The sequence below is a fragment of the Schistocerca piceifrons genome, chromosome X, assembly GCF_021461385.2.
Source record: "Schistocerca piceifrons isolate TAMUIC-IGC-003096 chromosome X, iqSchPice1.1, whole genome shotgun sequence".
In the NCBI taxonomy this organism is placed as follows: domain Eukaryota; kingdom Metazoa; phylum Arthropoda; class Insecta; order Orthoptera; family Acrididae; genus Schistocerca; species Schistocerca piceifrons.
Genome location: NC_060149.1, coordinates 377,667,200 through 377,739,288, shown reverse-complemented (window position 1 = coordinate 377,739,288; position 72,089 = coordinate 377,667,200).

Genomic DNA, 72,089 nt, shown 5'->3' with positions numbered 1-72,089 from the left:
ACGAAGCATCTCCGTAATAGTCTTCTGTTGATCGAATCTGCCAGTAACAAATCCATCAGTACGCCACTAAATTACATCCATGTCTTCCTTGAATACGACACCACACACTCGAGTAGTACTATATGCGGTCTCGTTTATATATTACCTACATTTTCCTAAAATTTCCTCAGTAAACAGCATTTGATCATTCGTCTTCCCTACTACCGATCTTACTATTTCGTACCATTTCATTTAGCTTTGTAACGTTACGCCTAGGTATCTAATCGACATCGCTGTGTCAAGAAGCACAATGTTAATATAGTATTCGAACATTACATGGTTGTTTTTCCTACTCATTCGCATTGACCTACTTGTTTATACAATCAGCGCGACCTGCCGTTCATCACACCAAGTGGATGTCCTGTCTAAGTCATCCTGTATCCCCCTGCAATCACTCAAAGACAGCACATTCCTGTACACTACAGTGTCATCGATAAACATGTGGACATTGCTGTTCACCCTATCCGTCAGATCGTTTATGTATACAGAGAAAAAGAGCGGTCCATCGCGCTTCCCCGAAGCACTCCTGACGATGCCCTTGTTTCTGATGAACAGACCGAGCGAGGTGGCGCAGTGGTTAGCACACTGGACTCGCATTCGGGAGGACGGCGGTTTAATCCCGTCTCCGGCCATCCTGACTTAGGTTTGTCGTGATTTCCCTAAATCCTTTCAAGCAAATGCCGGGATGGTTCCTTTGAAAGGGCACGGCCGATTTCCTTCCCCGTCCTTCCCTAACCCGAGCTTGCGCTCCGTCTCTAATGACCTCGTTGTCGACGGGACGTTAAACACTAATCTCCTCCTCCTCCTCTGATGAACACTCGCCGTAGAGGGCAACGTACTGTCTTCTATTAATTAAAAAGGCCTTCAGGCAACCCACCTATCCGGGAACCTATTTCGTATGGTCGGACCTTCGCTAACAATCTGTAGTGGTGCACTGTGTCAAACGCTTTCCGGAAGTCTAGGGATATGGAATATGCCTGTTTCCCTCCACCAATGATTCGCAGGATGCTGTTAGAAAAAAGGGAAATATGAGTTTCTCAAGAGCGCGTGTTTGAAAATCCGTGCTGATTTGCGGAATGAAGCTTTTCTGCCTCAAGGAAATTTATTATATTCGAACCTAGAATGTGCTCAAAGATTCTGCAGCACACCGATGTAAAGGATACTGGGCTGCAGTTCTCCGGATCTGCTCTTTTATCCTTCTTAAATAGAGTACATGAGTGATCTGCGCATTTCTACAGTCGCTTGGGACTTTGCTTTGGGGGAGAGATTCGTGATAAACGCAAGCTATGTGAGGGGCCAACGCCGAGGAGTACTCTCTGTAAAGCCGTATTGAGATTCCGTTCGGGCCTGGAATACTTATTTGTTTTCAGTTCGTTCAGCTGCTTCTGAACGCCAGGAATGCCTATTTCTACGTCCTCCATACGGATCTCTGTGCGACAGTCAAATGAGCCTCCTGAGCGAATGATTGTTTAAACGCGAAATTTAAAACATCAGTTTTGTTTTTGCTGCATTCCATTGCCAAATTAGCCGACCACTGTGGTCGAGCGGTTCTAGGCACTTCAGTCCGGAACTACGCGGCTGCTACGGTCGCAGGTTCGAATCCTGCCTCGGGCAAGGATGTGTGTCATGTCCTTAGGTTAGTTAGGTTTAAATAGTTTTAAGTCTAGGGGTCTGTGACCTCAGATGTTAAGTCCCATAGTGCTTAGATCCATTTGAACCATTACCAAATTAGACTAGTCGACAAGTGAATGAATAGAAGCCTTCGACTCACTTACTAATTTTACGTAGGACTAGAACTTTCTCGGGTTCCCGGCAACGTCTTTTCTAAAGTTTGACAGTAGAAGTTGCTGTATGCTTCTCGCTTCGATATTTTTATAGACGCACAAATTTCTACTAACTTTTACCTGTCGACATTTCTGCGTTCTTTAATGAACTGAGTGTGCGACAGTCTCTGCTTCCTAGCATTTTCCCCAATTTCGTTATTAAACCTCGTTGGGTTTTTGTCCGTCCTTAATACACTTACTCAGCACATACTTCTCGTTAAGAAGATGAGAAAATGCCGTCTCAGATGCTATGGACATGTACTTGGAGCACTTCAAGAAAAAATAGCGAATCCCGTGTTTTCGTTGATATTCGATGGTAAACGACCTCTTGGAAGATCTACGCAGCTTTGCCTGGATTCCTTCCAGCTAGACCTCAAGATATGAGGTCTCTACCCTGACGGAGCTCAATACTGAGCCAAGTGCAGACAGAGATCCAAAGTGCGGGACAAACGCTGAGTGAGAAGATAATCGTCTAAGTTAAGTGCAAACCCTTACTCAGGCTACATGTTCTCAGGCGCGGATTCCAGTGGGCGTTCATGGGGGTAACGATCCCCCTCCAAAAATCAAAAGGAACTAACCCCTGATGTAAGCAAGTTATTATGATTACGTTGAAACGTGTTATATATATATATATATATATATATATATATATATATAATAAAAGACGCTCCCTCCCCGTCCCCCTACTCCCCCCACCCCCAAAACCGACACCTGGTTCCGCACTTGTATGTTCTTTCAGCCTGGAGAATTAGTGGCACTAAAAGAAAGAAAGAAATGACTGAGCCCTGGAACAGCAGATGCATGTGGATTTTTCCACTTCTGCTCTATATGGCCCTTATTCATTAACATGTATGCAGTACCTTGATGTTCGATTAAATGAATTTTTAAAAAAAATTGTGCTCACTAAACATTTGTGGCTCTTATGAGCAACAGAAAGTAACAACACGGAAAAAGTAAATCAACTTTGTGCGCAGTACTTGCAACTCCAGTCCCCTCTGCAGCTCTGCAAACAGAACAATCTGAACTCAGTCGATGTGCATTTCTGATTACCCATTCAGACGCGGCCGGACGACCGAAGTAAAAGAATATACTAGTGCGACCCACTCCTCAAAGAATTTAATAACCCAGAGCTACCAAAGATATGTTTACCACATAGCATAGCGACGAGGAAAAACACCATCAAAGATGATGAATGGAGTAAAAATTCAGGTTATTTCGACATTGCAATATAACAGTTTCCTCATTTGATATAATTAAATTGGAAGCCAATGATGGGATATTTTTTTGTGAAAAGTAAAGCTAACCATTTTCATTGTTTCACTGAGTGATAATTCGTCCAATAAAATATTTAAATACTCTGACGTAGCCAGTCAAGCGAAACAAACGGTTTTCGTTCTATTCAGTTGTTTCTAAATTATTTTTGCTTCATTTTGTGATAACTGCATCAACTACACAGAATCTACGTTCTCGTGATCCCTAGCACAAATTCGTAATATGGCCATTGACACAGAGTTAACTGGTTCCATCTTGGTGGTGAAAGACATTGTCCTGACCAGACTTTGCCGGAAAGTGGAGGAGAAGTAGTGGCATGCAGTGGCACAATGTTATGGGTTTGGGAGACCAACCTCTCTGCATAGCTACATGTAATGAGGCAGTGTCTTTTGAAGATAATCTGCCTATCGGATGGGGACGTTAAGCTCGACAGGTCCATTCGTGCAAAGGAGTGGGCCTGATATGGACACTATCTCTTACGCCTCCACTAAGTTTCTCAAATTACAGGCAAGTTAGATATTTAGTGCTGTGACTGAGTACAGAATACCATTCTAAGCAATGTTCTGAGAAAATTAATTGAAATTAGAATTGTGTCAGGCTCAAGTGTAAGACCTTTGTCTGCATATTTTCTGTGGTTTCCATAATTAAAGTCAAGGGAGAAAAAAGGAAAGCTTGTTCTCTTACTTGTCTAAGACAATCTGTGTCTCTTATGTTTCCTCTATTTCCAACTAACTCTAAATCTGTAGTTGTTTCTTCACCTGTTACATTAAATGTTGTATGGCACTATTGACTGTGACATTCCACCTGGCGGGTTCAGCCGCCTAGCGGGACGGCTGTTATTTCTCCGCGCACTTTGGCTCCTTTCCTTGAGGGTATAATTATGAGCGTTGTGTCATATATGTATTTGTGGAGTGCAGACGAGTGTAATCACTGTGTGTATATTTTAGTGTTATGTTTATCTTGTATGACGATGATGATGATGAGGAGGAGGAGGGAGAGGGTTAAATCAGATGCCGGGGTAAAGCTTACTCCTCTCGAGTAGTACCGAGGGGCCACTGACATAAAGGTCCATATCCGACGGACGGATCACGATCAACAGCGTCATATGCCCTCGCTTCCTGATACACTGCGGATAAGTTTGAAGTTGAATCCAGGACGCAAACACAAAGACTGATGATCAAGGACTTTGTGTTCCCATCTCTCTTCCCCGTGCAGGCCAAATACTGGCAATGAAAATTTCATCCACCACCACGATACGAACCGGTTCACCTTCGAGTCGAGTGCCGATGCACTTGCGTGCGTTAGCCACCTCGGCTACGAAGGCGGGTTTCGGGTATTATCGCCTCCTTGTAGGAAAAAATTCAGGATCTCAAACTCACACTTCTTGCCTCGTTAATAACTGTCTCGTTGTCGACAAAATAATTAATGTTAACAAAGAAAAAGAGAATTATTTTAAAAATTCATTAAAAGCATGTTTTGTCTCAAACGAATGTCTATAATGTGCAATCCAATCTGGAAAAAATATATTTATGAATGTACCAATGAGCCAAAAATTGTGATCAAAAATTGCGATCCTCTCCAATTCAGCCGGCCTCTGTGGCCGAGCGGTTCTAGGCGCTTGAGTCCGGAGCCGCGCTGCTGCTACGGTCGCAGGTTCGAATCCTGCCTCGGGCATGGATGTGTCTGATGTCCTTAGGTTAGTTAGGTTTAAGTAGTTCTAAGTTTAGGGGACTGATAACCTCAGATGTTAAGTCCCATAGTGCTTAGATCCATTTGAACCATTTTTTTCTCCTATTCAGGTCTAAATTCCTTAGACCCAAATCTTTCACCCCAAAATTTAAAAATACTTGCCAAACATTCAAACACAACAGACCATTCTGGGGAAATACTCAGTCCTGATAAAGTCTCTGAATCCTAACTTCCATACTGACTGCTTCTGCAAAATCCTTCCCTTTATCTTTGGTTCCAAAGCCTCCTTATCACCTCTCACCACGAGTACCGTCCGCCCCATAGCTAAATGGTCAGCGTGACGGACTGCCGTCCTAAGGGGCCCGGGTTCGATTCCCGGCTGCATCAGGGATTTCCTCCGCTCAGGGACTGGATGTTGTGTTGACTTCATCATTTCATCCCCATCACGCGCGCAGGTCGCCCAATATGGCATCGAAAATGCACTAAGGCGGCCGGATCTGCCCCGAAGGGGCCTCCCGTCCAATGACGCCAACCACTCATTTCCATTTTTACCACCAGCATCCGGGACAAACAACCCTGACCTCCCCGCCATTCTCGCACCATCGAGAGTGTGATCACGAAGATCAATCTTGGGATCACAGACGAGGAAGTGGACTGAGTTGAACTGCAACCCCAGCATAGAAATCCAAAAAGCCACCCGCATCGGCAATGAACTTGCCCCACCTACCATGTCCGTAATTTTACAGAATCTCCCTCCACAACAGATCATACGTTTGAGGAAGCAGCCCTGATATACCACCGGTGCCACAAAGTTTACCCTTCCAAATCCCTTACATCCACAGTCGTATTACAGAAAAGAGTGTCTCCGCTACAGTACTCACCTCACAACCAATCGTAAAAACCCACCCATCTGTCCACTCTCTTAAGTCCTCATTTCCCCTCCTGCCTCCATTACATGTTACGACTCCCACCCCACCTATTCTGCGAAATACAGAGCCAAGACCTAACCTACTAAATCTAAACTAACTGTCCCTGTCTGTCCCATCGTCAATCCTGTTCATCCCAACAATTTCCTGAGCCCCTCTCACTGCTGATGATGTTAATAAAATTAATGACGTTTGAACTCCAAAACACCCATCCGTTTCAGCGACAACACACCCTCCAACAAATCTCCCTCGCTGCTGTCTCTGTATCTCATCGCAGAAGAAGAGATGTGATTCACAGAAGAACAAGTACTCATAGCTCTTAAGGTACGCATTTTAAAGTTCATGTTTACTACACATTTTTTCTTATTTTGGTCCATACTACCGTCTTTCAAAATATGGAAAGCAAAGATCTTGCAGTAGAAAAGATGTGTTTCACAGTAATGAAGATGATCGGGTTCTCATAGTTCTTAAGGTATGCCTTTTAAAGCCCACTTTACTGGACGTTTTTGTGTTGTTTTGGTCCATACTACCACCTCTCAAAATATGGAATACTTTTTTAACACCCTGTATTTAAATGAATTTGTACACTCCAACGAATGAGTCGGTGCCTAAGTGAGGAAGTGTCGGCTTACAAACCCGAAGGACCCGAGTTCAGTTCTCAGTCGATCCAAAGACTTTTTTTAAAAAATTTATCACTTTTTTCGCCTCTGGGAATCATTTTTCATGTGATAAATGCTAATTTCTCGCATGGTTCAGAGTCCACGTTAAGTTTTTGGCCTCTCTTAACGGTCTGGGGAATACAGTTCAACGGTCGAAGGAAGGCAAGGGCATACCAGCTCCAACAGGACAATGACTAGTAAAGTACTATGTGGTTCAAACAAACTTACGGTTACAGACAGTTTAACATTACACAGACTCCATTACGTCTATAGATGGAGTAACAATAGGAGATTGTCAGCTTTTGATAATTTTGTTATATAGAACAGGTTTTCCTGTCAGGAATACCCTTTATTACGTTGTACAGTTTACAGTGCAATCGATTTCGGGGTCCCAGTGTACTTATACCAGATAGATTGGTATCATGTATTCATGAATCACTACCTGTGGCTATCTTCGACATGGTCCTTCCCACACTATATATTTATCTCAACAGTCTGCATAAACGGCACCTTCGAATCTTTAGACATGATTGAGTTCTGTTTTTTATGTACTTGTAATGGTGGTACATGGTACATGAGGATCGGGCCGTATGACTCTAAAATCGATTGCACTGCAAAGTGAGCAATGTAATAAAAAAATACAGCTAAAAGGAAAATGTATTAAATATAGTAAAATATTTAATTCCTTTCACAGTGATTAAGTATTTCTCTTGTCTTTACGAGACTGATTGCAGCTAGATTTTGGCCCGTTGGTGTCTCTTCCTTTCTTGTTGGTTAGTGCTGTTCATTACAAGTCTTGGCGAATGGATCATTTTTGCCCACAACTGCGCGCTGGCGCGAACTACATTTACATCTATACAGACTCTTAGCAAAACCACTGTTAAGTTCGCAGAAGAGGGTACTTGGCATTGTTCCACATATTAGGATTTCTCCCCCGTCCAAAGGCGTATGGAGTACGGGAAAAATGGTTACTCAAATGCCTCTCTGTGCCCTTTAATCAGTCTAATCTTGACATCGTGCTCCCTACGTGAGTGCCCAGGTGTCTCAAAACTATTCCCAGATTCTTCACTAAATACTGGTTCTTGAAATCTGTAGGTCGACCTCCATCTGCAAGTGTCTGTCAATTAAAGTTTGTCAATATTTCTGTGACACTCTCTGTGAAAATTTTTGCTGACCTTCTTTGAATATGTTCAACATCCCCAGCTATTCCTATTTGATATGTGTCCCACACACTTGACAAATATTTGAAGGTAGGACGCACAAGTATTTCATAAGCACTGTCCTTAGTAGACGTACTTCTTTTTTTCAGTATCCTGCCAATGAACCAAAGTCTGCCAACAGGGCGACTTGCTGCTAGTAAGCAAAAACTAGTATCAAGAATATCGAACTCGAGCATAATATGTAACCGTTAGACGCTTGACTTCGAGCCTAAATATCGAATTGATTCCTCAACGTTAACGTTAAGTTTATTCCCTTTCCGAAACACAAAGGAATATTTAAGATATTTTTTGACACTTGAATAGACATTCTGCACGGTAAGGAAGTTCTCTTAGCTCAGCCATAGATAATAGCACGAGGAGAAGTCAGCAGGTATTAACGTAGCTGCAGAGAGCGAGCGACCTGTGGCATATCCCGTTAGCGAGACAAAGAGGCGCCCGCCGTCTGGAGGCCAAGAAGCAGCCTTTGTCTCGCCTCATACCACTACTTACCAATAAACCCCTCACAGGCCACCATCTTCACCAGATATCTTATCCAGATTCATGCTCGTCATCACCTTTATTCTGGACCTGTAATATATCATGTATTTTGGTAGCAGTGTAAATATGTAGATCTTTTATTGTCATGCATTGCTCATCCCTATCTACACTCTGCGAATCATTGTAAATGCGTGGCAGAGGATACATCCCATTGTAATACATATTAAAGGTTTATTCCTCTTCAGTTCATGGAGTGAGCGTGAGATTAATGCCTGTACGTCTGTTTGCGTGCTGTTGTTTAGCTAATTTTATCTGCACGATCTTTACAGTGGAGACTGACGAATGTTTTTCATATTCTGTCCTGAATGATCATTCTTGAAGTTTTCTAAGCAGTTTATTGTGATGTGTGCGGCGTATTCTTCCGAGTGTTTGAGAGTTTAGATTTCGCAAACTTCGTTACACTCTGTCGCCAATCAGACAAGTCTATGACCACAATATAGTTGACATTTAGTCATTTTCATCAGTTGCTTCATCATATACATAAGGAAAAAATTCCGTTTTTTGCAACTAAATGTGTTTACAGTGCTACTTGCGTCTTCTTTTGTAGCTGGTCCCCCCTCCCCCCCCCGCCCCCCCCCACTTTTTTCTGTATTTTATTCTGTACTGACTTTATTATCAGTGCCTCTTTGTTTCTACAGGTTTACTTGTTTGTAATGAAGCCATTTCTTGTCTTGCTATCAATTCCCTGACTAATCCTACAATTTTGTCATCGTTTCGATATTCAACTTTTTGTGCTACAACATGTTCTGTTTCTCCAATGATATTCCTACTCGTCTGCATTTGTTAATTCATTCTTGTTAATGTCATATTTAAGATTTTTCGCATGGAAATTTCTATCTGTTTCGCTTAGTTGAATGCCAGTGAAATTCATTATTCTTGGGTAGAATATGTGTGTAGGAATGTCCTGACTAGGCTGATGTGTTTGTGAGTTTTCCTGTAGTTGTTTTATCATGAGTTCTTTTAATTTGCTCTTTTGTGTAATCTGCAGATACGTTGATGCTTTCTCAGCTATCTTTACTGCTTTATCTATCACGTGCCACAGCACTGCAGGATTCTTCAGGTAAATTGCTATCTGTAGGTGCAAACTGTTCAGCTTTTTGTTTAGATCACGGTCTTTTTTTATTACTGTTGCCTAAGTTCATTATTTAATAAAGATGTAGGTAATTAAATTGGGCCGGCCGGAGTAGCTCAGCGGTTCTAGGCGTTTCAGTCTGGAACCGCGCGTCCGCTACGGTTGCAGGTTCGAATTATGCCTCGGGCATGGATGTGTGTGATGTCTTTAGGTTAGCTAAGTTTGAGTAGTTCTAAGTGCTAGGGGACTGATGACCTCATATGTTAAGTCCCATAGTGCTCAGAGCCAATTAACTTGGTTTTATGTGCTGGTGGAGAATCATTAATTATTACGACAATGTAATTCGGAATCAAATGGTGTTGTTTACACTTTTTTTACTCTCATATTGTTTCTTGTTTTCTGGAATTGGATCTATGTGTTTAATGCCTGCGATGGGAATACTTGACAGGCAGTAACAATATTGTTAATATGTGCAGCAATTTTTCCTCAGCTGCTACTTAAATTGTGCTTCATCCTAGAGATAAGAAAAAAATTGCGCCTTTTGTAACTGAATGCAACATGCGATAACAAAAGATGTGATTTTTTCTTATCTGTATGATAACGCACGGAAGTCTATGATCATTCGCCTCTCTCTTTTTTTGTATGCTCCCGATGTTACCTGTTACTCCCACATGATTTGGACCCGATACATTCCAACAGTATTCAAGTATAGGACATAAATGTATTTTCTATGTAGTCTCTTTCGTGCACAAAAGCAGCAATTCCCTAATGAACACTTGCCTACCTTTAGTTTTATCTCAAGTGGGCTTATGTGGTCGTTCCGCTTCATAGCTCTGTACATCGTTACTCGCAAATATTTGTATGTTATGGCCAGCTCAAGTTCGATTCATTAATTGAGTAGTCACGCTTTCGTGTTTCATAAAGTGCACAAATTGACATTTCTCTGCATTAAGAGGTAGTTGGCAGTTTTGGCACCAGGATGACGTTTTGTCGATATATAACTGAATATTACTGTCTTTTTAAGTACTAAATTTACTCAGAAATAACTGGATCATCTGCGAAAATCCCGAGCCCTTTCAGTAGTTTCCGTTAAGTCAGTAATGTATAATATGAATAGCAACGGTCCTATTTCACTCCACTGAGGCACACCAAATGTTCAGTGTCTCCAGACGACTCACCAGATAGGGTAAAGAGCTGTCTCTTTCCCGTTAGGAAATTTTCACTTCAGTCGAAAACATGGATAGATATGCCACACGAACGTATTTTATTTAGACAGTATCGATGTAGCACTTTATCGGAAGCTTTATTAAAGTCTGTAATCTCAAAATAAATCTAGTTTTCTCTGCCAATAGCACTGGGGATATTACGAGTGGAATGCGTCAGTTGAATTTCGTTCGATCGGATTTTTTGTAACACATGCTGATTTCTATGATGGTCATTTTGCTACAAATAGTTCATAATGGTTAAACTCACAATATATTCCAGCATTCTCCCGCACGTAGACACGAATGATACAGAACTGTAGATCTGTAGAGATTCGAGCGCGCACGGAGGCTTTCCGGCAGTCGTTCTTCCCGCGAACCATACGCGACTGGAACAGGAAAGGGAGGTAATGACAGTGGCACGTAAAGTGCTCTCCGCCACACATCGTTGGGTGGCTTGCGGAGTATAAATGTAGATGTAGGTCTGTGGATCGGTTATACTTGCTTTTAATAGATAGGTGTGAGCTGTGCTCTTTTCCAGTACTAGGAATCAATTCTTTGCTTATAAATATCAGTGGAAAATTATGGTTACGAATGGAACAAACGAACTTGCAAATTGCACAGAACTCGAAAGGGTCTCCATCGATTGCGGCGACCTAAGGCGCTGTTCATAATATCATGTCACTTATCTTAGTAACGGTATGTTTGTTCAAAATGGCAACAGTCTCTGATTTTCCTTTGTGAAGGAATGCTTGACGCATTCTGTTAATAAAGTAACTGAGTTCAAGTTGCAAAAACGTGCCAAAGAGACTCATGCAATGTTGAAATTGGTGTATAGCGATAACGCTGACTCTGAATATTGTTTCCGAGTGGAATGAGTTATTTAAAAGCGGAAATGAGTCATTAGAAGTCGAGCAACGTTTGTGACGTTCATTAGCCTCAGAAGCAGACGAGAACGTGGAAAAAGTGCCAAAAATTGTTGATTCAAACAGGTGACTAGCTATTCGAGAGTTTACCGAGGAACGTAGCATATCACACGGGTCCGTGCAAAACATTAACCGATAATTTCCAGATGAGACGAGTGAATGCAAAATTTGTTCCGTAATTTTTGATTGATGAACAGAACGAGAATCGAGCGTCAGTTCGCACGGAATTGAAGAATAATCTTCGTTCAGATCCGAGCTTCATGTCCAAAATTGTAAATGGAGATGAAACTGGGATCTATGGGTATGACACTGAGACGAAAATTCAGAGTTCCCAATCGGTAACCAGTGAGTCTTCTCGCTCTAAAAAGACGCATCAGTCAAAATCGAATATCAAAGTCATGTTCGTTGTTCTTTTTTTTTTCATATTGAGGGTGTAGCGCGATCAGAGGTTGTTCCAAGGGGAACAACAGTAAACGCCGAATTTTACAGGGGCGTACTGCAATGTTTTCGAATCGATAGACGAAGTAACAGACGAGAAAAACGAGCCAGTGGCTTCCTGCTTCATCATGACAACGCGTCGTGACACAGCTCGTGTTCGATTCGCGAATTTTTTGCCGGAAAAAGTGTTCTCATGTGTCAACATTCGCCTTATCAGATTGAGCACCATGAGAATTCTAACTCTTCCCAAAAATTAAAACCATACTTAAAGAAAAACTTTCTGACACCATTCCTGACATTGAGAGGGCCACGACAGAGCAGTTTAATGTTCTTCCCAAAGACGCCTTCCAGAAATGCTTTCTGTCATGTATTCAACGTTGGGATAAGTACTTTGCCAGCCAAGGATAGTACTTTGAAGGGGATTAGATCAGCTTCTATGTAAGCTTATTACTTTGTTTCTAATAAAATTATTCACCGTATTTCTTATGACAAAGCGTATTACTTCTCAACTGGGCCCCACAACCCATGGAAACTGATCAAAATTAGAACAAAAGTGCCAATATTTCCCTTGATGGCGTCCCATATGTGCCTAGAGAGTTGAGTTTCGATGAGCTGAAGGCAATAAAAGCGCCCTCATCTACGTGCAATGTTCCACAAATCCTTCTGACTCATTTCGCGAGAAAAAGGATGGAGCACATGGCCTGATAGTAGATTCCTGTATAGTTCGTCAACAGTGCTTTGTTGGTTAGTTGGGTGCATCGCCATTATGAGGTTTTCGTATCCTGCTATCAGCGTGAACTAACGTGTTCCATGACTTACTACTGCAGGTTACATTTTCCAATACTTCGATAGTCCAGTGGTTGTGTTTCCGCACCCATGTTAATCTCTGTGCTCTATGATACATGTTGATCGGAGACGTATTTACGGGACAATGACTTCTGTACCTAACAGCGAAGAAGGTTATTCCGGACGGTATGACTGCACATAGATTTCTGTTGTCCGGCAATTAACTGGCGAGTGATTGCTGCACTGGGACTCTTCCATCGGCTTTCAATCAACGGTGCCTCATGTAATCAACACGCTGCCACCCGCTGTAGTTGTCTCTGCCAACGGCTGTGATTTTCCCCTAAGTAGGCGCTCAAGATATTCCATTTGCACAGTGACACGTGAAATGGCCAGCGGTTACGCGATGTCGGAAAATGATTGTCCTTTACATATGGCAACCACGATCTGGCCGGGAACAAATACGCTGATATCTCGCGTCTTCTCCATCATTCGCTCGACTATCACACCTAAGCCATTACAGGTTACGACATACCACAGCGTGAGACACCGAACTATTCAATTCGCTGTAATGAGAGGAGCGCCCTCTCTTTCCAACACAGCAGCTATCTCTCACTGGATGATCATCTGTGTACATGAGAACTGAAAATACCGAGTGACCAAATTTAGCTTAGTACTCACTATATACTATATAGCATATACTGTGAGTGCATTACAATGTACAGGGCAGGTAATATAGCACCTTCTGTATCCACATCTTCGTTAGTGTTATCAGCGTGTTCGGAGCTAGTACAGCTTAAATAACTACCAAATGTTTATAATTTTCAGCCAACTGTTTACGCACGCTAGTAGAAAATGCTAATATAATTAATTTTCTGATGTGCTGTGCTAGAAATTATAACTTCACAAGACACGGGGAAGTACCGCAGTGACTTTTGTGGCTTCGAAAACAGCATCAGTATAACGATATTCCAGGCAGCTTCAGTTTAATCCCATTCCAATAAACAGCTATTACATATTTGCTATACAGTGAGTGACAAATTCACGACATCCTCCCCAACCAAGAAGAACAAAAAATTAAGATGAGGGAACGAGACACAACATTCGTAATATCATTGGTAAATCCATTCAGTTTTCAATAAGATGAAACATTGTATTGGGAAATAAACCGACGATTTCCGTCGATGTTGAACGTCGTATGAAAGACGTGATAGGCAGAATTTGTTTGGGCTGACTCTAGCTAAATGTTGCAAAAATGAAACTGCAAATATCTACCTAAACACCAGAGAAGATACGCCTTATAATCCATAGGAGAGACACTCGGTGTATGAAATACAATATAACTGCATACAAGGAGCAACTCTTTATTACGAAGAGTTGAAACCTTGCTTTACTTACATAACACATTGCGTGACAATATTAGAAAGGCCCACGTTTTTATAGTTCTGTCTCACTTCAGTAGAAATATTCTGGTTGGACTCAAAAGCATTTTTTCAATTTTTATGCTTCGGTAAAGCAAGTGATAGATGAAGATATCGAAGACTGACATTCTGCTTTGAGTCATTAGTAGTTTGCAAATCAGAGCTTTGGATAACCGAGGTGAGAATCTAAATTCGATTTCTGTTCCAGTAACAGTTGTCACCACACTTTCAAACGAGATTAACTGCTCTAGCTCTCTCTCTCTCTCTATCCGCTGCTCCTCCTAATCACTCTTCTCTCTCTCTCTCTCTCTCTCTCTCTCTCTATCTATCTCTCTCCAACACACACACACACACACACACACACACACACACACACACACACGCACGCACCGAGAGAGAGAGAGAGAGGGAGAGAGAGAGAGAGAGATTGGGGGGGGGGGGGGGAGGGAAGGACTGCGGAAGATATGAGAGTTAATTTTTACGCGCACATAGATAGTGCTTGGATCGACAGACCGAAAAGAAAGCTGCAGGTGTCACCCTTCCGAGCGTTGCTTTGGTCGCCTTTGAACGCCATTAAACTTGTCGCTGAAGACAGCCTATGTCTAATGCAATGCATTTCAGTGCAGGATATATTCTGCGCTGAACTATGCCCGAGGTTACAATTCTGTGCTTGGCGTCTGTTGTGCGAAGCCCTATTAACGCCTTTCACAGTCGCTTCTTTATTCCAAACGTTACGTCTTGTAAAAGATATAAATAAGGGAGAATTTACATAAGACGTGGATGTAACATCGATTGATCCTGTGAAGCGGGAAAATCGTAGTGTGTACATCTTATTGCAGTAACAGGAACCGAGTCAACGCAGTGGTAAAACTTGGCCTCGTTTTCGAGAAGAATATGATTGTAACGCATTTCCTCGTTCATATTACCTGTGGATTGCCTAATTACACAAACTGAATGGGACGGTAGTTTCATCAAAACCTTGACGGGTACCTTTACCTCACCCGCGTCCAAACTGTGCTGTTGCTGCCTCAGTTGCTGGCGCATAATGTATCAGAAATTGGAGCTCAGTTCCTAATAACGATAACAACAATATAGAATTATACACCAAGCACAGCATGGGAGCTTGCTGTCAAGTCGTGATTAGAAGACCGAGACGGTGATAAGCTATTATTAATTACCACTGTTTCTTTTCGTTACTTAGCCGGCCGCGGTGGTCTCGCGGTTCTAGGCGCTCAGTCCGAACCCGCGCGACTGCTACGGTCGCAGGTTCGAATCCTGCCTCGGGCATGGATGTGTGTGATGTCCTTAGGTTAGTTAGGTTTAAGTAGTTCTAAGTTCTAGGGGACTGATGACCACAGATGTTAAGTCCCATAGTGCTCAGAGCCATTTTTTTTGGTTACTTATTTATTTTATTTAGACGTCTAGATCCGTAGGACCAAATAGAGGAGCAAATCTTCAAGGTCATGGAACGTGTCAGTACATGAAATTACAACATAAAGGTAAAACAGATAAAATAAAATGTTTATGAACCCAAAAAGTCAAACAATAAGTTTAAGTAAACGCAATCAACGATATGACATTGGAGTCAGCTTTATTTTTCAAGGAACTTATCGTCAGAATAGAATGAGTGACCCATGAGGAAATTCCTCAGTTTAGATTTGAAAGCGCATGGATTACGCCTGAGATTTTCCATTACGTTTAGCTGGAGTCAGCCCAAAAAAATACTGCTCATCACTTCTTTCATACGACATCCAGCGCCGACGCAAAGCGTCAGTTTATTTCCCATTACAAACACAATTATTTTTAAAGCTCCCATTCAATAGAGCGGCCCCGAATTAGCCTAGTGCGTTATTCGTTTTATCTATATGTATTAAGAAGAACAGTAAAACGAGAAGAATAATCAGTACCCCAGCAGCGACGGAGCAGGATTTCTGTATGGCGGTACCTGTCAGCGCTGGCCAGCTCGGTGCTGTCGCTGCTGGAACACTGGTTATTCTTCGTGTTTTACTGTCCCTGCTAATACACATCGATAAAAGAAGTATTGCACTAGACTAATTTGGGGCCGCTCTGTCGAATAGGCAAGTAAAATTCCAATTTAGAAATAATTTTGTTTATAACTGGAAACAAACCGACGCTTTCAATCGACGCTCGGCGTCGCATGAAAGGCGTGATAGGCAATATTTGTTTGGGCTGACTCCAGCTACACGTTGCAAAAATAAAATTGCAAATATCTGTCGAAACTCCAGATAAAATGCGCCTGATGACTGTTAGGGAATACACCCTGTATAGTTATGAAGTATGTATGTCTATGATAAGATATTATTAACAGTAGTGTTACCGTCAGTGCGTATGACTTCAGTCATGAAACAAACGAAGATGTTGCAGATCAGGTGCCCGCATTTATATCACTTTTATCAAAAAACAAGAAGGGAACCGCCGAGATTTACTTTCCAAAATAAAAGGCAAATCAGTGAAAATAACCTCTAACGCATTCAATTTTAAGCTTCTGCGAAGAGTTTCTTAGGACACTTTTTATTTAAGTTATTAATTAATATTCTTATACCACACCCTATGCCTTCACTTATGCAACAGACTGATACTTGACTTGGTGCTTATTTTATTTTCAGAGGGCCTTGTTACGTCCTGAGCTACACTTACGAACTGAATACCTCCTTCACGCAAATGAGAAAACTTTCCTATTGCGTAATTATTTTTCCCCACATTTGTGCTCGTCAGTGATTCGTATTTTATTGTGATCAGAAAATACAACGTAAGTTACAAAATAATTCTTGAGAAAAAATCGGGATCAAAACCATTTTTCTCTGTGGTAATCTCTGGCATTGTTGGCCGAGAGATCCCAAGCTGTAGTTCTCTCACTTAATCGGCGCACATGTAAGCAACAGAATGGCTCAGCGTCCATACGAACGACAAAAAAGTGAAGTGAGGTAACATTCCTACTACTTCCATTACTATCCTTGTAAATGTCGCAATGCCTAATACTAAGAAAAACTTCCACTGTTCACAAAAAAGCAGTCTGCTTTACTGCTGTCACTACACATATAACAAAATGACACAGACGGCAAAAACACTATAGTAGTCACTGTTCATAGAATTTGACAGTTCCTTCCTGTTGCGGATAATATTCAGTCTTCCTGCTTGCCTTAGCACATTCCATCACATGGTGATTGACATCCTCGTCGCCTTCTTCCACCTCGTTCTCCACTGTACAATATTTACTTCTTCATAATCACGCTGATGGTCGCGCGTCCCTTCGGCTCTCTCTGTTGTGTTTCGCACAGGCCCGTAAGCGTATTGTTGACTTTTGCCGCATCTTCTCGTTTCACTCTGCATCGTTCCGTCATGTGTTCTGTTGTACTGATGGCTGTAAATCATATTTAAAATCTCCCCTTGTTCGCTATAGGCCCGTATTTTGATAGGAACATCATCTCATACTCTGTGTTCAACAAATTATCCTTTTATTCTTTCAAAGGTAACGTATCTTCATGTATTTTCTCTCAGTCTAACAAACCCTGACTCCCTTTTTCTAAATTCTGTTTTAATTTTTTAACAGTCAGCTTCAGTTTCACTGTAAGAATAACCTTCACGTGTTTTGCTTGCGCTTTATGTTTCAGAGTATGTCATATGTCCACTAATAATACATTTGAATCTGTACCAAGATTGTTAGCTTCTGATTCAGTTCCATCACTATACGTGCAGATTCTATCTGTATTGTCATCTGAGATCACAGTAGCAGGCATTCTGCATGATATGCTAAGGTTGTAACTAGGTATCTCAATTAAAAAGCCGGAGTATGATGTTGGTTTCAAATTAGGCTCTATTAGTATTGAAGGTTCAGGGAAAAGAATAGGTGTGTTTTGCGTTTAGTTACATAGGGCCGTGTGATTCTTTTCTTGACTCTCCTTTACTTGCTTCACGATTTTCTCTTGGCGTTTCTCAATCAAGTTGAAGAGCATGGCTGTATCCAGGTGGTTGATTAACTAGACACGACTTGGGCTCGGTTTTATACTAAGAGGGACTCCATCTAGCTCTTCTGTGGAGTTGAGGTTTTACTCGAACTAAAGTTCATCGTTAGTTCCAGGTCTGCCGATTCTCCCTTTGTCACGTATTCAAAGCTGGGATCTCTGAATCTTGCACTACCGTATTCTCTCTCTTTACCTTGCTGAGATCCCACAATACTATCTAGTCGTATTTCTTATTTTACCGAAGACATTTTTCGACTGAATATCAAAAGCGCAGAACACAAACCTAACTGTCTCCCTCCACACAGATTTCGTCTCACGCGAAATGTAGAACAAGTTTCGAGTACTGCAGCAAAGTCAAACTACGGGCAGATGATATTTTTTGCTTGTGATTGATTCCTGTGCAATAATCTGGTGCTCAACTGCGCCACTTCTTGTGCGTTGTCGTGTTGGTCGTTTCGAACAGCTATGATCCAAGATGCTGTACATTGCTGCTCATATACAGTTTTTCGCCGATGCCACACTTTTTTACCATCTCTGCAAACGTACTCGTCACTCTACTGGTCGTAACCGTTTCCCGTTATTGTGTTCAAAGGTTCACTGTTTCGACCGTCCTTCATCGAAAAGCCAACTGCAACCTCCCTTCCCCTACAATTTTGCTCATGCTCCATTCCTTTAGTTCATCTTGCTGAGATTATACTTGGGTAAGGGATGAGTCACAGAGAGAACACGTTTCGGTGCGATATCTGACCAAGTGACTTAAAACGAAAACGTGACTCTTTACTTTACATGTGGAAAAACATTACTTTGAAAGTATAACAAATGGCTCTGAGCACTATGGGACTCAACTGCTGAGGTCATTAGTCCCCTAGAACTTAGAACTAGTTAAACCTAACTAACCTAAGGACATCACAAACATCCATGCCCGAGGCAGGATTCGAACCTGCGACCGTAGCGGTCTTGCGGTTCCAGACTGCAGCGCCTTTAACCGCACGGCCACTTCGGCCGGCGAAAGTATAACAGTACATGCTCTTTTTACTTCGTTTATTGATTGCATAAGTAACACACTTCCTAAATCTAGACCTAACCATGCTCATACCAACAATTAAATTTTAGTTCCACTTTCCCACTGAAGTTTTTCGTTGCTTCATTGCTTATCAGAATTAATCTATCAACCTATAACTATCCACGGTAGCCTTTATAAATTTATAAATGTTCAAATAATAATATGTAACTCCAACGGATGCTCCTAATCAGTAGTGACAATATTGTTCTAGCCATTGATTTCGTATGCAGTTAAGCTCAGTACTCGCGAATAAACAGGATAATTATTCACTGTCGCCCTACTAATCGAACAGGAACTTCGAAATTGTTATTTCACCACACCAATAACCCGTTCAAATAATATGTGGTGCGACTCAACTTTAAGCGACCGTTCCGTGCGAAATCCGAACGACTGTCCCCTCGCATTGTGGCGAGTGACTGGTAGGTAGCCCTTGGCCGTTGTTGAACGTGACAGCAAGACAATGCCCCTGCCGAGAAAAGGAGCGCTGCCCTCCGAAAGTTCCAGTGGAGCAGCGATTAGTAAGAAGTACGATTTACTAAGTCATGGGCATTATCGATAATAGTAGCCCTTACATAGAGCACATTGGCCCCTTTCCACACACTGTGTGGCAGTTGTGTGAGGGACGTTCAGAAGAAAAGGCACGAAACAACACTGTGGGTAGAACTGAAGCCTTTATTCAAAAATAGTCACTAGAGACCTGAGCACAGCTACCCCACTGTCTCACTATCCGAAGGATTCCCTGTTTCCAGAATTTCTGTGGCAATGACGGGAGCCAGTCCTGCGCTGTTTCCTTCAGTTCATCGTCCTAATTGAAGCACCTCACGGAAGTCGCAGGGTGACATGTCTCGGCGGTGGAGTGGATGCTCAAGCTGCTTCCACTTCAACGTGGCCATTATACTTTGTGTGATCTTGGAGACGTCTTATTGTGGAGCAGAATCACTCCCGCCGTGCACAGACCAGGTCGTTTGCTCTTGATGGACTTGCGTAGGCTACGGAGTGTTTCAGATTACACGTCACTGTTAATGGTTCTTCTGTGCTCGAGGAATTCGATGAGTATCAGACCTCGGACACTGAAAAAGACGGTGAGCATCACATTACCTGCTGAAGGCACAGCTTTGAATTTTTTTAGGGGGAGGTGATAAGGCATGCTTCCATTGTCTAGAAGTCTCACTATGTTGTCCCAAAGCGGCATATGCAAATTTCAACGGGTGTGGTTGTTACTTTTCATTTAAATACTCCTTATATGTTAAATGTGTCTGTTGAGTATAAATTAATATAATGGACGTGTGTATAGCGTGATGTAACGTTTGTATGGTATGAGGACGAGAGAAGGGACAAGGTGAAATAGCAGTGCCGGCAAACAGCCATCGCCTCTAGAACAGCACCATGGCGACGGCCAGGCATCTCACGAATGGATCGCCATCACTTCGTGAGACACTGCAAAGAAGTTTGGAAATGAATCCAAGACATTGGCTCATAGTCTCATGATCAGAAACTTCACATCACCAATTTTCATCCCCTTGTCATCCAAATACTGCCTGCGAAAATTTCTTTCAACACCAAGATTCGAATCTCCGAGTCGAGCTCCAACACACAGGAGTGAGTTAGCGTCCTCAGCTACGGTGGTGAGAGATAAATCTGGAACAAGAAATGTCAATTTTGGCTCGGTGGCAATGGCAATAGGAAATGTGGCCCACCATGCGAAGAACATTTCAGGTTAAAAATTGGAGACATTTTTCTGCCTTATGCAAGACACGAATAAGTTCGCTGCATGCAGAGAAAGTCATTAAATATCAGACATTTGTTCGATATAATAATAAAACAGGGAAATACTGGGCAGATTATCAGCATAAATTTTAAGGCGAATGCTCTATTTGATTATGCTGGTTACGTGAATCATACATTAACGAGCTACAGATGAGGATATGTCTATTACAAAATAGGGTAAAAGCTTTTTTTTCATAATGTGGGGCCACTGTCATAATATATTTCTTTAAAGTCAGTAACGCCATTAGACTGTTTTTTATTTCCTGTGTTACGTTTACAAGATCATGATTTCGGCTTTAAATTGCCATTATCAAGTGTTTTCTGAAAGCATATTAGACAATAACAGTGAAATACATAACAAGTGACATAACCATAAGAATCTATATTTGTAATGCTTACTTACAATGTTATACAATGCCTAAGATGGCATACTGTCATATTTAAAATACACTGTTAGACACATTGCCTACAGGAATTTCTTTGACCAAGACAATTTGACACTTGGCCAACTGTCATTCAGTCGAGATGGTACACTCAGTGATAAAACAAAGCAGCACGCTTTTAGCAGAAATATTGACCCTTAGACAGAGTGACTAATAATGTATTTTAAATACAACAGTATGAAAACCTATGGGTTTCGTTATGAAAACGTTCACTAAAACTCATCAAACTCCAATGCCAGACATTGTAATATGGGAGTTGTGCGTCACGGGGATTGTCACTGTTAAAATCTGGAGAGCGCGCATTGCAAGACGAGTCAGGTAACGTATTACTTCTTCCCACATGCATTGCGTGAAATGACCACTACGGGAAAGTTAGAACTCATACACAGTCTTACCAACATTCCTTCTTCTCACGCACCACTTGAACGGAATAGGAAAGGAGAGAAATTATAGTGGTGCCACAAACGGCAAGGTAGTTCGCGGAGTAGTGTCCAGCGCTTCTACTTTCCATATGGAGTTTCTCTGTGTAGGAGGACTTGGATGAAACTGTTTCAGCCACGCAAAGACACCTTCGAAACCCCGATTTCAAAAGACAATATCAAGAAATAGAAAGCAGTGCGCTGACCACGATGGCTTACACTGATAATGAAGCAGAGGTCGGCCGGAAAATTAATTTCAGACGAGACGATAATACTACAAATTTCAGCTGTATATAGTGTTGCGATCACCTTTGAGAAGTTCAAATATTGTAAACACACACTTTATTTATTCTTCCTGTTTCAGCATTGTTGTTGCCAAAGAAGCAACATCATACTTGAGTACATTCTGTGTCCTTTATGTCTTTGAGATCTTGGATCTCTCTTTCTCCTCAACCAGCACATTATCTAACTCTTCCGAACCTGTATCTCTAGTGGATACAATCAGATAATGGCCAGAAAGACTTCCGCTGATACCAATTTTAAAAATGTTTTGTTTGTTGCTACTAGAAGCATGCAGGCACAGACAATTGCATGACATCGTATCGTGACAGATAAAATAGACACATGATCTTTATTGTTTGCATCAGTAGATTATGTTATTTGCATCTACAGTGGCCATTTTGGCTATTATTTTCCTGCTCTCATAGCCGTCGGCTTCGTGTGGTTACTGAAAGAGCGAAATTCATCCAGAAGATATCTCTTCCTTTGGAGACGGGAATTTTTGGGTGAAAAGGAGCCGGATTAGACTGTTTTATCACTGGATGATTGAACAGCAACATACTTAAACTTACTACTTTCATTAGTTGAAAATAGAGTTGCTGTAACACGTTACATATGAAATCGTTAGGCATGACCTCGGTAAAAGTTAAAGAAGTACTTCAGTCCCCAAAAAGCTCTAATGTGTGGCAAGGTCCATTGGAACGTCACTGCATAGTACCATGACACATACTGAATAGCAACTGCAAAGATAAAGTTATTAAAATGCTCTGAGATATGTTGCAATTCACGCAGAAACGAGCATAATAAATTCCAGCACATCACTGTAAAATTTCTCAGAAATAAGATAAAAGAGACCAAACGTTCATTAGTTTACAACACACAATCAATTTCCACTTGACTGCAGAGTTCCGTTTCATCCTTTTTTTAAAAACTCATAATTATACGCCTTGTAACTATTAATTGAACTCCTGGAGAGGAGTCGTTTGTGAAGCTGGTACACCACAGCTACTAAGTACTTGAAAAATGAAGACATCCTCCGGGAAGTTGTATTTTACTAAACGATTAGATTCCATAGCATTGTCGTTATCTGATCAATGCAACTGCATCGTACTATCTACTGTAATCCACTGTTTATCATGTGCCACAAACCACTAAACATGATATGCATTTATGCTTTATTATATATGTATAAGCGGCATGATCTATGAAATCTGTAAAATTTGCAATACGAAATATTATTTCTAAAAAATCAAAATGCCTAGGTAAGCTGCAACGTATACACAGTGTACATACTATTTGACACCACACAACAAACTACTGAAAGGATGTGTTACAAGTTGTTTCATGACTGAAATTAAGTTAGATTTCAATGTCCCGTGACGGAATACAAATATGGACTGTAAAGAACGCGAAGATAAATCGGCTTCGGCATTGTTTACCGAACAAAGTGATTTAAGGGAACTACGGAAAATTTAAGACAGGATGATCGAACTGCTTTCAAAACCCACTTTTCCCGAATACGAGTTTTAATTTCTGCGCTACCACGAAAGGCGTTTTCAGACTGACTTCCAAGCTTCGCTCCATAGGAATCGCAGCACTGTTGACACATATCGTCGGACCTACGACAGCTATTTTATAGTCTTAGTAAGAGTGAACTGAACATTAAATCACAGCAAACAAAGATATAGCTGTATTTTTTCTACTAACCTATTCTATGGACACAAAAGTTTGCACCTATATCATGACAATAGGTTTTAAGATAACTGCATTGTTCTTCAAGATCAATTTTCTTCTTTGGGGTGTCAGTGCTTGCTGGTCACCAGAGGTCGGGCACCCGAGCGATTTCGGCTATGAAATGTTTGTTGCAAGCCTTGATACTTAGTATTTAGCTGAATTCAAGTGCTTGTATAGAGCTTATACGATACACTCATTCACCTTCTCTACCTCGTCTCACAAAGAGTTGCCGTGAAAACTCTTTACGCTACCGAAACTCTATACCTCAGAACACGCGTCTGTCGCCACCGTGAAACCGCGATTACGTGACCTCGACTGTGGAAGCCTTCTGACTACCAGCATGCAAGCTCTCAACCTGCTGCGTTGTCTCAGTTTTCTGTCCCCCGTCTTGTCTTCCATTCACATGAGAGGATATTTAGATCAAAGTATCAAAGTAGTCTCTAACCGTTGATCGCTCCAGTAACCTCATTCCACATCATGAGTTTCAGTTCCAAAGACAACAATAAAATATTCCACAAGGTAAGCCCGTACTCCAACGACAAAATTTCGGATATTGTTCAGGACTAGTTTCTGATTATTTTGGTTACAGGGACCTGTTGTCTCCAATGGCTCGTTATAGAGTAATAATGTGATTACGTTATATTCAGTTTAACATCCTAATGAACAGTGAAGAAGGCAGCAATATGCAATCACCAAAACGTACAACACAAAACACAGAGTAATGCAACAGCCCTAAGACAAAACACGCTTCTGGGTGTTCTGCCGAGTTGGTGTTTCCATTTTATGCACAACATTTCGACGACTTCGTGTGTAGATAAAACGAAAGTGACACCATTTCAGGGCAGACAAACAGTAAGACCTGAAATAATCTGAATAATGAAATCTTAGGGCAAGTTTAACATTTTAAATATGTAGGATGCGATATAACTTACGAATGTAAGCATGACGTGATCAAAGAATTAAATAAATTTACTTCCATATGTGGAACGATAGTAAAACGTTTGTAGAATAAATCCAGGAAAGAAACACAACTGAAGTTTTATATACAAAAGAATGGAAATTTGTGGTAAGGTCTTATGGGACCAAACTGCTGAGGTCATCGGTCCCTAAGCTTACGCACTACTTAATCTATTTAAACTAATTTACGCTAAGGACAACACACTCACCGATGCCCGAGGGAAGACTAGAACCTCCGACGGGTGGGAGCCGCGCGGACCGCGAAAAGACGCCCCAGACCGCGCGGCGAAGTTTTGTAAAACAATAACAGTACCTACCCTTACTTTCGGAAGTGAAGCAGAGAGACAACAAGAAAGCATGATACAGCATCAAGAAATGATATTTCCAAGAAGAATGAGAGCAAGGGTTGATCGTAAAATATATGAGGATATTACGAAAGATTTAGGAATATATAACCTAAACGGTAAAATAAAGGAAAATAGGAGGAAAGGAATATGTAGACCAAAGGGTGGAGAAAGATTCTCTGCAAAGACTGTCAATTATAAATGCACTGGAAGAAGAAGTGTAGGAAGACCATACAAGAGCTGGAGTACCGTAACGGGCAATTTGCCTAATACATGAAATGAAGAGGAAGAAGAAGAAGTTTTCATCGACCGACCCAGCAGCTGTCTGGTCTTCAGCCAGACATGCTGATGCAATAGCCCAACACTTAACAATAATATACAACCGTTCGCACGACGGAAGATCCGTACCCAAAGACTGGAAAGTTGCAAAGGTCACCCTAATATTCAAGAAAGATAGAAGCAGTAATCCACTTAATTACAGACCCATATCATAAACGTCGATATGCAGCAGTATTTTGGAATATATATTGTGTTCGAACATTATGAATTACCTCGAAGAGAACGTTCTATTGACACACAGTCAACAAGGATTTAGAAAACATCTTTCTTGTGAAACACATCTAGCTCTTTACACACACGAAGTGTTGAGTGCTATTGACAAGGGATTTCCGATTGATTCCGTATTTTTAGATTTTCAAAAGGCTTTGGACAATATACAACACAAGCGGCTTGCAGTGAAATTGCTTGCTTATCTAATATCGTCTTAGTTATGTGACTGAATTCGTGATTTCCTGTCAGAGAAGTCACAGTTCGTAGTAATGGACGGAAAGTCATCGAGTAAAACAGAGTTATTTCTGGCGTTCCCCAAGGTAGTGTTATAGGCACTCTACTGTTCCTTGTCTACATAAACTGTTTAGGAGGCAAGCTGAGCAACCACCTTAGGTTGTTTGCAGATCTGAGCAGCCGTCATAGATTGTTTGCAGATGATTCTGTCATTTATCGTCTAGTGAAGTCATCATAAGATCAAAACAAATTGCTAAACGATTTAGAAAAGATATCTGAATGGTACAAAAATTGGCAATTGACCTTAAATAATGAAAAGTGAAAGGTCGTCTACGTGAGTGCTAAAAGGAATAAGTTAAACTTTGGTTACACGATAAGTCAGTCTGATCTCATGGCCGTAAATTCTACTAAATACTTAGGAATTACAATTGTTGTTGTTGTTGTGGTTTTCAGTCCAAAGACTGGTTTGATGAAGACGCTACTCTATCCTGTGCAAGGTTCTTCATCCCCGACTAACTACTGTAACCTACATGCTTCTGAATCTGCGTCGTGCACTCAAGAGGTCTCCCTCTACGACTTTATACCTCCCCCCCCTCCCGCTGCCCTCAAATACTAAATTCGTGGTGAACCCTTGATACCTCAGAACGTGTCCTACCAACCGATCAACCGATCCCTTATTCTAGTCAACTTCCTGACGCTTAAGTCTATACACGATGTTAACAAATTTCTCTTCTTCAGAAATGCTTTTCTTGCCATCGCCAGTTTGCAGTTTACATCCTCTGTACTTCGACCATCATCAGTTATTTTGCTGCCGAAATAGCAAAACTCATCTACAGCTTTAAGCGTCTCATTTCCCTCAGCATCACCTGCTTTAGGTCGACTACATTCAATTATCCTTGTTTTGCTTTTGTCGATGTTCGTCTTATATACTCTATTCAAGACACTGTCCATTCCGTTCAGCTGCTCTTCCAAGTCATTTGCTGTCTCTGACAGAATTACAGTGTCATGGGCAAACCTGAAGGTTTTTATTTCTTCTCCCTGGATTTTAACTTTTATTCTACCAAATTTTCTTTTGTTTCCTTTACTCCTTGCTCAATATACAGATTGACTGTTAGTAGTACTGCCGGCATGGTGTCTACTCCAGGGGTCTTTTTTCGGCTTGAGTCTTTCAGTGCTTTGTCAAATTCTTCACGCAGTATCATACCTCCCATTTCATCTTCATTTACGTCCTCCTCCATTTCCACAATATTGCCCTCAAGTGCATCGCCATTGCATAGACCCTCTATATACACCTTCCACATTTCTGCTTTCCCTTCTTTGCTTAGGACTGGTTCTTCATCTGAGCTCTTGACATTCATAAAGGTGGTTCCCTTTCCTCCAAAGGTATCTTTAATTCTCCTCTAGGCGGCATCTATCTTACCCTTAGTGATATATGCTTCTACCTTCCTACATCTGTCCTCTAGCCATTCCTCATTAGCCAATTTGCACTTCCTATCGATCTCATTTTTCTGTCGTTAGTATTCCTTTTCACCTGCATCATTTACTGCATTTTTATATTTTCTCCTTTCATCAATTAAATTCAATATCTCATGTGTTACCCAAGTATTTCTACTAGCCCCCGTCTTTTTACCTACTTGATCCTCTGCTGCCTTCACTATTTCGTCTCTCAAAGCTACCCATTCTTCTTCTACTGTATTCCTTTCCACTGTTGTTGTCAATCGTTCCCTAGTGCTCCATCTGAAATTCTCTACAACCTCTGGCTCTTTCAGTTTATCCAGGTTCCATCTCCTTAAGTACCTACCTCTTTGAAGTTTCTTCAGTTTTAATCTACAGTTCATAACCAATAAATTGTGGTCCACATCTAACCCTGGAAATGTCTTACAATTAAAACCTGGTTAGTAAATCTCTGTCATACCATTATAAACACATCAAAAAAAGTTTTGCATCACCTCGGTTCCGAGAGTTCCGGAACCCGTACAGAAAATTGGAATAGAGATCAACATAAACATCATTTCCGCCCTCTTTATTGCTCATGAAAACCACACATTGCATGTTGTACCACCTAACAGCGAGACCTTCAGAGGTGGTGGTGCAGATTGCTGTACACAGCGGTACCTCTAATACCCAGTAGCACGTCCTCTTGCATGGATACATGCCTGTATTCGTCGTGGCATACTATCCACAAGTTCATCAAAGCACCGTTGGTCCAGACAGTCCCACTCTTCAACGGCTATTCAGTGTAGATCCCTCAGAGCGGTTTGTGGGTCACGTCGTCCATAAACAGCCCTTTTCAATCTATCCCAGGCAAGTTCGATAGGGTTCATGTCTGGAGAACATGCTGGCCACTCTAGTCGAGCGATGTCATTATCCTGAAGGAAGTCATTCACAAGATGTGCACGATGGGGGCGCGAATTCTCGTCCATGAAGACGAATGCCCCGCCAATATGCTGCCGATATGGTTGCACTATCGGTTGGAGTATGGCATTCACGTATCGTACAGTCGTTAAGGCACCTTCCTTGGCCACCAGACGCTTACGTCGGCCCCACATAATGACACCCCAAAGCAGCAGGGAACCTCCACCTTGGTGCACACGCTGGACAGTGTATCTAAGGCGTTCAGCCTGACCGGGTTACCTCCAAACACATCTCCGACGATTGTCTGGTTGAAGTCCTATGCGACACTCATCGGTGAAGAGAATGTGATGCCAATTCTGAACGATCGATTCAGCATATTTTTGGACCCATCTGTACCGTGCAGCGTGGTGTCGTGATTGCAAAGATGGACCTCGCCATTGACGTCGGGAGTGAAGTTGCGCATCATGCAGCCAACTACGCACAGTTTGAGTCGTAACACGACGTCCTGAGGCTGCAGAAAAAGCATTATTCAACATCGTGGCGTTGCTGTCAGGTTTTCTCCGAACCATAATCCGTAGGCGGCGGTCATTGACTGTAGTAGTAGCCCTCGGGCGGACTGAGCGAGGCATATCATCGACAGTTCCTGTCTCTCTGTATCTCCTCGATGTCCAAACAACATCGCTTTGGTTCACTCCGAGACGCCTGGACACTTCTCTTGTTGGGAGCCCTTCCTGGAACAGAGTAACGATGCGGACGCGATTGAACCGCGGTATTGAACGTCTAGGCTTTGTTGAACTACAGACAACACGAGCCGTGTACCTCCTTCCTGGTGTAATGACTGGAACTGATCGGCTGTCTGACCCTCTCCGTCTAATAAACGCTGCTCATGCATGGTTGTTTACATCTTTGGGTGAGTTTAGTGACATCTCTGAACAGTCAAAGAGACTGTGTCTGTGATATTATATCCACAGTCAACGTCTATCCTCAGGAGTTCTGGGAACCGAGGTGACTCAAAACTTTTTTTGATGTCTTTACATTGAAGTGCCAAAGAAACTGGTATAGGCATGCGTATTCAAACACAGAGATATGTAAACAGGCAGAATACGGTACTGAGGTCGGCAACGCCTATATAAGACAACAAGTATCAGGCACGATTGTTATATCAGTTACTGCTGCTACAATGGTAGGTTATCATGATTTAAGTGAGTTTTAACGTGGTATTACAGTCAGCGCACGAGCGATGGGACACAGCATCACCGTGGTAGCGATGAAGTGAGAATTTTCCCGTACGATCATTTTACGAGTGTACCTGGAATATCAGGAATCCGGTGAAACATCAAATCTCCGACATCGCTGCGGCCGGAAAAAGATCCTGCAAGAACGGGACAAACGACGGCGGAAGATAATCGTTCAAAGTGATGGAAGTGCATCCCTTCCATCAATTGCTGCAGATTTCAATGCTTGGCCATCAACATGAGTCAGCGTGCCAAGCATTGAACGAAACATCATCGATATGGGCTTTCGTAGCCGAAGGCCCACTCGTGTACCCTTCATGACTGCACGACAGAAAGCTTTACAGCTCGCCTGGGCCGTCAGTATCGAAATTGGACTGTTGATGACCGGAAACATGTTGCCTGGTTGGACGAGTCTCGTTTCAAATTGTATCGAGCGGATGGACGTGTACGGGTATGGAGACAACCTCATGAATCCATGGACCCTTCATGTCAGCAGGGGACTGTTCAAGTTGGTGGAGGCTCTGTAGTGGTGTGGGTCGTGTGCAGTTGGACTGACCTGGGACTCGAACAGAATGTAACAGATCTCCAAGCAGAAGAGAAACAGGAAACAGAATGGACAGTGTTCATTTGAACCAAGTGCACATCCTGGTTGCAAAACCGCGAATGCTGATGGCCAAACCGACCTCCAAAGATGTGAAATGTATCAGTGGGGACACAAAAATATTTTCCAAGAGCTTATTTCGATTAATCAATATTGAATATAACGGAAACACACAAAGCATTGCACAGATAATGTCGCGATTTAATAAAAACAAAAATATTGTGAGAAAAAATGAAGAGCTCAAAGCACTGGACTGTGGCACCAGTAGTTTCAAGACACTTGTTTTTTATATAAAGGGAAAACCACGGGTCACCTACGAGTGCTCGTTCAGGGCGTAGAACGCATCAAACAGCTTTTTGCACGCAGTTTGCAGATATTTACTCGTAATCCCAGCCGAGAATTATTCATTATTCATATGTGTATTTAAAGTGTTTTGTATCAACGTTTGTGTTTCAATTCATACAAGATTCAGTTACTACAAGCCCTTCATGATGGTGATAAACAACAGTGTGTTGGGTTACGTGAATTTATTCTTGGCGTAGAGATGAAAATGAATATATTGCTAAAACACACACACACACACACACACACACACACACACACACACACACACATACACGTAGACACCCACAATCTTCCACATAGAATTAGTTAATGTTAGGCATAACCATAATAGTTTCAGTCGTAATATTTCGAAGTAAATAACTGTTCTACATTAAGTTCTAGATGGTTGCAGATGACAAACAGTGTAAGAGAACAACTAAAATAAAAAACATAAAAATCCAGGAGAACCATATCGTATGGTAATAAGGGATATACACAAAACTTTGACTGGTTTTCAAATTCGTAGATACTGTCTTAAAAATTCTAATTTGTTTGCGTACACGTAGTGAAGAGCGTTTTTCCTTTTTAATCGAAAGATAATAAACCCGACTAACGGTCCTAAAACTTCAGCGAAATGTGTCTAGGAAATAAAATAAAACATAAAAATCGTGTTTTGCTCAAGGTACATCGTCTAAGAAAAACAAGTCGATAAAAACTCCTTTCACGTTTAGTGTTGAGGTATGAGGCTACATTGCCGGCCGCGGTGGTCTAGCGGTTCTAGGCGCGCAGTCCGGAACCGCGCGGCTGCTACAGTCGCAGGTTCGAATCCTGCCTCGGGCATGGATGTGTGTGATGTCCTTAGGTTAGTTAGGTTTAAGTAGTTCTAAGTTCTAGGGGACTGATGACCACAGATGTTAAGTCCCATAGTGCTCAGCGCCATTTGAACCATTTATGAGGCTACATTCTATTTAAGTGGACAGCTGTAGCACTATAACGCAAGAATATGGGGAACGCAGCAGCCACATACTGTAGTCCAGCTCGAGTGGGACTCTCGAAAGCTTCAGGTGGTTTGCGCCGTTTCTCGGGAAAAGATTTGCGACCTATTCTTGTTCGCAAAAAAACGGTTACGGAAATCACGTATCTCTGTATATATATGATGGGCATCTGGTTTTTTCCACAGTTGCGGGGATACGCCGAACATTCCATTTTTCAACAGAACGGAGCACCAACGCACTGGCACCTCCATATTCTTGGACAGTAGGCTGTACATATTGGCTCTGAACGAGCGTACGGATTACGCATTGCACCGTTGGCCTGCAACGTCACGTGATTTCGCAGTATGTGATTTTTTGTGGCGGTTTGTGAAAGATTCCGCCTATGTGCCTCCCCTGCCAATAACTTATTGTGACCTGCGAGGCTACACAGCAACAGCAGTGAATGCACTGACTGCGGACGTACTCGTAGAAGTAAGGGGCAAGTTTCACTATTGTCTGAATGTTTGTTCTGTGTCCGGTGGAGAGTAAAATGAACATTTGTGAAAGGTAAATTAAAACTTTCATGCCGAACATAATTCTATAAGGGGCGATCAAAAAGTTTCCGTCTGAAGGCATTGCTGAAGCGTATTGCAACACAGCGCGACTCCGACGCAGGTATATAAGCACCAACACATAGGAAAGGAATTAGTGTGGCATTTGTGTCTTTCCGACGAGATTGTGGTGAATGTGGAAGGGAACTATGGCGATGTTATTACTAAATGCGTCCAAGGAGGACCAACGTGTTCAGTAGCGGACTTAGAATATTTTTCTGAGAGGGGGGTTGGGGCACAAACTTTCATGTCAATAATTACCCATACCACAGCAGAGCACAGTGTATATGTCTATGATAGGATAACCATATGTTAAAGTCAACGTGGCCTTCACAAGGACTTCCTAATAAATTTAAATCAACTGAACTGTTTTATTTAAATGTTACTGGTTTCATTACAGCAAAGCAAGTTGAATAAACATTTATATAGGTATCAAGTAAGATACATTCTAATAAATACTGCACTCTCAAAAATACTGCAAGTTCAGTCTTCTATTAAATTTTCGACAGAAAACTTCTAGCACTTCTTCTGCTGTAAATTTGATGTTCCTGTTGATGTGCATCAAAGCTAAGCCATTCAGTCGGTTTTCTATCATGGTGCTACGAACATAGGTTTTTGTGCGTCGCTGCGCAGCTGCTGTGCTCGTAGTGATGGGCAGAATCGATAAGAGCTGAAGGAGGAATGTGATACTTGGAACACAAGCTGAACTTTTATAAGCTTCTTCTGGGGAGATTGGCTTGTGGTCTTGTTTTTCCCGCAACTGGTTCCAGATCATCAGTTCCCTTTCCAAAGCTGTGAAACATGGCAAACCATTTTTGTGTATTACAGCACTCTTCAACAGTTCCACAGTGGACCCATAAGAAATTTATTTTGGTATTAGCTTCTTTAAATGAGCAGAGGCTTCAAGCTGTACTTTGGGGAATCTATAGGTCAGTTCATTACACAGAAAATGTAGAAAAGGAATCCAGATTGCCGCTCTAAAGTATTCCACGTGTGACTCAGCTGCGGTATTCGTTCGATTCTTCTGTAGAGCAGTTGTTCTAGCATTTTCTATCTCAGCGCCAAATTTCTTAGCAAGTTCTTCATCTGCATTAAAGACAGGATAGAAGTGTAAAATACTGTTCTGACCAAGTTCTTTCAAGCAGTCGCACGTTGCTCCCACGAGTTGCATTGCTTGGAATAGATCGATTTCCTTGTCTTGCAGTTGTTGAGCAAGAGGAAATGTTACCCAAGCACTTTAGCAAGTATACATAAACTTATAATAAATTCTGATGACTGCACAGCGGGAAGTAAGGAAAATGCAGCCGTTGCAGTACTGCTTCCAATGCGAATGTTACATAGTTTCTGCAGCGGGGTATTTAGCATAGGAACGATGTCTCGGAAATGTACGACAGCATCATGTCTCTCTACCCAACGCGTTTCGCACGGTTTCTTTATTGTGTGAATCTTTTCTGCTGGTAGAGATTATTGTAATTGTTCCTCTAGTAAGTGTCGTCGTCGAGCAAATTCCGTAATGAAGTTCGCTACTGAACCAGTTATATCCATAGCATTTCGTACGCTGCTTAAAGGACCGACTTTTCTTAGCGCAATACTGAACCTGTCAATAGCGCAGTGACTGTAAATGACTACTGGCTGAACTCCTTTAAATTTGCCGCTCATATTCGCTCCTCCATCATAGGATTGTCCTCACCAATAAGCAACATCACTGCCATTTGCCTTAATCTCCTGCGGGATAGTGTTTGCTAAGTTTTCACCCGTCAGTTCAGTAACAGCAATGAATTTTAGGAATTCTTCTCTTACAGCTCTACTCCAAGAAGCGTAGTGATAATTGTTCAGAGATGCTTATATCAGTTGTCACATCTGCTGTTATTGTGACAAATTTGGATTTCTTCATGGAATCAACCATATTTCCAGTAATAACATGAGCATAGCAATCTGTTAAATTATTTTGTATTGTCTTATTGGTATAATTGGCAGTTTTTGAGACCGACAACATGTGTTGTGTTAATATTTCATCGTCTGCGTTCATTCGAAATTTCAGTAAAGCTTGAAAGTTTCCCTCTGAAGTAAATTCCAATTATTCATTGTTCATCTCCTGACTGCCTTCACCAAGTAATAGTCCCTCGTCTCCATGCCCTCGTAAGGGTATATTCTGGGCTCCACGTAACATTGTTGTCTTTACAATTGAGATTAATTTTTTATGTTATCATCCACTCTTCTCTTTCTGACATCATCCATTATTGCTAAAACATCCGTTGACCTCTCTTCAATCACATGCAGAAAGTTCTGCCAGGCAACCATATTTCTCTTGTGATACTCTCTCCTGGTGACTGTGCTTAATTTCAGTTGCTTTCTTATACATTTTCATTAGTTGGTACTGTTGGGCCTTCAAGGCCTGTTCGGGCGGTGTTTGTGTTTGTTTTTTTACCCAAATGCACTTTAATCTTTGACATATTTCCTCGTCCGTCAGATGTCAACTTCTGTTCACCAAATTACGGATAGCATGTTCATCCGCAATAATCTTGTCATCACATAAACCACTCACATTACTTGCAGGCGAATTACTAGTAGAAGCTGGATTCACAACAGCTGGAACTGATGCCCCTTCTCCTACATTAATTCCACTTTCATCTTTTAAGTTTTCACAAAAAAACTAGCGAACTGTCTTTTGTCGTTAGGACTCAATCATATCGTTTCCTGTTTAACGCCCAGCAGGAAGCAAGCACTATAATGTAGGTTTACAAACAATTGCTGAAGCGATCAAGTTCGTCATGTTTATTCCACGAGTAACAGATTGCCAACCTTTCTTGTTTAAACTGTACGGAATAAGAATAGAAGTACCTCTACTAAAATCATCTACCGGCCATAGTTGCAAGTACATGAGTCTAAAATGTGTGAATAATGAATACAATGTTCTAACAAGCGTCCCGCTGTGCCCCTCCCCCCACCCCCACCCCCCACCCCACCCCCCATCCCCCAAATCCGCCACCAACCGTGCTGTTTTCTGTTCTTGGCTGCCGACGGATAAACACCGGTAGACATCTATCGGAGAATGAAGAATGTGTATTGGGGAGCATGACTGTCGAAACCCTGTTCCGCACGTCCCCATGCTCACCCTGTTCTTTGATTACCGGGGCCCACTGTTTATTGATTTCGAAGAACCAAGACCCTCGTCACTGGAGAACGGTATTGTGCAACGCCGGAGAAATTACGACACTTTAAGGCGAAACGTCTGGAAAAACTGCAACATGGGATGCTTCTGCTTCATGACAACGCACGACCCCATATCGCTATTGTTGTCTTGCAGAACTTACATCTGGGAGACACTCGAGCACCCGCCCTAAGGTCCTGATCTCTCCCCATGCGATTATCAGGCCTTCGGTCCGCTAAAAAAGTCTTGAAGTGTCGACCATTCCTGTCTGTAGAGGATGTGCAGCAGGCAGTTACGAAATTGTTCACACAGCAGCATAAGGTGTTCTACCAAATGAGTATTTTCAGTCTGGTGCGTCGGTGGGGTTATTCCTTCAATGCTCACGGGAATTTCTCCTGATTGGCACACCGATTCTGGACTGAACGGTCTTGAACGGAAACGTTTTGGACACTCCTTATTAAAAGCACCTAAAGGTTGGATGTGCATGCATTTAAAGATACGCCAGTGTAAAATAGGACGATTTTTTTGAAAATAAAACCTTGTAGTATTTCGCGTAATTTAAAATTCACTCGCGAACGAAGAAGATATAATCGTGTAAAATGGGATCAATTTTTTTAAATGCACTATTCTATGAACACTTGTAGAAAATTAGTTCTATAATGTGGAAAAAAAGCTTCTTCGGACCGATGTGCACAGGCTATGACATATTCGCTTTGTCGTGAATGTTTTGCCGTATCTTTGTGGCACATCTAGTATGCCAGCGAAACAGTACTAACAAACTGTTCCGCATCTCTGGTGCTATTTTAAAATAAATATCTCTTCAGTCAATAGCTAACTCGTAAATTTAAGGAGGAACAAGAACGAGACAGGTTGCAAGAGACCAATCTGCCGGTCAACATTTCTAAATACAGGAGAACAACGTACAGAAGAGGGCATGGATACCATTCACGAAAGATATTATCACCTGTCTCGATAAATTCATGGAAAGAAATTTAGACTAGAAACTGTATAAAATACAGCGGAAAAAAATGGCGATGGCGAAACTACCGAAACGGATGACCATTCGAGGCAAAAGAAGAAACGATGACTTCCTACCATCAAAATTAGAATATGTGTTTGTAATTCAAATACATCCATCAGCAGGCTCGTAACGACGCTTTCCGTATGCGAAAGCCGTACCTTTGCTAAAGATTGCTCGTAAAACTGTGGTTCGCCTTAGCGGCTGTTGCACACAAACAAGGTCAAATCAACTACATCAGCGCTGCAGGCTCTCCCGAGCCACGTATTGGTTGCTTATTACTACTGGAGAAGAAAATATGCCTGTGCTAACAATAATCAGAGAAACTTTTTGGATGACACTGATCGCCTCATTTCCGCAAATACAGTATTGGTCCGAATGTAAGCCGCACCCTTGAGAAAGGAAAAAGAGAGAGAAATTCAGTGGAGAAAAATTTGTCACATAACTTATTTACAAAAAATTGTTCTCAGCATGGTCACTTTCAGTCACACTTTTTATGTTGTTATTTAGATAACTAACATATAAATACCACCCTTCTAATCATTCTTCACTGATGTCACTGTTACGTCTCTAGTGGTATTTGTTTCATCAGTGTCAGCATTTTCGTCACTCTCTTCCTTGAGTACGTTGTCATTGCTACCATACCCGACAGTTGACACGCAGCAATTCTCGAAACCTGTGACGATGTAATCTGGAGATATAGTGTGTCATAAAGTGTTAATACACTCACACAAAAGGCTAGCTGATGGCTTGTCAGATGGACTGAATGCACGATCCCCTTCTGAAAGCCATTCGGAATAATGTTTTCGGAGACGGTCTCCAAATGGCATCTTTACGACGACATCAAGCCCCTGTAGTTTTGAAGTCATACCTCCATGTGTAGCTACAAGGTCTTCAATGCAGCAACGTTATTCTTTAAATCAGATGTGAGGCATCTAACACTAGTAGTTCTTCAGGTCTACAGTTCCAAACAGGATCCAGTCAGTTCATCATTAATCCTGCTGTCATCCAGCCTTTTTCTTGGCAACGAATCACTAATTCCTTAGGGTATTTTTCCTGAACGAATTTTTATGCTTCAGAATAACATAAGGGGTGGGGGGTCAACTTTAGTACATCTGTAACATCACGATAAATCTTTTGTTTTTCATTTCAGGATGTTGCTAATGAGCTGCTAACGCCCCGCTTCTAATCCACTATTGTACTGCCCGGCGTTTTCCACAAGACGGTCGTCTTGTCGGCGTTGCCTATCGAGTGTCGAGGGTAAGGGTGCCGCTGTCACAGTTGGATCAAGCCTCTGGAAAATAAAATGCTTCTCGGTAAAATCTTCGGACAGTCTATGTGCTAGTGAAGTACTTCGCCGGATAGAGAGGCAACTTTTACGCATAAACCTGCGGCACCAACCGATCCGGCCACGTAATTCTCCAAGGCCTTCAACTGGATTATGTCGAGAGATATGTATCCCATTTTTGTTTTAATCTTCTACAAAGGAAGGAACCCTGTTTCGCATATTTTGGCCCTTTGTTGGAGTTACTTGATGAAACTACAGTTTGCATCTTCTTCTCCAATGCAGTCCAATGCCGCACATTAGATTCGTCTAAGCTATACTTTTTGACAGCTTCTCTATCACACTGATCAGCCAGAACATTATGACCACCTAGCTAAGAGCCGGTATGTCCACCTTTGGCACAGATAACAGCGGCGACGCATCATGGCGTGGAAGTAATGAGTCCGTGGTAGGTCGCTGGAGGGAGCACACACAAAAAAGTCACCTAATTCCTGTGAATTCCAGGGAAGGGGACTATGAGCTGTGATTCCACATTGAATCACATCCCAGATGTGTTCGATTGGTTTCAGATCTGGCGAGTTGTGGGGCCAACACATTAACTGGAACTCGCCACTGTGTTAATCGAACCACTCCATCACACTCGCGGCCTTGTGACATAGGACGTCATCTTGCTGAAAAATGCCACTGCCGTCGGGAAGCATGATCGTTATGAAGGGATGTACGTGGTCTGCAACCAGTGTACGGTACTGCTATGCTGTCATGGTGTCTTGCATGAGCTCCACAGGACCCATGGATACCCACGTGAATGTCCCACAGAGCATAAGGGAGCTGCCGTCAGCTTGCTCCACCGCGAAGTACAGGTGTCAAAGCGGCTGGAAGACGACGGATTCGCGCCCTCCCATGGGCATGATGAAGAAGTTAACGGGATTCATCACACCATGCAATGCTCTGCCACTGCACCAACGTCCAGTGTCGATGGTCACGTGCTCATTGAAGTCTTAGTTGTCGATGTCGTGGTGTCAACATAGGCATATGCATGGGTCGTCGGCTACGGAGGCCCATCATTAGGAGTGTTCGGTGCACTTGTTTATTCAGACACACTCGTTCTCTGCCCAGAATTAAAGTCTGGTGTTAGCTCCTGCACAGTTCTCCACAGTTCGCCGCATGTCTTGTTTTACCTGTCTGCCAAGCCTACGATGTCCGACAACTGTATTGAGGGGTGGCAGTCCAACACCACGACGTCTGGACGTGGTGTACCTTGGTTCCGTTACGTGTTGAAGATACTCGCCACAGCACTCCCCGAACACCCGACAAGTCACGCAGTTCCCGAAATGCTCGTGCCGGGCCTCCGGGCCATCACAATCTGCCCTCGGTCAAACTCAAATAGATCGCACGCCTTCCCCATTCTACACACGGACAACACATTCACTAATACCATACGCACCGTGCCAGTCATTCCTCGTCAGGTGAAACTGCCCTCGCCTGGACGGGTTTATATCGATAGTAGCTCGGTAGCCATAATGGTTTGGCTGATCACTGTGTATGAACTCTCCACATAACGAATAACTGAGTTTGAAATTTGCATCATAGCTGTGCCAAAGGCCGAAGTTTGTTGATTAATTTATTTCCACGTTACCAATCATTGGTGAATACTAAATGCTGCTCTTTAGATGGAGAAAAATTGTTACATAATAAAGAAGCAGTGGGCTCGATGGCATTCACTACTTAGAAGAGACGTCAAAAATTGAAGACGGTTGCCTTATTACCTCACATGCAACCATTAATTTCCAAACACTAGCTATATTTACCAAATTTTGAATTAAGGGTGGAATATTACAGTTGAAGCGTTATAGTACAATGTAAAAGTATACCGGTATTTGTAAGGTTGCGCTGATAAGTCGCACCCTGATTTTTAATTGCAGAAATTTGAGGGAAGGGTGAGGATTATGTTCCGGTCAATAAAATAACTTGCCCACTTAATGATTCTGCTAAGAATCTAAATAAAAAATCAAGCCATTGTCCATTTTAATGTCAATATTTGTGATTCTGCCAGCGTTTGCCACCCAACATTGAACAGCAATTTGCAGCGACATAGAATAAATATAAATTGGGATATCCCACAGACCTCGCCATCACATTCACACTTCCTTTACTTACAGATAAGCTTTAAAAGCTAATCCCATATGCTACCTAAAAGGCCTTTTACGATCTTGACGTAGTAGACCCAAGTTAGCCGCTTTCTGAGCGTTATATACATTTTTGACTGTAAGTTCTTACTTTCTCACATATTCTGTTATCAATATGGACTTAATATCTGCATGCTGTACACATTCGCTCTCTCATATCATTTCTACTGACAAAACCTTGCGCCGTGTCAATATAAATGGGATTTGAGAAAACAGGGACATTTCTCTTTCAACGCATTAAGTCTTCATCTTTTATTTTTCTAAGATTCCCTGCTATCATCTGAGTCAATGGTTAGGAAACTGTTATCCGGGTAAAAGCTGTTCTGCCAAGCAGACAAATTGTTAACTACGAAGGGACTTCAGAAAGTAAGTTACACATGTCGTCCCACGCTAGGACCAATTGGCAGAGGAGAGTACGTGTTCCACATTTTCTGCAGACACAGTTCTGCTGAGCTAAAAGTAACAGGTGTTCATAGTCTGTTAATGAAAGAACGCGGTAACTGGAAACGTACTCCGGTAAGATTCTTGTGGGCAAAACGTATAAATTTCACACCTATTCACGGTGAAATTCTAGCAGTGTATGCACCAAACACAGTGTCGTATCAGCCGTAGTGAAATGGTGCCAAGAATTTGATTAAGGTGGCACAGAAGCAGTTGATGCTGATCAGGATGTGCACATGACCACCATGCGATTTCCATCTTTTCTGTAAACTGAAAGAACATCTGGGGGAAAAGAGATTTTCCGACGATGTGGACATTCACACGAATGCCTCCTTGACCATCGTTGAGGAACTCAATGACTGGTAGAACGTTCGGGCCGTTCTTTACAGGGACTTGGTGACTATGTTGAAAAATAGTGTTATGTATATGAAGTGTAGTTCAGCATTCAACAAAGTTTACTTAGCTTGTAATAATTACTTGTGACTTACTTTTTAAGTCCCCTCGTATGTATATATGAATGCAAAGTAAGAATCTGAAAGACTTGAACAATCGCCAGAAAGAGGTACCCGAACTGATATCGGAGATCGCTCTGATAGCCCTATTCTGTTCTAATACTGTACTAAGTGAACGAACAGAATTGCCACAGATTATGATACTACGACAAATCAGAGTGGAAATACGTAAATTCAGAAGCAAGATTAGCTTGAACGTCCCGTCGCCCATCGACAGCAGTGTCATTAGAGACACAGCGCAAGATCGGGTTAGGAAAGGATGGGGAAGAAAATCGGCCGTGCCCCCTTCGAAGGAACAAAAAAATGGTTCAAATGGCTCTGAGCACTATGGGACTTAACATCTATGGTCATCAGTCCCCTAGAACTTAGAACTACTTAAAGTTAACTAACCTAAGGACATCACACAACACCCAGTCATCACGAGGCAGAAAAATCCCTGACCCCGCCGGGAATCGAACTCGGGAACCCGGGCGCGGGAAGCAAGAACACTACCGCACGACGACGAGCTGCGGACGTCGAAGGACCAGTCCAGGCATTTACCTGGAGCTATTTAGGGAAATTACGGAAACCTAACTCTTGATGGCTGGACGGGGATTTGAATCGTCGACCTCCTGAATGCGAATGAAGTGTGCTAACCACTGCGCCATCTCGTTCGGTTGTACCACTGAAAGTCTTCATATATGACCAGAATTTCGTTTGGTGTTGTGAGGGCTTTTTCGATAAAGTTGTGCTGTGGGGGTTATTGAAGTATTTATGCAGTCCCCTCTCAACACCCAAACGCGTATCAATTACCATTTTTCTATTTACAGTCCTATGCACTGTTTTACAACTATGTGTAGTAGTTGCTTTGTCTTTACAGAGATTGTATACCATAGAGAGTCTCTCCCATTACGAATTGTTCTACTACATACCATTTATCCAACGCTTGGCTGACTATTCTTCTAAACTTCAAGCACAGTTCCTCAGTTCCCAGAAGGTAAAATAAAATTTTCTGAGGGGTAAAAACAAAAGGGTTTGATTATGTTTAAAAGACCGTTACTATTATTCATATTTCGTAAGACTGTACATCTACATCTACATCTACATGGATACTCTGCAAATCAAACTTAAGTGCCTGGCAGAGGGTTCATCGAACCACCTTCACAATAATTCTCTATTATTCCAACCTCGAACAGCGTGCGGAAAAAGCGAACACCTATATCCTTCCGTGCGAACTCTGATTGCCCTTATTTTGTTATGATGATCGTTTCTCCTTATGTAGGCCGGCGTCAAAAAAATATTTTCGCATTCGGAGGAGAAAGTTGGTGATTGAAATTTCATGAGAAGATTCCGCCGCAACGAGAAACACCTTTGTTTTAATGATGTATCATGTCAGTGACGCTCTCTCCCCTATTTCGCGATAATACAAAACGTGCTGCTCTTCTTTGAACTTCCTCAATGTACTCAAATTCTGTCTGGTAAGGATCCCAGACCGAGCAGCAGGACTCCAAAAGAGGACGGACAAGCGTAGTGTAGGCTGTCTCTTTAGTAGATCTGTTACATTTTCTACGTGTTCTGCCAATAAAACGTAATCTTTTGTTATCCTACGCCATAACATTTTCTATGTGTTCTTCCCAGTTTGCGTTATTCGTAATTGTAATGTCTAGGCATTTAGTTGAATTTACGGCCTTTTAGATTTGACTGATTTATCGTGTAACCGAAGTGTAACGGATTCCTTTTAACGCTCATGTGAATTACCTCACACTTTTCATTATTTAGGGTCAATTGTCAATTTTCGCACCATACAGATATCTTTTCTAAATCTTTTTTCAATTTGTTTTGATCTTTTGATAATTTTTCTAGACGATAAACAACCTAAGGTGGTTGCTCAGCTTGTCGCCTAAATCGTTTATACAGATAAGGAACAGCAGAGGACGTATAACACTACCTTGCGTAACGCCAGACATCACTTCTGTTTTACTCAAAGACTTTCCGTCAATTACTACCTCTCCGACAGGAAATCACGAATCCAGTCACATAAATGAGACAATATTCCATAACCACGCAATTTCACTACAAGCCGCTTGCATAGTACAGTGTCAAAAGCCTTCTGGAAATCTTGAAACGCGGATCAGTTTAAAATCCCTTGTCAAAAGCACTCAACACATCGTGTGTGTAAAGAGCTAGTTGTGTTTCACAAGAACTATCTTTTCTAAATCCGTGCTGACTGTGTATCAGTAGACCGTTCTCTTCGAGGTAATTCATAATGTTAGAACACAATGTATGTTCCAAAATCCTACTGCATATCGACGTTAATGATATGGGCCTATACTTTAGTGGATTACTCCTATACATGTCTTGAATATTGGTGTGACGTGTGCAACTTTCCAGTCTTTGGGTACGGATCCTTCGTCGAGCGAGCGGTTGTATATGATTGTTAAGTATGGAGCTATTGCATCAGCTTACTCTGAAATGAACCTAATTTGTATACAGTATGGACCGAAAGACTTGCTATTATTAAATAATTTAAGATGCTTCAGCTACTCCGAGGTTATCTACTTCTAAGTTAATCATATTGGCAGCTGTTCTTGATTGAAATTCTGGAATATTTACTTCACCTTGTTTGGTGAAGAATAATGGTTACATAAGTTTCCAACAACACATTTTTTCGAATACTAACTTCAACAAGTGGAACAACGTGGTGAAGGTAATAGCTTGTGAAATGAATGTATGGGCAACATCTCCCTCATATAGTCCTCCCACTATACCCATAAAAAAAGCACTCCGTCTTCAGGCCGCGAGTGGCCTACCGGGACTATCCGACCGCCGAGTCATCCTCATGGAGGATGCGGATAGGAGGGGCGTGGTGTCAGCACACCGCTCTCCCACTCGTTATGGTGGTATTCTTGACCGAAGCCGCTACTATTCGGTCGAGTAGCTCCTCAATTGGCATCACCGGGCTGAGTGCACCCCGAAAAATGGCAACAGCGCGTGGCGGCTGAATGGTCACCCATCCACCTGCCGACCACGCCCGACAGCGCTCAACTTCGGTGATCTCAAGGGAACCGGTGTATCCACTGCGGCAAGGCCGTTGCTCGCACTATACCGATGACAGTTATTATTACTATTATTATTGTTATTATTATATTATAATCAATTATTAGTGATGGTGGTTGGACAAAAGTCACTGACCACCTGAAGCCTTCCACTGTTTTCCAGTTCAGAAGTATGGAATCCTGCAGTCAAGTTATTTACGAACAGTACGTATAGTGCATAAGTTGGTTAATTTTATATCGAGGTGCAGGGTCTGGATGAAGCAAGTATCGCCAGGGAGAGGTGTGATGTAGAGGACACGTGTTTTGTGACAAGTGTCTACCCTCAATGTGTTTAGCAGGTTTTCTTTTCGGAGGAAGAGCTGGGAATTACCTCATCATTCTATAAAAAAACAAGACTTTTAGAAATAAGCATTACTAACTGTCTCATTGATTAATCAGTTCGTTGTTTAATAAAACATCTACAACAACTAAATATCATTTATCTTTCGTCATTATAAAAATAAAAATTATCAAAGAAAATTCTTTTTCAGTCTATAGTTCAGTTAGGCGCTAATGTTGGTAATGGTGGGGGTGGGGGTGGACGTACTAGCTAATATCTGATAGTACTCAGGGGTAATCGTCTCAGAAAGGTTGGGAACCAGTGCTCAATATTTTAAGTTCGTCCTTGAGATCTGACGCTACCCTTTTCTAATTCACTGTTTGCGGTAGTTGCACTTCGTATATTGGCAATCATTGTTGCTACAATCGCCTCATGGTCATTGAAAACTGTTTCAACTTTGGTATCCTTAAAGGGATCAGGTTTATTTGCTGCCGCTTGATCTAATAGGTTCCCACCATGAGTGGATTTCTGAACCGTCTGTTCTAGTTTGTTATCAAAGAAGACATTTAGCACGATTCTGCAGAAGATCTTGTCACACCCAACACCTGCAAAACTCTTCTGATTCCAATCGTGTGCTGAATGGTTAAGATCTCTTCTAATTATAACAGTATAATTCGCGAACGTACGTACTACCTACCTGAGATTTTCTCCATTTTTTCTGTTTGATGTGGGGGTAAGTCTGATGCTCAATGGGAAGGTCCATTTATCAAAGTCGTGTAATCTTTAAAGAAGGGAAGAAAGAAACAATCTTGCATGCATCCCACACACAGTCATACGTTACCTAGGTAGCAGCATGTTACGTGTACTGTACCCTTGACCCTTTGTGGAGACTTTGAATTTCTCAACCATAAGGAGCAAGTCTAGGAAGTCGCAGCCTAACACTAAAGTTACGAAGTCTCTGATTCAAGTTGTCCACTGGGACTAAGAACCAGGAGACAACAATCATTTCTGCAGACGATACAGCAGATTGTGTGTTTCGTTACGAGTCCATGAGATAGGTGGGTCCTCCCACTTTCTCTGCTGTCGCTGGAACGACCCAGGTATGACCTCGGAGCCCAGACGGCAGGCATCGCGCGTTCCGACGTGGTCTACAGTCTGCAGCTGCTTGCACTCTGCTCACTCAATAGCAGCCGGAACAGCCTCTTCAGCGTGTTGAATGGGGCCTCCAGGCGTACACAGTGATTATAAACTAAAGTAACAAAAGTCATGGGATACCTTCTAATATAGTGTCGCACCTATTTTTGCCCGACGTAGTGCAGTATCTCGTCGTGGCCTGGGCTCAATTAATCGTTAGAAGACCCCTGCAGAGTATTTAGCCATGCTGCTTCTATAGCCGTCCATAACCGCGAAAGTGATGCCGGTGCAACGGTTTGTGCAACAATTGATCTTTCGATTATGTACCATAAATGTTCAATGGGATTCAAGTATGGCGATCTGGGTGTCCAAGTAATTCACTGAAGCTGTCCAGACTGTTCTTCAAACCAATCGCGAACAATTGTGGCCCGGTGAGATGGCGCATTGTCATCCATAAAAATTCCATCGTTGTTTGGGAACATGAAGTCCATCATGGCTGCAAATGGTCTCCAAGTAGCCAACAAAAACGTTTCCACTCAATGATTGGCTCAGTTGGACCAGAGGATCCAGTCCTACACCATTATCTAGCCACCACCAGCTTGCTCAGTACCTTGCTGAGAATTTGGCTCCATAGCTTCGTGGGGTCTGCGTCACACTCGAACCCTACAATCAACTCTTACTAACTGAAATCGGGACTCATGTGACCAGGCCACGGTTTTCCAATCGTCTAGTGTCCAACCGATCTGGTCACGAGTCAAAGGCACTCGCGTCGATCTTCTGCTGCCATAGCTCATTAACGTTAAATTTTGCCGCACAATCCTAACAGCTATGTTCTTCGTACGTCCCACATTTGCTTCCACTGCTATTTCATGCAATATTACTTGTCTGTTAGCACTGACAACTCTACGTAAAAGCCGCTGCTCACGGTCGTTAACTGAAGGCCATCGGCCACTGTGTTGTCGTGGTGAAATTTAGTATTCTCGGCACATTATTGACACAGTGGATCTCGGAATATTGAATTCCCTAATGATTTCCGAAATGGAATGTCTCATGCGTCTAGCTCCAACTACCATTCTGAGTTCAAAGTCTGTTAATTCCCGTTGTGCGGGTAAGCAACTCGGAAACCTTTCCACATGAAGCAGCTGAGTACATATGACTGCTCTGCTAATGCACTGTCCTTTTCTACTTTGAATACGTAATACTACAGCCGTCTGCATATGCGCATATCGCTATCCCATGACTTCATGCCATTTCGCTAGGAGGTACCGTTATTCGATGTACGTTAGAAGTGCTGACGATTAACCGATACCTGCCCTTTTAAGGAGTTATAATTTTTCTTGCCCACTTCATAAATAAGCACAGGGGTTCCAAACGTCAGTGAGAGGGAAGGGATGGGAGACTTTGTCCACAGGCACCAGGAGATGCCTGCGAGGACTCGGAGTACGGGCCGTCTGGTTGTCTGGGCGGCGTCCAGCCCCGCTGACCTCGGCTGCCCGCAGCGCCGCCGTCTGGCAACGCCGCCAGCGCCCGTCGTGACCGCTGCCTCCGCGGCGCGCCGCGCTACCTCGGCCTGCGCAACATGGCGACAGCCGGCTCTGCTGCAACGCGCCACACGCACCTTCAGCACAACTACACGCCACACCTACTGTCAGCTTCCTTAACGCGACCCACTGTTTCACAAAGCGAGCAAGAATCACAGAAACACCGATATGAAACTAAAGAGCACCTTTTTAAAGGAATTTAACTTCCAGGAGAGGAAATAAAAACTTACAGATATGCTAGTGACAATGCAAATATGTCAGAGCAACTACTGAAATTCTTTGCATCTCTTCGCTTGCTCTAGTATTCTCTGTGGCTGAATACGGTGTCCCAGTACAGTTCAATAGTTGTCATTCCGAGTTTGTTAATAGACAGTTTAACACCACCGTGAGACTGGGACCATCAAACCCACACCTAAGTATTGGCTTCCGGTGTTGTGAACTAATTACCTTCGGAAATGCGTGGAAAAGAATCCCCTCCTAAACGGATTTAGAATGATATGTTGAAAATTCAAGCCTAGCATTTGATGAAGATACCTCACAGCTAAACCGCAGACAGGAAATGTATTCGCAATTGCGAACATGAACCACCATCGGCTGTATATTGAAATGACGACAATAAAAATTTGTGTCGGACCAGTAATCTAACCTGAATTTCCCGCTTTACGCGAGCGGTCGTATTAACCGCTTTGGTTGTCCGTGCGCGAATCGTGGCCAGAACCAAACTTCCATAATTATGTCGTCGTCCATATTTTATAACCTGCACTCGTGCGTTGCACATATTCCCATCCAGGAAGGAGGGCCTCGCATTGGTGAATAAATACGAAATACCATGGCTGTTTCATAAACCGCAGTCGTCTCAGCTCCCGATAACCGTCGCTACGTCTGGATGAACAACTTCAAAACGACGCTTACATATCATGAGATCAATAGATGCGTGGCTGGAAAAAAAAAAGAAAACAGAAAAAAATCGCTGCAACAATGATTCCAGGTACACAACCTCAATATTCCGGGGACTGAATTAAACGTTAGACATTGGACGGCACTAAATCGGGTGCGCAATGGACATGGCAAGTGAGCACATTCAGTACGTAAATGGGGAAAAATTACATCTTCGGTCTGTGACTGAGGCGCACCGGGACTGACTATCCAGCATCTTCGCAGCGGATATTCTTTGAAATCTGAAAATTGGACTGACTTCCTGAAGGCATCTGCATCGACGTTAGAATCTTGACACTGACATATAATTTCGTTTCTGTCTATACTGTTTGTGAGATTTCGTAATTCTTTCACATTTTTGTGTAGTTTCCGTCGGCTATGTCTGCAGCCTTACTTGTATGTAATGCCATATGCTAAATAAATAAATCTGTAAGAGGCCGCAAAGGACTTGGAAGATCAGCTCACTGGAAGGTATAGTGTCTCGAAAACGAGGCTGCAAGATGAACGTAAGTCGTACAAAAGCTTGGGTGTAACAGTCCGCATGGATATGAAAAGGAACAATCACAAAGGCGTAGGTAGAGCAGGTGCAGACTTCGGTTCATTGGCAGGACACCAGGGCAGTGCAATTAGTCAGTTAGTGACTTCTTGAAGACATCTGCATCGACGTTATAATCTTGACACTGACATATAATTTCGTTTCTGTCTATATTGTTTGTGAGATTTCGTAATTCTTTCACACTTTTGTGTTGTTTCCTTCGGCTATGTCTGTACTCTTATTTGTATAGTGCATAAAGGATTCTGATTACAAAAGACTGATGAGACCCATATTATAATAGTGCTAAAGTGTATGGGTTCCATACCAAGAAGGACTAACAAGGGATACTGAGCGTAAAGAAAGAAGGGCAGAACGAATCGTCACAGGTTTGGTTCTTCCATGTAAGAGGGTCGCGGAGATGCAGAAAAACTGATCTGCCAGACTTTTCAAGATAAACGAAAACTATCCAGTGAAAAACTACGTACAAAGTTTCAAGAACCAGCTTGTAATGATTAATCTAGGAAAATACTACAACACCCTAAGTATCGCTCAAAAAGGTATCCCGAAGACAAGATTATACTAATTACAGCGCGCACAGGGGCGTTTAAGCGATCATTCTTCCGGCGTTCCATAGGTGAATGGAACAGGAAGTGGCTCTAACGAGAACCCTTGGCCATGCACTTCACCGTGGTTTGCAGAGTATGCGTGTATATGTAGAACAACAGTAAAACAAGTGTAAATAAGTGCAATCGAATTAAATGATGTAATGCTGAGGGAATTTGATTAGAAGATTATTCATTATAGGTCCTAGACAATTTTTGCTATTTAGACAGCAAGATAGTTGACGATGGCAGAATTGAAAAGGATATAAAATGCACAATGGCGAAGGCAATGAAAGCTTTTCTGCAAAGGATAAATGTTTTAAGATCGAATGTAAGTTTTTTAAAGTTTGAGAAACTTGATTTTGAAGTATTTGTCTGGAATGTAGCTTGTGCGACAATCAAACTTGATCGATAAACAGTAGATGTACGAAGAGTATAGAAGCTTTTGCAATGTGCTGCTACAGATAAAAGGTGAAGATTAGATGGGTACATCGTATAACTAATGACGATGTCCTCAGTTCGAGTCACGGAGATTTTTATAGTAAATAAATTAGTGATAGGATTTTTATAGTAAATAAATTAGTGATAGATGGTAATGCTAGTATGTGTGAGTGTTTGGGTCGGGAGGGGGGGGGGGGAGGAAGTCAATAATTGTACAGGGAAATTGTGGTTGACTACAGAACCGTTTTCTAGAAAGAAGAAGGAAGATTAGTGTTTAACGACAGTTGTCATGTATGTCATTAGAGATGGAGCAATAGCTCGGATTAAGGAAGGATTAGGTAAGGAAATCGGCCGTGCCCTTTCAAAGGTACCATCTCGGCATTTGGCTTAAACGAGTTATGGAAATCACGGAAAAACGTAAATAAGGATGACCATACGAGGATTTCAACCGTCGTCCTCCCGAATGCTAGACTAGTGTGCTAACCATGGCCCTACGTCGCTCGGTAGCGGATGTGAGTTGCAGCAGTTGAAGAGACATACTCAGGCTAGAATGGATAGCTGCATCAGACCAGCTTACGGACTGAAGTCAACAGCAACAACAACAGTAGGTAATAACTTATGTGTCAATTGAGAGAAAAAATATTATTATCTCTAACAGTAACGCTGTGTTCCTCAGTCTGTAAATGTTGATGCCCTTCTATTGCACTACGTTGACCACGACATGTTGTTATTCTGTCGAGATGATGACGCATTTTAACATAATGTAGTGTCCTTACTGACATGCTGACGAGAGACGAGTGTGGGTTACACTTTATAGTTCTGGATATAAAACGTGGTATCTGGATGGATGGATCTTATGGGCGCTCGACGGTGAACCTGGTATCTGTGAACGTGTCATACACTATTAAGCAATTTGTTGGTAGTATGGGATATGTTTCACAATGTTGTGAATTTGACGCTTATAACACATTTGTTTTACATTTGCTGATCGAAAAAGTCTAGTATTTTGAAATTGGCAAATTACTATGTAAATAAGATGTTTGTGTGGAATAAAACTACAGCCCGGTGCGGGCTTCATGCAAGAGATTATGAGAAAGTTAGCAGAAACATATAACTCACGTCATGGCGTTAAGAAGCCATGCAACACTGCTCCAAACAAAGAATATACTTCGAACACAGCACATATGTGAGTTACATGAAAGTTACGTAACTGTCTATAGCAACCTGCAGCACAAGTTATGTTAATACAGAATTTGCCTGCGTCGAGCAGCTTTACAACGTACACAGCGGTGTGTGTTACAGTGAATGGTGTCTCTATGGGATCAATTTGAAGTGAATGTCTTTGCTCTTGCAAAGCTGCTCTCAAAGCAGCAAATATCTTTAGAGTAGAACTGCATGCAGCAACACACGTGCCATGAGTATCACAAACGTGATGTATGGGACTCAGGTCATCTGATCTGATTGGCTGTTCCATAAGAAGAATATTTAAGTTTTGAACTATCCTCGTACCAGACTGGCCCTTTGTACTTGATAATTGCATCTTACGATACAACAATGCATCAATTACACACATCATAAGAGCAAAAAACTTCACCTACATCTACTTCCACGCTCTGCAAACAACTTCGAAGTGCCTGTTGTACCACGTATTACGGTTATTTTCCCGATTCACACGCGTATGGAGATTGAGAATAATGACTGCTTACGTACCTCGGTGCCTGCTATAATATATCTTGTCTTTACAGGCCCTACGGGAGCGACATGTAGGTCTAGATTTCTCACTTAATACTGGGTCTTGAAACTTTGAGTAAGCCTTCGCGAGACAGCTGGGGTGTATCTTAAAGCGTCTACCAGTACAGATTTTTCAGCATTCGTGTGACACTTCCTGTGAGTCTCAGAAATCTCCTTTGCATACTTTCAGTATCCCCTGTTAGCTCTATTTGGTATCGGTCCCACTCACTAGAGCTATATTCGAGGATGGTTCACATCGCCGTTGTAAGAGGTCTTTTTTTTTTTTTAACATCTGACTTCTCGCGAAATTAAAAGCACAGTGAAAATCTGGTGAAGCTTTGCACAGGCGTCTTGTACAATGAGTCTAGTATGCTCGTCTATCGCGTCACGTTGCATTATTCAGTTCTGAGCACACAGCGAGCACATAAAGTTGCCTACAACAATAGTGCCTCCCACCAAGCGTTAAGTACTGGCTGAAGGATTTCGCCTGATTTCATGCAGCCCCCTTAACGTAACTGTCATGCGTTTCCTTCTTCATGACAATTCTCGGCCGCACACCGCCGGCGCAACGAAGACACTCCTGCAACGTTTTCTGTGGGAAGTGTTTGATCACCTGGACTTTAATCCCTCTGATTTTCATCTCTTCGCTCACACGAACCGTTGGCTATGAGGACAGCATGTTAGCTGCAGAGCACGTAGGGGATTGGCGGATATCGCAGGTGGCTGCCTTCTATAATGACAGCATTGGAAAGTTGGTACGATGCTACAACAAATGTCTAAGTAGGAGCGGCGACTATGTAGAGAAGCAGCCGAAAGGACTAGCTAAATGTTTCAAATAAAAAAATTTGATTTTCAATATGGTTTCCAGTTTGCGACCGATCAGAGGTTGAAAAAAAAAACTAGCCCTCATATTTCTGCGCTAAAAGACGTAGACTTCCGTGCGTCCACAGGAAAATAAAACTCCCCCTCACAGCGACTGCCTCGTCGAAAGTTATCCCTTTGACGGAGTTCGATGGATGATGATATATTTCACATTCTCTTCAAATAAAGGCACACCTGTTGTCGCTATACATCAACAGGTTTATGGCAGGTGACAAAAGTCATGGCGTACATGGACTCAAGAAGGTGTCTGAAGCCTCCTGTAGAAATACTGATTTGCATTTCAGTGTGTACGTTACTCATCTGCAGCTCCACTCCGCAAACAGCCTTATGGTGTGTGACGGTGGTACTTCATGCTGCACTGTCACTTTCCCCCTTCCCTGTTCTGATCGCGAACGGTACACAGGATGAACGAGCATTTGGTAAACCTCCATGTGAGCTCGATTTTCTCTTATTTGACCTTCATGATCTTTCGCCAAAGTATATGTGGGAGGAAGCAAAATATTGGCTGACTCTTCTAGGAATTTTAACAGTTAACCATATCGTGGGTCACAATGCTTCTCTTGTAGTATCTGCTGCATGAGCATCTCGCTGACGCTCTCCCATTTTACTACACAAACTGTGACGAAACGAGCTGCTGTTGGAAAAGTCTAGAAAAAACCTTTATCCAGCAGTGGATGCCAGATGGTTGATGATGATAATAAAGATAATGACTTTTACCTCTATCTGATATGTGATTGTGTATTTCTTTCGTTGTTTGTTTTACAAAGCAGAAAACTAGAAATGAACTAATGTTGGAATTAACGAAATTTCTGTCGAGTAAGAGACCACAGTGACTGAGAATTTTGAGAATAACTCAGTTATCTAGGATACCACATTTATATTTAACTAAATGACTGGTTCCGGCACCTGCCACCCTCAGATTTACAAACAAATAAATTTAAAAATTAAATTAGAAGTTATGTAAATTACCCCAAGCATTAAGTACACCAAGATACAGTAAAATAAGTATGTCGTACCATAAAATATAGGTCTCGGTTCAATATGAAAACTGCGGAAACCACGTTGTCAAAGACGATGAGGAAGGTTCTGTACATAAAACGCTAATCCCCTGGTAGGCTACTGACTAACTATTCATTCGCTGTTGACATATTTCAACAAAGGTTGTATGATATGACTTCATTCTATTTTATTGGGTATTTATTTTACGTAATCTGGATAATTTCTCTTTTTATTTATTTGTTTGCAAATCTGAGGATGACCGAAGAAACAAATGTGACTGTGCCGGATAATTCAATTATTTTCAGAACGTAACTAAACTACATGTTCCTATTACATCAACATAATTCTTAATAGGATATAATATCATTTCGCATGGTAATCAGACGTCATCGTTCACCAGGACCTTATTTTCTGAGTACTTGTTAAATAATTGCTCGGCTATACTACAAAGAGTTTCATGTCTTGTCACTGTTTTTGTAAAACTATGATTAAGATCGTTATTCAAATGCAGTTCTGTACCCAGGTTGAAGATCTATTCCACAGCCTCCTCGGACAAGAAATGAAGATTTTGTAATCTGCTTACGAAAGCCAACAGTTGCTGTTTGGTTCATATGTGACACACGTAGTCCACAGTGGAAGCGAATAGAGGCCTTGCATCACCGAATCTGTAAGGTATTTTGACATATCCCATTGCCGTTTCTAATGTCGTTCGGCATCCGCCAATTCCGAGTGAGCAGGTTCAATCCAGCAGGCTTCTCTGAGTCTTGAATGCCGATGAGGCAAGGGAGTATTTTTCCTGATACTTCTGTTTCCAGGTATCTAGAGAGCTGAAAGAATATGTCTTTACATCTACAGAGAGGTTTTACTCTGAGGCGACTAAAGTCATGGGATACCTCCTAATACAGTGTCGGACCCCCTTTTGCCTGGCGTAGTGCAGCAACTCGATATAGCATGGACTCAACAAGTCATCTGAAGTCTCTTGCAGAAATACTGAGCCATATTGCCTCTATAGCCGTCCATAATCACGAAAGCGTTGCTGGTGTAAGATTTTATCCACACACTGCCCTTTTGATTATATCCCAGAAATATTCGATTGGATTCATGTAAGACGATGTGGATCATTCACTCGAATTGTCCAGAATGTTCTTCAAACCAATCGCGAACAACTGCGGCCCAGTAATATGGCACATTCTCAGCCATAAGAATACCACTATTGTCTGGGAACACGAAGGCCATAAAAGGGTGCAAATGGTCTCCAAGAAGCCGAACGTTAGCATTTCCAATCAATGATCGGTTCAGTTGGACCAGAGGACCAATTCCATTTCATGTAAACACAGCCCTCACCATTATGGCACCACCACCAGCTTGTTAACAACTTAGTTCCATGGCTTCGTGGTATCTGCGGCACACTCGAATACTACCATCAGCTCCTACCAACTGAAATCGGGACTCATCTGACCAGCCACTGTTTTCCAGTCGTCTAGGCTCCAAACAATCTGGTCACGAGCCCAGGAGAGGTGCTGCAGGCAATGTAATGCTGTTAGCAAAGTCACTCGCGTCTATCGTCTGCTGCCACAGCCCATCAACGCCAAATTTCGCCGCACTGTCCTGACGGATACGTTCAGCGTACGTCTTACATTGATTTCCGCGGTTATTTCACGCAGTGTTGCTTGTCTTTTACCACTGACAACTTTACGCAAACGTCACAGCTCTCGGTAGTTATGTGAAGGCCGTCGGCCACTTCGTTGCCCATGGTAGGGCTAATGGCTGAGATTTGATATTTTCAACACACTCTTGACACTGTGGTCTCCTGAATATTGAATTCCCAATCGATTTCCGAAATGGAATATGCCATGCGTCTAGCTCTAACTACCATTCCGCGTCCAGAGTCTGTTAATTTCCGTTGTGCGGCTATGATCACGTCGTAAATCTTTTTACAAGAATCACATGAGTGAAATGACAGCTCCGCCAATGCACTGCACTTTTATACCTCCTGTATGTGATACTACCGTCATCTTCATATGCGCGTGTCGCTATCCCGTGACTTTAGTCACCTCATTGTATCGGCTTCTAACGGGTTTCCAACAATAAATAATTCAAGTCTGGTTTCTATTTTAGCAGAAGAATATTGTGGTGTCACCGCCAGACACCACACTTGCTAGGTGGTAGCCTTTAAATCGGCCGCGGTCCGTTAGTATACGTCGGACCCGCGTGTCGCCACTATCAGTGATTGCAGACCGAGCGCCGCCACACGGCAGGTCTAGAGAGACTACCTAGCACTCGCTCCAGCTGTTCAACCGACTTTGCTAGCAATGGTTCACTGACAAAATACGCTCTCATTTGCCGAGACGATAGTTAGCATAGCCTTCAGCTACGTCATTTGCTACGACCTAGCAAGGCGCCATTACCAGTTACTATTGATACTGTGAATCATGTACCGTCAAGAGCGACGTTCACCATTAATGGATTAAAGTTAAGTATTCCACCAGCTACGTCCGTTTTTTCTAAATTCTAATTTCCTTGTCCTGTTCCAGACCTCACGCCAGCCTGCGTGAGCTAAAACGCGTGCCTTTCGGCTTCCTCTAGTAACACGGTGTTGGCTCTCCTGCCAACCACAACAAATATAATGCGTTTGATTTTCTTAAGCATGGAGTAGAACGTGTGACGTTTTAGTTAGTTACAGGTATATGTTGGGCATCAATTATGTAATGATGGTTTTGTTTGCGCTTTGCTAGGAAGCTACTTTAAGTAAATTCCATTTATGAATTATAAAATAATTGCACTTGAATGTAGGATTTGCAGTTAATGACAGATCTGCCTGTACCACCGTTAGCTGAATTCAGTTACGCTTTACGGAAACTTAATTACAAAAAAATTAATAGCTTCACATCACACACTATAATTACAAAAGAAAACATTCTATGAATAAATCTCTCAGAGTCACTTTCCCTAGATTTCACAGTCTATGCTGATGGAGTTTGATTAGTGAGTGAGACCTTAAAAGTAGTGGATGAGATTTATTACTTGGCCATCAAAATAACTGATGATGTCTGATGTAAACAGAACATAAAATTGAAATTGGAAATTTGTGGTAGTCTCTTATGGGATCAAACTGCTGAGGTCGTCGGTCCCTAAACTTACGCACTACTTAATCTAACTTAAACTAGCTTACTCTAGGACAACATAGACACCCACGCCCAAGGGAGGACTCGAACCTCCGACGGGGGGAGCCGCGCCGACCGTGGCAAGAGGCCTCAGAACGCGCGGCCATAAAAAGCAAATTGAAACTAGTAATAAAAAATGGCTCTTAGCACTATGGGACTGAGGTAATCATTCCCCTAGAACTTAGAACTACTTAAACCTAACTGACCTAAGGACATCACACACATCCATGCCCGAGGCAGGATTCGAACCTGCGACCGTAGCATTCGCGTGGTTCTGGACTGAAGCGCCTAGGACCGCTCGGACACAAGGCCGGCGAAACTAGTAAGAGAAGATGTTATTAAAAACAGGTATTGTAACGTCGAATACAATTTTCAGTGTTAGGATCTCATTTTTGAAAGTATTTTCCTGGAGTGTAGGCTTATACGGACGAGGAAAACGGACGATAAACAGAAAAGATAACAAGAGACTAGATATTTTTAAAACGTAGTGTTTTAGAATACTGCTGATGAGTGAACCGTAAAACCGTCGAAGAGGTACTAAATGAATCTCGAAGAAAAGATTTTTATGGGACACCTTGCTAAAAGAAGGAATATACAGTATTGTAGGCAACACCCTGGGGCATCAGAGAATAATAAATTTGGTAATTTAGGTTAGTTGTGAGTGGGAACAGTTGTACAGGGAGACCAAGGGTTGACTACACTAAGCAGCTGCAAGCGGATGTAGGTTGCAGGAGCTGTAGAGACATGAAGAGACAAGCGTAGGACAGACTAACGTAGAGAGACTGCATTATACCACTCCTCAGACTGAAGAAGACAACAGTTATTACGTGAGACAAATGGAAGATTGGCATGCTGGCTGTTACTGAAGTGCCTAGTGCGTGTCATTACCAAGCGGTGTGGCGGCCGTTGCGCGAAGTGCATGCGGCCTTTGCGAGCAGCGATCTAGCCTGCATACCGCAGTCGGATGGTACTCAACCCCGGCGTCAGCTGCAGTGACAGTCACCGCATGCGCTTACGACCACAGGAACAGCCTCGTCTATGCTCTGTATGGACTGCTCACGTATTAAAGTATTATAATTACATTAAAACATATTTATTTTACGTGTTGTTATTATTTTTTAAAATATCTGGCATCTTTGGCACTTTAATGAGGGTTACGGCAAGCTATACTGAGGGGGAGCGGGAGGGGAAAGACAGTAAGAATCTGTAACCCCGCTCCACTCCCTCCCCATTCAAGAAACAAAACTTGGTTACGTGTCTGTCTTTCTGTAAGTGTTGCTGCGTTATCTTCAATTGCGCTTAAATTTGAAAGCACCACATAAGCTCCCTATTATTCATCCTTCCATATGATGTCATTATCTTCCCTTGTGCTTTATTGCGCTAAACCATGTACTTGCCAGTGTTGTCCTTGCCTTAACCTGTGTGGGCATGTTGGGGCTTTGCTTTTAATATAGGTACACCTATGGTCCACAATTGGAGGACACAAGCAAATTAGATGATTAAAATTAATATTACCAAATACTCTAATAACATTTATTGCACTAAGCTCGAATTATCATGAAGTCCGTGACCAAAACATGAATCAAGAAAAATTATATGTGGGAGAGATTCATATTGGAACATTAAATCGCATAAATACAAATCATAGGTTAAGAAAAAGCAGCTTCTCAAAAACCTATAGTCTAGGTTGTTGTGTTGGCAGAAGAGCCAACACCGTGTTACTAAAAATGGTTCAAATGGCTCTGAGCACTATGAGACTTAACATCTGAGGTCATCAGTCCCCTAGAACTTAGAACTACTTAAACCTAACTAACCTAAAGACTTCACACACATCCATGCCCGAGGCAGGATTCGAATCTGCGACCGTAGCAGTCGCGCGGTTCCGGACTGCAGCGCCTAGAACCGCGTAGCCACCGCGGTCGGCACCGTGTTACTAGTGGAGGCCGAAATGCACGCGTTTTAGCTCACGCAGGCTGGTGTGAGGAGGGAAGGACTATACTGACGTGAGGTCTGGAACATAACAAGGAATTAGAATTCAGAAAGGGGACGTAATTAGTTTGATACTTAACTTTAATCCATTAATGATGAACGTCGCTCTTGGCTGTACATGAGTCACAATATCTGTGCAGAAGACATAGTAACTGAATATGGCGCCTTGCTAGGTCGTAGCAAATGACGTAGCTGAAGATTATGCTAAACTGTCGTCTCTGCAAATGAGAGCGTATGTAGTCAGTGAACCATCGCTAGCAAAGTCGGCCGTACAACTGGGGCGGGTGCTAGGGAGTCTCTCTAGATTAGACCTGCCGTGTGGCGGCGCTCGGTCTGCAATCACTGATAGTGGCGACACGCGGGTCCGACGTATACTAACGGACCGCGGCCGATTTAAATGCTACCACTTAGCAAGTGTGGTGTCTGGCGGTGACACTACAGAGGCCATGTCAATATCAGTCTGAAGAAATAAGTACCCGCAAAACAAAATGCAAACCTTACAAAAGTTGCGGGAACCACGTGCATAGATTCAAAATAAATCATGTGATTTGAAACAGGGGAGTCCTTAAGCTTAAGAAACATTGACGCACAAGGATTTCACCCTCTCCCACACTATGTGACAGTGATCATTCCCAAGTTTACATACATGTAAAGCCTAGCTATTCGATTTAACGACTTTTTGACTGAGTAAGTACTGAACTGCGATGTGACCGATGGAAAGAACAAAGTGAATCAGCTTCCTGCACGATTCTAGCGACTCCATAACTCACTGTGGGTCTGCGTTGCAGGCGATACGTATCCCACCAGACTCTAGAAATGAATGCCAACATGCATGCGTTCATTTAGAATGGGAGAAACTTTCGAAGATAATCATGTTACTGCAAAGCACTCTTGAATCAAAGAAACTAGTGCGCCAACGATCTAACTGGGAAAAGCTTATAGAGGTAGAAATTTATCCACCTTAAATTCAAGCGTGATGGAGGGAAATGAGCTACGATGAAAGGAGCTCTTAAGATGGCTGATACCTGCAAACTCGTGTCCTGTCGAGTCACTCGTACCATTTTGTCAGTTCTCTTCGACCGGATTTTGTTGCACAAGTGTTTCCGTACCTCCCCAGTCTGTTAGGAAACCACAATAGCGCTTCCCCTTCTGGGTCGACGTTGTCGTCCGTCTGTCTATTGCTCCAGGCGGCTGAAGGTTCCCACTGGCCGACGAACACACACACACAGCCAATGTATTATGGATGGTTGGACATATTCTGGGATGACTCGTATTTATTGATTGAGTCTGAGCAGTACTCAGCTGTGCCAAACAGAAATACCGGGTGATCGAAAAGTCAGTATAAATTGGAAAACTGAATAAACCACGGAATAATGTAGATAGAGAGGTAAAAATTGACACACATGCTTGGAATGATATGGGGTTTTATTAAAACCACCCCATATTGCTAGACGCATGAAAGATCTCTTGCGCGCGTCATTTAGTGATGATCGTGTGCTCAGCCGCCACTTTCGTCATGCTTGGCCTCCCAGGTCCCCAGACCTCAGTCCGTGCGATTATTGGCTTTGGTGTTACCTGAAGTCGCAAGTGTATTGTGATCGACCGACATCTCTAGGGATGCTGAAAGACGACATCCGACGACAATGCCTCACCATAACTCCGGACATGCTTTACAGTGCTGTTCACAATATTATTCCTCGACTACAGCTATTGTTGAGGAATGATGGTGGACATATTGAGCATTTCCTGTAAAGAACATCATCTTTGCTTTGTCTTACTTTGTTATGCTAATTATTGCTATTCTGCTTAAATGAAGTGCCATCTGTCGGACATTTTATGAACTTTTGTATTTTTTTGGTTCTAATAAAACCCCATTTCATTTCAAGCATGTGTGTCAATGTGTACCTCTCTATCTACATTATTCCGTGATTTATTCATTTTTTCAAATTTATACTGACTTTTTGATCACCCTGTATATGGTTCAGTCACATTAATGTAACCACCGCCTATCTACGATCTCGTGACGCGTACGAAAGAAAACACTCTGCAACAATCATCGGAACACAATGGATCAACACAAGTATTCATCTAGCCTTGGTGACCATGTCCACTACTACATGCACTTTGATTTTCCTCAGCACGATGGCATCTACTAGGAGCACAGTACTGTGTGTTACACAGCTCGCAGTGTAGGTACGTTGTTCGAAGAGCACGAGGAAGAGTTTGTCGTACTCCCATGGTCGCCAAAGTCCCCGGAGTAAAACCCAGCAACGAATCTGTGGGACCACCTCGATCGAGCTGTTCAAGCCGTGGATACTAAATCGACAAACGTAGTGCAGCTGGCCACGGTACTGGAGTCGGCATGGCTCCACATCCCTTCCGAAGTCTCCCAGAGCCTCATTGACTCTCTTCCTGCACCTCTCACTGCGGTCAGCGCTGCACAATGTGATTATTCTGGCTTTTGATAGGTTGTCACATTAATGTTACTGGACAGTGTATTTGCCATGCAAGTCACGGCTGTTGATTCCATGGTTGAGGTATTAGCATTTCAAGAGGTGGTTCTTAATATTTGCTATCCGTAAAGACTTAATACGGGCTAAAGCAATCGGTGAATGGAAATCAGCTACCGCCTTCATGAAGAAACCATTTTGGCGTTCGAGTGTAGGTGTTTACAGTAACCATGGAAAGCCTAAATCATTCTGGCGTGGGCTGTGATTGCGCTACTCTAGAATTCGACTTCAGTGTCTGAACCCCTCGCCACTTCGCTCGGAGGTTCTTTTTTTTATATGTATATGCACAGACATGTTACTGTTTTGCTTCCTGTGTACGTGAGAATTGTTCTGAAAGTTAACTTATACGTACATTTTCTCCTGATGTTGCACTTTTTAACACTATAAAAATTCTTTTAGATTATAGAAACAAGTCATTAAATCGAATGAATGTAAGAAATAACTGCCTTGAAAATGGACAATGGAAGAAATGTTCCTCGTGAATCTTTCGGATTGGCTTCCCTTGTGTACCTTATGTGTCAATAGAGTGTTTTCCTCGTCAATTAGAGCGAAACCTCACGGGACTGAAGTGTACTACACTGCAAGTCACTCTACAACAAAAAAGTCCGATATGCTTAATTAGACAGAATTTGGAAATTATGCATTAGTTAATGAGAAGTGCTGACAGCCGGGGAGAGATAATGACACAATTGAAAGATGGAGATGGTGGTTAACCATTCCGTCAACGACAAGGTCATTAGGGACGGAGTACCAGGGCATTTAAGGAAATTGAAATTATCATTTTCATAGGACCCTTCCCGGCATTTCCCTAATGTGGTTTAGGGAAATCACGGGAAACCTAAATGCGGATGACCAGGTGGGAACCTGAATCACGTGCTGCTATGCAGTGGTACATACACCACTGTTGAAGTTCAGAAAGTGGGCCGTGAGTCGTGCTGGGACAGCTCAAATGGGTTCAAATGGCTCTCAGTACTATGGGACTCAACTTCTGAGGTCATTAGTCCTCTGTAACTTAGAATTAGTTAAACCTAACTAACCTAAGGACATCACACACATCCATGCCCGAGGCAGGATTCGAACCTGCGACCGTAGCGCTCTCGCGGTTCCAGACTGCAGCGCCTAGAACCGCACGGCCACTTCAACCGGCCGGGACAGCTCAGTCACTAGGACCATGGTTGGAGTGCCTGTCTTCCAAACAGTTTCTTTTCTTCAGAAAGTTTCAGTAGACAATAAGCCTAGACACGCTCAGTCACACTTAAATTGGTGCTATTTTATGACCAACTTCTCTGTTTGTCTTTGCTTCCTGAATTTGATTATATTTTAATTTTAATTTTTGCTTTAATGCCGCAAATCTACATATGTTATTTCATATTCATCGCGTGATGTCAGACCCCACATCAGGATAACAATTTGACGTTTCCTCCCTTCTACGCACTGTTCTTAAGCAAAGGCAGTATTTCGCATGTCAGATCTCAAGTGGTGCGACCTTGAGAGCGTCAGGCGGAATAGTGTGAGCAGAATTTCACGCCGGTTTGTAACAAGGACGCATTCCGAAACGTTCCTCAAAGAGATGGCGAGTGGCAATGGAAGGTGCCTCAAGCTGTTTCAGCAAAGGCCACGTGCAGGAGCTTTCAATTAAAACAGACGCTGGTGGAAAACCTAATCAACACAGCGTATAAGTTGCTCTGAATTTCAGGCCTGCTTGCGTAGTACCGTTGTGGATTCAAATTTAAAACGATATTCCGTAATAATTCATATTCATAATCGGAAGCCATAAATCAACATTAATCCTCCTTTTGGTTTCAAACTGAGTCCTCGGAAAAAAATTTGTTCAAATTCTTATAAAAAAGTTTATGTATCACGCATAGAGATCTTTATTACATCATTTTTATACAGACATCATGGCCTGATGCAACTAAACAATAATTACATTCATGAATGAAATGAACGGAACATCAGAGTCAACATCACTACAAATACACAAACTTATGCCATTAAGTAGAATGCAGCTAGACTCGATGTTAACAACGAAGAATAACTCCTACTGGCCTCCACATTATAACTCCAGCTATTAGAACCGAAAAGTTGAATGAGGCGGTAACCTGAAGGAAGAGGTCACACGAAATTCAGCGGCAAACGAAAGTAAATTCAGGAAAGCTTTACAACTTATTTCTTACATTTTTCCACATTTCATTTATATTTTGTTAATGAAGTACTTTTTTAAATTCAGATTCCCTGCATTTCCCCTGACAATGGCTTTTCGAAACTTACTACATACATGTCATTTAATCAGCCAGATTATTCCATTAGCGCACACGGCCTCTGCTGCATTTGCACCCTATATGTTGAATTTAACGACATTTCTAAGACAGATCCAAACCACTACACACACTGCCAATTTTCTATAGTTTTCCCTAAAGCTTGTACTGAAATAATGTATATGAATCGTGATGGTTCAAATGGCCCTGAGCACTATGGGACTTAACATCTGAGGTCGTCAGTGCCATAGAACTTAGAACTACTTAAACCTAACTAACCTAAGGACATCACACACATCCATGCCCGAAGCAGGATTCGAACCTCCGACCGTAGCGGTAGCGCGGTTCCAGACTGAAGCGCCTAGAACCTCTCGGCCACGCCGGATGAATCGTGATTACTTCCTCTGACACAATAATTCGGAAACATTTGTATTTCTTTCAACAACTCCGTACACTGCGGTTATAGGCGCTTCAGTCTGGAACCGCGCCACCGCTACGGTCACAGGTTCGAATCCTGCCTCGGGCATGGGTGTGTGTGATGTCCTCGGGTTAGTTAGGTTTAAGTAGTTCCAAGTTATAGGGGACTGATGGCCTCAGATATTAAGTCCCCTAGTGCTCCGAGCCATTTGAACCATAACATATTAACAAGTCCGTGAAAACGAATAAAAGTGCGCGAGTATGTAGCCAGAGGTCTCACAGTAGTGCACAGGAAGCTGGACGTCACGGAACGGGATGTACTGGTCTTTGAGCAAAGAGACTGTCCCATGCAGCCGCCGTGCCACTGTCAGCTACAGCAGACGATGACCGCTGCACTGTCCAACAAGCAAGAAGGAACGCACGCCAAACAGAGAGTGCAATTGCTTCATTTAACAGTACTGCACCAAGAAACTTTGTCCAACATGATTGTTTTGGTGGTCCAGGTGACATGATGTGGGGAGGCATTAGTCCCATCGAAGTTCTGGCATCCAAATTTTTTAACATGGTATACTCACCGCTCAACGTTATTGTGACACTATACTTCTTCCCCATGTGCATCTTTTCAGGGGTGCACTTGACTCTGACTTGATTTCTGTGGATGACAATGCGCGGCCGCATCAAAACGCAAGTAGAGGAGCTTTGGAATCAGAGGATTTTCGGCGAATGACCAGACCTTCCCTCTCCCCCAACGTAAATCCCATCAGGCAAGTGTAGGATGCATGGGGAGACGTATCACAGCAAGTTCACATGCATCAAGGACCATCCAGCAGTAGTCAACTGCGCTGATGAGGAATGGAAGACCCTCTCAAACAACTCCTTACCAATCTCGCCACCAGCATTGCAGCATGTTTTAGAGCACTCACTGCTCTCCATGGTGATCACACACCCTATTAAGAACCACGCCCCACCTTTTTTAACATCCAGGGACCATCATAAATCGCGACGACTTCAGTATAGTTAACAACAATTTGTCCATTATATTTGGACTGTTGAGCTCCGTGGCCGTGGATAATGATATTTAATTGTAAAAATACAGCAACCAGCCACTTTTTAATGCGTTTTTATTTATGCCAATATGCATTTCGGGTTTGCACCCATCTTCAGCTGGCAAATTACATGGATCTTCAGTTACTACAGTAGTACAATCTCGACAGCAGTTTGGATGCTGCAGCAGACCTGTGCAAAAGCAACGATTCTAATCATTTTCTTCAATTTCGCGAGTTTAAAGTTATGCACTATCAGTTGTTCATTTTACTTACATTCTCCTCTCCTTGTTTTTTCTTAACTTTTCAAAACAACATTAAAGAATGCCACAACACAGCCAAAAGAAAAATATGTAAGCTTGCCATTTGTAGGAAAGTTATCATATAAAATAGCAAAGCTGTTCCGAGGAACAGATATCAAAATTAGCTACTATACAAATAACAAAATAAAGGACAAAGCTATCCATAACATTAAAAATAATACCAAACTGTACAATCAATCAGGAATATACAAACTTAACTGCAACTCATGTCCAAAAACATACATAGGCCAAACAGGGAGAAACTTCAGCATACGGTTTCGAGAACACATGGATGCTCTTCGTTTAAAAAACTTAAATAAATCCACATTCGCCCAACATGTAGCAGAAGAAGAACATCAAGTAACAGACATATCCCATAACCTACAAGTTCTCCACCTAGCCAACAAAGGAAAAAGAATGAACCTCCTAGAAGAAATCGAAATTTATTCACATAAACATGCATCCCCTTCTGACATACTTAACGACCAAACAGAGCTACCAAACCGAATATTTCTTAAAAACTTCCACACTCTACTTATCAAACCACTCACTAAGCACAATCAAGAAATAACATAATCTAATATAAACCTAACCAAATGTATGTAATAGTATAAAACATAAAAATCTTAATTCTATCTTTGTTATATTGTAAATTTATGAATTACTGTGTTGTATAAATGTGTTATATTAGTTTATTATCTTCAATACTACAAAAAAAAAAAAAATTGTATACATTGTACTTATAATACTTCTGTTACCCAAGTCAATGTTTGGAAAACAGTAGCTTATCTTATAACCTCAACACTTTCGAAAAATATAACTCTGTCCATAGATAAACCGTTTGTATGTAAACAAAAACTGTCAGTCGACAACATGGCGGATAACGCAGTGCGCCTGTGTAAAATACGTGGTAAAAAGTGTTTGTGTTGTTGCAAGAAAGAAGAAAAGTTAAGAAAAAACAAGGAGAGGAGAATGTAAGTAAAATGAACAACTGATAGTGCATAACTTTAAACTCGCGAAATTGAAGAAAATGATTAGAATCGTTGCTTTTGCACAGGTCTGCTGCAGCATCCAAACTGCTGTCGAGATTGTACTACTGTAGTAACTGAAGATCCATGTAATTTGCCAGCTGAAGATGGGTGCAAACCCGAAATGCATATTGGCATAAATAAAAACGCATTAAAAAGTGGCTGGTTGCTGTATTTTTACAATTAAATTTCAGTATAGTTATTGTCTTTCAATATAAGTGTCATTTCTCTTCGTCTCACTGCGTATTTCTTTTGGTTACCTTCTGCACTATACTACTGCAGATCTTTCCACGTATGGTGGAAGTTTCGTCGAACTATGTTAGTTCACATTGGTAACAACATCATGCGAAAGTTATTTTCATCCCTAAGAGTTGCACACCGCTGAAGTACTGCATCAAATTTCTTTGGAGAGATGGTAAAGGAGTCTGAATCCTCGACCATTCCTCACTATATCATAATATATTAATAGCCTAGAACAGCTGACACATAATGCGTTCCAGATTTCAACAAGACACATCTGTGCTTAAAGGAATGGATCGTAGAAGAAGCACTAATCATTCAAATGGTTCAAATGGCTCTGAGCACTATGGGACTTAACTGCTGTGGTCATAAGTCCCCTAGAACTTAGAACTACTTAAACCTAACTAACCTAAGGACATCACACACATCCATGCCCGAGGCAGGATTCGAACCTGCGACCGTAGCGGTCGTGCGGTTCCAGACTGTAGCGCCTTTAACCGCTCGGCCACTCCGGCCGGCCCACTAATCATTCCTCGGTATGTTACTGTACTATTATCCTCAGTATTTTAATGCTTCTCCCTTGTAACAGAGACACGAATACATGCCGTGTACTCTCTTTCTACCGTTTAGGGCAGTTTTCTGTTTCCTTGGCTCATAGTTGCTAGAACGGATAGAAAATTTTAAGGTAAAATCTGTCACTGATCACTTCTTTGTTTTCACTAATATCCGTCGTTTAATGAAATCTATGGTACTTACACACTTCTACATTTACACCTTAATTATAAATTGGAAGTAAAATTCGCTAGTTGTGAATGATAACGCATTACACAAAATGTTTAAAATGTAGTCATCAACTTTACTGCATGTATTCCAGAGTTTATCATCAGGATTTCTTGAGGTTTAGTTTGTAAATTTTTTTGAAACTTAATTAAATCTGGATCATCTTACAAAAAATTGCTTGCGATTAACCTCAACAATCTATTACTTTGGTGCATCAAATGTGTCTTCGCTTCATGCTTCAAACGTGACTGCAACATATTTTCTAGGTAACCCATTGCAACGTCTGTTTGTAGATGCCTAACGTCAGGCAGAATGTTCCAGCCTGTGGCCTCGCAGAGGGCAGCAACCTCACCTGCACTGGCTTTCCTGAGCTCGGCACAGTAGCAACACTTCCGTGCACCTGCGTTCCTTATTATTTTCATTGCGCTCAGATGAGATTCTGCAGTAAAACAGTTGTTTTTACAGGTAAAGCAATAAAATAATTCTATTCTTGTATTATAAAAATATGTAATGTCATTAGCTTGACTGGACGGCGAACATTCCCCACAAACGAAAGTAACAAGTGTGCCCCAAGGACGCGGAATATGACCTCTAATGTTTGCAATATACATAAAGGATTTATTAGCTAGGATCAGCAGCAGTCTAAGATCATTCGTTGACAACGTAGTTGTGTACAGGAAAGAAATTGCAGAAATACTTGGACAACATTTCCACTTGGTATAATAAGTGACACATCTCGTCAAATGCAGATAAGTATAAGATAATTCCTACAACAAAGAGAACCAACCACATATTAACGGGTTATAAGATTAGTGACGAAAATCTTGACGACGTCAAATGGTGTAAGTATTTAGGGGCAACGCTAAGAAACGATATGAAGAGGAACAACCACGAAAAATCAATTTATGGAAGGTAAAGGGAAGACTTAGATTTGCTGGAGGGTTTTTGGGAAAATTCAGTTCATCTCTGAGGGAAATTACAAACAAGTCCAAATCTTAGATTCACTATTGGTCCTCAAGTATGTAAACTATCGTCCGTCTAATATACAACAAGCAGAATTAATTCTTTTTGCAGATAACAGTAGTATTGTAATCAATCCAAGCATACATACAGAAACAGAAGAAATGGTAAACAAAGTTCCTAAAAGTATCATTGATTGGTGTTCTGAAAACGGTCTCACCATCAATTTTATAAACACACAACATATTTAGTTCTGCGCAGCAAGGGGTACTATACCAATGATGAGTGTAACACATGGGGAGGAAATAATAAATACGTTCGAGACTTCAAAATTCTTAGGTGCTCATACTGATGAGAATTTAAATTGGAAAAAGCACATTTTTCAACTCCTAAAACATCTTAGTCCAGCCACCTTTGCACTTGAGAATTATTGCAAATCTTGGAGAGAGACAAATCAGTAAGGTGACATATTTTGCATGTTTTCATTCACTAATATAATATGAAGTCTGAGGGTATTTCGCCTGTTTCATACATCTTGCTCACCAGATGGTAGAGTTTTGTCAGGACTGGCTCTCCCACGGCCGTCAGATGTGGACTCTGACCACAATCTATTGGTTATGACCTGTAGATTAAAACTGAAGAAACTGCAAAAAGGTGGGAATTTAAGGAGATGGGACCTGGATAAACTGAAAGAACCAGAGGTTGTACAGAGATTCAGGGAGAGCGTAAGGGAGCAATTGATAGGAATGGGGGAAATAAATACAGTAGAAGAAGAATGGGTAGCTTTGAGGGATGAAGTAGTGAAGGCAGCTGAGGATCAAGTAGGTAAAAAGACGAGGGCTAGTAGAAATCCTTGGATAACAGAAGAAATATTGAATTTAATTGATGAAAGGAGAAAATATAAAAATGCAGTAAGTGAAACAGGCAAAAAGGAATACAAACGTCTCAAAAATGAGATCGACAGGAAGTGCAAAATGGCTAAGCAGGGATGGCTAGAGGACAAATGTAAGGATGTAGAGGCCTATCTCACTAGGGGTAAGATAGATACCGCCTACAGGAAAATTAAAGAGACCTTTGGAGATAAGAGAACGACTAGTATGAATATCAAGAGCTCAGATGGAAACCCAGTTCTAAGCAAAGAAGGGAAAGCAGAAAGGTGGAAGGAGTATATAGAGGGTCTATACAAGGGCGATGTACTTGAGGACAATATTATGGAAATGGAAGAGGATGTAGATGAAGATGAAATGGGAGATATGATACTGCGTGAAGAGTTTGACAGAGCACTGAAAGACCTGAGTCGAAACAAGGCCCCCGGAGTAGACAATATTCCATTGGATCTACTGACGGCCGTGGGAGAGCCAGTCCTGACAAAACTCTACCATCTGGTGAGCAAGATGTATGAAACAGGCGAAATACCCTCAGACTTCAAGAAGAATATAATAATTCCAATCCCAAAGAAAGCAGGTGTTGACAGGTGTGAAAATTACCGAACTATCAGCTTAATAAGTCACAGCTGCAAAATACTAACACGAATTCTTTACAGACGAATGGAAAACCTAGTAGAAGCCAACCTCGGGGAAGATCAGTTTGGATTCCGTAGAAACACTGGAACACGTGAGGCAATACTGACCTTACGACTTATCTTAGAAGAAAGATTAAGGAAAGGCAAACCTACGTTTCTAGCATTTGTAGACTTAGAGAAAGCTTTTGACAATGTTGACTGGAATACTCTCTTTCAAATTCTAAAGGTGGCAGGGGTAAAATACAGGGAGCGAAAGGCTATTTACAATTTGTACAGAAACCAGATGGCAGTTATAAGAGTCGAGGGACATGAAAGGGAAGCAGTGGTTGGGAAGGGAGTAAGACAGGGTTGTAGCCTCTCTCCGATGTTGTTCAATCTGTATATTGAGCAAGCAGTAAAGGAAACAAAAGAAAAATTCGGAGTAGGTATTAAAATTCATGGAGAAGAAATAAAAACTTTGAGGTTCGCCGATGACATTGTAATTCTGTCAGAGACAGCAAAGGACTTGCAAGAGCAGTTGAATGGAATGGACAGTGTCTTGAAAGGAGGATGTAAGATGAACATCAACAAAAGCAAAACAAGGATAATGGAATGTAGTCTAATTAAGTCGGGTGATGCTGAGGGAATTAGATTAGGAAATGAGGCACTTAAAGTAGTAAACGAGTTTTGCTATTTGGGGAGCAAAATAACTGATGATGGTCGAAGTAGAGAGTATATAAAATGTAGGCTGGCAATGGCAAGGAAAGCGTTTCTGAAGAAGAGAAATTTGTTAACATCCAGTATTGATTTAAGTGTCAGGAAGTCATTTCTGAAAGTATTTGTATGGAGTGTAGCCATGTATGGAAGTGAAACATGGACGATAAATAGTTTGGACAAGAAGAGAATAGAAACTTTCGAAATGTGGTGCTACAGAAGAATGCTGAAGATTAGATGGGTAGATCACATAACTAATGAGGAAGTATTGAATAGGATTGGGGAGAAGAGAAGTTTGTGGCACAACCTGACCAGAAGAAGGGATCGGTTGGTAGGACATGTTCTGAGGCATCAAGGGATCACCAATTTAGTATTGGAGGGCAGCGTGGAGGGTAAAAATCGTAGAGGGAGACCAAGAGACGAATACACTAAGCAGATTCAGAAGGATGTAGGTTGCAGTAGGTACTGGGAGATGAAAAAGCTTGCACAGGATAGAGTAGCATGGAGAGCTGCATCAAACCAGTCTCAGGACTGAAGACCACAACAACAACAACAACAAATATAATATGGAATAATGCGCTGGAGTAACTCATCTTTAAGAAAGAAAGTCTTCATTGAGCAAAAACGAGCTGTAAGAATGACACGTGAAGTTCGCCCACGATCATCCTGTAGACATCTGTGTAAGAAGCTGGGCATTCTGAGTTCTGTTTCACACTATATTTGTTCCCTCCTGAAGTCTGTAGTAAATAATCCGCTAACAGTTCAAAAGGAACAATTACGTACATAATTACAATAACAGAAGGAAAAATTATAATCATTACTCTAAAGTAAGGTTGTCTTGCACAATGTTGCAACAAAAGTTTTTGATCACTTATCCAGTGATATAAAATGTCTGGCAGGCAGCAATGTAAAATTTGAAAACAAACTGGGAAAGTTTCTCCATGACAGCTCCTTCTGTTACCTGGAGGAATTTCTTTTACTGTAAGGTGTAAATGGTGGTGGAAGGATTTACTTAGAAATGTTCAGAATGTACCCATCATCAATGTGAATGTAAAACGACTCGCTCCACATCATTATGATCTATCGCGCAAAATGATCAATAGAACATCAAACTAACTATCTAGAGTGTCGTTCCAGTATTTGGGGCCCATATCAAGTAGGTACGACAGCAGACATAGAGCGAATTTATAGATGCGTTGTTGGGACCGTAACGTATGCGTTAGCCACTACGAAAGTGAAAGAGAAATGAATCCTTGGGGAAGAGACGACGTAATTCTCGCGAAACCCTGTTGACCAAATTTGGGGAATTTGTATTCGTAGGTGATGGTGCGACTAAAATGCTGCCACCATCGCGCACTACCTGACGGAGAAAGTGAAGCACCCTGAACGGGAGAAGGAAACGAAATGAAACTTCACGGGTGAGAAGGTGTTTGAGCCAGCCGGAGTGGCCGAGCGGTTCTAGGCGCTACAGTCTGGAGCCGCGCGACCGCTACAGTCGCAGGTTCGAATCCTGCCTCGGGCATGGATGTGTGTGATGTCCTTAGGTTAGTTAGGTTTAAGTAGTTCTAATTTCTAGGGGACTAATGACCTCAGAAGTTAAGTCCCATAGTGCTCAGAGCCATTTGAACCATTTTTGAGGGTGTTTGATGTTATTTCAGTGATTACAAAAACGAGTCAAATTTACTAAGAATTTGGCAGTATGAGCCTTCTTATTACTATGCCGTTGCACAGCCTCTGGTCTGAATGCATTTACTGCTTTAATTGGAAAGGGTATCGTAAAGCCGTTGTATCCTCGCCTAAGGCAAGTTGACCCTCAACTGTTGTAACTTGTGCGTGATATCCTGGATAATGGCACTGCGATAGGGTTGACGTCTGAACTGGTCCCACGCATATCCTATTGGGTACTGATCTGGGGATCTCGCTGGTCGCGAGAGTACCTTCACATCACACCGACAATTCACTGGGACACGTGCCGTGTGTGGACGAGTATTGTCCTGTTGGAAAATGGCGCCAAGATACTACCGCATTAGGACACAGGATGTCCGTGACGTACCGTTGCGATGTCAGAGTTACCTCAGTCATTACGAGCCGTGACATGAAGTCGTACCCGATAACTCCCCACACCATGAAACCAGGAGTAACACAGCTGTCTCTTTCCAAAATATTAGAAGAATGGGACATCTCCTCAGGTCGCCGCTATATACACCGACGATTGTCATTCGGGATAGTGCAGAACCGCGATTCATCGCTGAACACAACGCCATTCCACTCATCCCGAGTCCATTCCAAATGCAGCCTTTCGCGTCGTGGTGTCAACGGCAACCTACGAATGGAACGGTAATTCCCTCATCCACCTGCTGCTAGTATCCAATAAATGTCGCAGGATGACACGTAGTGGGGGAGGGAGTCCATTACTTGTTCTCGGATGGCAGGCGCAGATGCGAAGGGGCTACTGTGAGCTCGGTGCACAACATGGAGATTTCCTCTTGTGGTGGTCAGGCGTGGCCTACAGGAACCTTGAAGATGAGTATGTCTGGCCTCACGTGCCCATTGGGG